The sequence below is a fragment of the Neolamprologus brichardi genome, chromosome 14 (assembly GCF_056152115.1).
Source record: "Neolamprologus brichardi isolate AB-2024 chromosome 14, ASM5615211v1, whole genome shotgun sequence".
NCBI classification, from domain to species: Eukaryota; Metazoa; Chordata; class Actinopteri; order Cichliformes; family Cichlidae; genus Neolamprologus; species Neolamprologus brichardi.
This window is the reverse complement of record NC_142117.1, coordinates 3,281,827-3,340,000: the sequence shown is the minus strand read 5'-3', so window position 1 is coordinate 3,340,000 and position 58,174 is coordinate 3,281,827. Positions and strand designations below refer to the sequence as shown.

Genomic DNA, 58,174 nt, shown 5'->3' with positions numbered 1-58,174 from the left:
TTACCATCACTACAGCTCTCCTCTGTCTGCCTGGCTGCGTTTCTCCAACAGCGCACTGCAGGCAGCAGCTCCCCCCGCCCCCTCGCTCAGTCGCTTAGTGTCTGAGCTCGGATCATACCAATATTAGGGGGGATTTACGCACAGTCGTAAATTCCCACAGTGTGCTTCAAATATTGTGTGTAGTTTTTGTTTTATACAGTTGTCAGTCAGGCATCTAACTATAAAAAAATTACACTCTAAAAGATCCCGGGCTTTTGAAAAAACAACCCGGACTTGAGCCCAGTAAGCCCCCCCCCTCCCTGCTTAAACCACCGTGGAGACTTCTGTGGACCCAACAAGACTAAAGAAAAATTCTCATATGAGAGACGTTTCGTAACTGTCCACAGCTGTGGGTCAGGGTCAGAAAGCATGAACTGGAATCAGTACAATAGGTGGGCCGCTTGGGAGGACAGTCATGGCAGCCAGACGCCAGCGCAGGTTTGTAACGGCCTAGTCTTATTTTGAAAAGTCGGTCCGGAAATCCTGTTTATTTCCTTGTCAGTGTCTGCTGCTGACGCAGGAGTGAGCGCTCAGTCAAGGGGTGAGGAGGCTGGGCTGACGCTCGGCCAGTAACACTGCTGCTGCAGCAATGATGCGGTTTATTGTGGAGTGTCGGAGGACGCTGCGAGCGAGAGCCCCCAAGGATGGAGGGTAAAACAGCAACACACTCTCTGCGCTCAGTGCTCATTTTAATGTAGACTCCAGAAGGCTGACACATATTCTCCAGTCCTTAGGCAAGTAGTTTGTAGTAGGCTTTTATAATATTATATACATAACTGTAAGTATGTATATGGCATGTCCTGACATACTTACCCAGATGTACAGAATGTGAAAAAGCTAACACGTGATGAGAAATGCTTTTTGTTTTTGCATATGTGAAAGCGGAGCGGGGTGTGGAGGCGACTTTGGCAGATCAAAGTGAAATTAATTATTCTAATTTAATGTTCCTGGTGATAAATAACCCACTAATGCAACTCATCAGTTTTCTAGTAGCTGGTAGTCGCTACAACAACAGCATTGTAATAGTTTTAGCAGCAGATTAAGATTGAGAATAAAAAGATTTCGATTTTTTTTTGCAACGTGTTTTTTTTTATCAACAACTGTAAACTAATTTATATCTAATTTTGACATATTCACAATTGTGTGTTTGAATCCACATAAAACAGCAACTGCAACACTTACGAGTAGGGTTTGGATTATCTATTTATCGATTATAATCGATTCTAGCTTGAATAACGTGATATCATTCATTAAAATCCTGAATCGATTTTTAAATATAAATTTATTTTGTCCTCAGGTTAAACCTCACAAAATTTCAACAACCACCAAACAGCTAAAACAGTAAAGGAGAGCGGGAACACGGATTCTGCACTAAGACGTAAACACAAACCGCGAGCTGATTCTGATTGGTCGGCGGCTCCGCGCTTTGCGCTGATTCTGAAGCTGCAGGTTTTATCTCTCTCCAATATTGACTGAACCAGCAGCAAAAGAAGATCCAAACTATGCTTCACGTAAACATCGTCATGAATTCACTCTGACTTTTCCTGTTTTGCTTCCACCAGGATAAAATCACACTTCATGCACAGCTCTCTCTCTCTCTCTCTCTCTGTACTTCAAGAACAGTTTCCCGTCTAAAAATCTGTTTTCTGCATTATTCTCTTGCTTATTATGCACCAGTCTACCATTGTTTACAGCGCTGTGGGCCGCTGTTTTTTCCTTTTACTTACTTCCAACAAGAAAGCCTCATTTCTGCTGCTGAACAGGCTTCTGAACAAATTTAAACTTTTTAAAATTATGCAAAATTGCAAAACGCTTGGTTGTGTCTCTAATAAAACCTCTGTAACTTTGCTCTGCTTCACTTCAGCAGCATCAGGTAATGTTCATATGGTGATTCTTCATTTTTGATCTACTGCAGAATATTTTTAAGATCATCTGTTTCAAAATCCCAGGCCAGGAAAATCTCCTTCGTGTTTTTCTGTGTTTTATCCTCAGTTACTTTGACACAAAGGCCTCTGCTGTGATGTTTACACCTTGGATCAAGTCTTGCAAGTGTCAGCTTTCTTTTTATATATATAAAAATATGGAAATGTACTGATGCGTGATCAGAATTATAATATTTGTCTGAGGCAAAAATTTCCCCGAATCGAATCAAATCGTGGATCGAATCGAATCAGGGCCTTGTGAATTGGAATCAAATCGATTCTAGAAATCAGTGATGATACCCAGCCCTACTTATTTATCAAATGGGTATATAAAGCCCCTTTTTTAAAAATATGGTTATGTTTAAATTGTTAACATCTCAGTTAAAACACAAAAGTATTCACTCGTCTGCCTTCACACACACATGAACTTGAGTGACATCCCATTCTTAATCCATAGGGTTGCTGCTATAACAGTTTCTACTCTTCTGGGAAAGCTTTCTACAAGGTTTAGGAGTGTGTGGGAATTTTTGTCCATTCTTTTAAAAATGTTTCTAACTGAGATCAGACAGTGATGAAGGCCAGGCCCACATTCATACCAAAGGTGGTCTGTCGGGTTGAGATGAGCGCTCATTCTTCTCACTGTGCAAGTTCTTCCACTCCGAACTCGCTCATCTTTACGCAACCTACTATGCCCACATTACTCTCCATGCATCTATCAGAATATGAATGTGTGTGAATATTAGATAGACAGTCATGGACAGCAGCACAAAGATAGATGTGTGTGTGTGTAGATAGAGGATAGCTGTACATAGGGCTGCCACGATTAGTCGACTAGTCACGATTACGTCGACTATCAGAATCGTCGACGACTGATTTAATAGTCGACGCGTCGTTTGAAGCTTTGTAAGATCACAAAAGACGCAGGAATAAGTAGTAGGATTTAAGAGTGTAATAACGGACTGAAACAGAAGATGGCAGCACTGCATGTACAAGGATGCCAGCTGCCGTTAAACCCCGAAGAAGAAGAAGCTGTGTCCCAGAATTCATAGCGCAGCCCAGCTCAGTTTCCAACAATGGCGGCAGCTAGTTAGTTTTAATATTACTCTTATTATTCTTTCTGGGTCACAAAATAAACGTTTAACATATTTTCAGGCGAGAATGTAGCTGTGTAAACCTCAAATATCTGCTCAGTTTATCAAGACACCACATATTTTCAAAAGCGCTCCGACGTTTTCGGAGACGTCTGTTACCCACTAGCTCGATAGCTAGCCGGGGGCTAGGCTAACTAGAGCCGTGAGAACACCGGACTCCCGCTAATCGTTTTCAAACCCACCGCCGTCTTTCGCTACTCAGGTTAAACATGATATATAAGTCACTTAGATAACTTAAAAATTTTATTGTTTGACTTTTTTTAGTATTTTATTTGTTCCTGAGTAAATCGGTTTGGCTGAGATTAAAGTTATAGTTTTTACACAGCTGAATAAACTTCAAGCAGACAGCTGATTATCAGAAGTGTGAGATGCTCGAGAATTTACTCCGGTGTCCTGTTATATTTTAGATAGCAAGGAGTTTATTAAACTTCACTGAAACAATCTGCAAATTTCATTAAAGTTTAATAAACTATCATCTTGTCTTTATTTTTAGTTAGCACATACCTTAAACACTTAAAGCTGTAAGCTAATGATAGTTATATAAGAGCAGATGCTGCTGGTGCAATAAGCTGTACGTTTTAGGTCCAATGGATGATGATCTGATTAGTCGACTAATTGGTTGGCAGCAGGGGTGAGCAATGAAAAAGAAATTAAATCATGTTTCAAAACAATTAAAGTGTTTTAAGTGGAAGGAAACAACGTTAGAAGCTTCCTTTCACTTCCCGGGGTGTCACTGTGATGATGCGTGACTGCTTAGAGTAGCAAAGCTAGAAAAAAGGATTTGTCCTCTATAACCAGTACACTGAAAATCCAGGACAGCACTACCACACTACATGCTTATGAATGTCAAGAATGTCAAATGACATAGTTGTTGTTGGGAACATAATTAGCATGACACAACATGTAGTGTGGGTGCAGCTGAGTAGCTGACATGAAGGGAGCAAATGTTCCAGGATGGCACTATTGTTAATAAAAGCACCTCTGCTTTTTTCCGTGCACTTGCCTGAACCATCTGAAAGCCTCTGATGGTAACAGTGAGAGTACTGTGCTGTGGCTTTATCTCCCCTCCTCCATCTGTGTCTCTGATCTGGTCCTATCTCGTTTCTGTTATCACCTCATTGTTTCTCTGCATGTGCTGTTTTCTGCAGAAATGGCTGCTATTTTCATTCTGGTCAGACGGCAACACGGGTGATTCAAAGTAATCAAAAAAGCACAAATCAGTTACTAAATCTTAGCTTGAGCTGAGAGAAAAGGAGCTCCAGGTTAACCTAATCCCAGAACATGCTAACCACACCAAGTGAACAAAGGAGCTTGCAAAGAAAAGCGTCTGGACTTCTTTAAGTTACTTGAAGATGTTTCACCTCTCATCCGAGAAGCTTCTTCAGTTCTAAGGTCAAATGGTGGAGAGTCCCAGATATAAACCTAGTGGGAGTTTCCCCCCACAGAGGGACAAAAGGACCCCCTGATGATCCTCTAATCGCCTGAGCCAAGGTGTGAAACTGGGTGTGGGTCACAATCAGCCAGAGTTTCGGGTGAGCTCATTGTGAAACCTGGCCCCACCCTATCATGTGAATTCCTGAGGTCAGATGGCCCAGGATGTGAGTGGGCGTTAAGGCGTCTGGGGAGGGAACTCAAAACTGGATTATAGATGGCAGAGAGTTGGTGTCGTAAACCACCGCGTTCCTCGTTGCACTGTACGGCAACGAGGAACGCCCAGACCTCTACATTGGAGAGACCAAACAGCCACTTCACAAGCGCATGGCACAACACAGAAGAGCCACCTCCACAGGACAAGACTCAGCTGTCCATCTGCATCTTAAGGTCAAAGGTCACTCTTTCGAGGATGCCAATGTTCACATGTGAGCGACCATCTTTGAACAGAGGCGGTGGTTTATGACACCAACTCTCTGCCATCTATAATCCAGTTTTGAGTTCCCTCCCCAGATGCCTTAACGCCCACTCACATCCTGGGCCATCTGACCTCAGGAATTCACATGATAGGGTGGGGCCAGGTTTCACAATGAACTCACCCGAAACTCTGGCTGATTGGGACCCACACCCAGTTCCACACCTTGGCTCAGGCGATTAGAGGATCATCAGGGGGTCCTTTTGTCCCTCTGTGGGGGGAAACTCCCACTAGGTTTATATCTGGGACTCTCCACCATTTGACCTTAGAACTGAAGAAGCTTCTCGGATGAAGGTGAAACGTCTTCAAGCAACTTAAAGAAGTCCAGACACTTTTCTTTGCAAGCTCCTTTGACTACGATGACCTGGATGACCGAGAACCTTCACAGACACACCAAGTAAAGTTATTTACTCCAAACAGGGTGACATTTTATCAGCTGATAAACTGTTTTACTCTACCTGTAACTGCTTGTAGAGGAGCAGCATCCAAACTGTACATACTTACTGCACATTACAGTGCGTTCTAGCTCTATTTTGATTAAGTGCACAAACTATGTGGGAGATAAAGCCATCATTCATGAAACTGTAGCTGTTCAGGAGTAACTACACAGAAATACACGAGAGGTAGCTGAGGATCAGAGTAGTACCTACAAAACGGCAATGCACCTATTCTCAGAGTACCCCTCCACCCAAGAACATTGGTTTTGCTTGAATAGTTGTATTTGTGCTCTTGGAAACTATTTGATGAAAACACCAGTGCGGTTGGCTAATGAAGTAGGGCAGAATGAATATTGATTGATATTGATTGCCTGTGCAGACTGCTGCTTTGCCATCCATAAAAATAGATTTTTATGGATGGCTCTCTCTCTCACACACACACACACACACACACACACACTGTGTGTTGTGTATGAACTGATCATACTGCAGAGGCCAGCGGTGATGGAGAGGGGGAGAGTATAGAGAAGGATATGAAGGAAGCAGTGGTATGGCAGGAAACCGAGGAGGAGGAAAAAGATGAAGGATGGAGACTTGTACAGGAGTGGGCGTTCTTCCATTGATGCACAAGTCTGCTCTACCCTCCTCTGGTCTGACTCATCTTCCACGCTGGTGCAGTCTGCCTGTGTGCATTTCCCAGCGCACACACACACGTGCGTGCAGGCGCTGACACGTTAACGGAGGGAGCTCCGCCTCCTCTGCAGTGTAGCGACAGCTAGAGAGGGGCAGCAATGGAGGAGCCAGCAGTACAGCAGGAAAAAATAGAGGGATCATGGGAAGGAGGGCACGATGAAGGAAAAGCAGACTGGAAGAACGAATGCTCTCTCTCATCCCTGCTTAAACATTCCTGTTTACTTTGCTGGTCATCTCCCAGGGACACCGACATCATGGAGACTGATGAGAGAATCCTTGCCAAGACGGCCGAGATCAGAGTAAGAAGACCACAGCACCTAGCACTGGTGTGTGTGTTTGAATCTGTGTGTCTGTGTGTGTCTGTGCTTTTTGTCGAAATCATATTTTCTGTTATTTGTGAGATAATTTGGACAGTACCTATATCATTTTTATGTGTGTGGCTGTAAGGTTTCCAGTTTGGGACCCTTCCATCACTGCATTTCCCATGATGCTCTCATGTGATGTCATGATGCTGTAGGACTAGTGATGAAGCTGTAAACACACACGTGTTCAGCGCAAGATTGCCAAACGTCCTGGTCCTTGAAATGTTCAGATTTTGGTGACTTCTCTATGAAGTGTGTTGACATTTCTGGTGCCAGAACAAAAACCAACCAAGCAAAGGGAAAAGCTCTGTAGAGTAACTTGGGCTGATGCATTTTCGTAATTGTGTTTTTTCACCTGCACTTTGTGTGTGTGAATGTTTCATCATCCCAGCATTTATATCGTTCTGCAGATTTTAACTGTGTCTTTGTGTGCGATGTAGGAGCTGGAGAGCGCAGTGGCAGTGGAAAACTTGGAACTTCAGGAGCAGAGGTCAGACCGCAAAGAGCTGGAGGAGACCCTGGTTAAATTAGAGAAACACAAAGAGAAACTGATACAGCAAATAAAGGGAACCAGACAGCTCTGCTACGAAGAAAGTCAGCAGGTAATGATGCACAGCACTGCTGCTCTGGCAGCGTGTGCTCTGTATTATTTCAGCATTCAGAATCAGAAACTTTATTGTCATTGTCACAGGTACAACGAAATTAAGAATGTTCCCGATCATTGCATCATCCCTAGCGATATCAAAATAGAAATAAAACAATAAAATTCAATAAATAAAATAGATAGAATACTTAAAATACTAATAAGACGTAACAGTAAAACATTCACATACATTCCCACATACATGCTTCAGACCGTGCATAGATTAACACGAGTGGCGTGATGGACATTTTTTTTGTAGCATTCAGATGTGTTGTTGCAGTTGGATAACAGCTGTGTTTGAGTCTATTAGTCCTTGCGCTGATTGCCCTGTACCGTCTGCCTGAGGGCAACAGTTCAAACAGGGAGTGGCCAGGATGTGAGGTGTCTTTTATGATGTTTTGGGCCTTTTTAAAACAGTGGATGTTGTGTAGAACCTCCGGTGTGGGGAGAGGGCAGCCAGTGATCTTTTGGGCGGTGTTAATGATCCCTTGGAGTGCTTTCCTCTGAGCCCCTGTGCAGCTAGTGTACACGTTCACGTGATGCACAGCTGCATGAGTGGGTATCTCGTCTCCTTGACTGACACGCCGCCTTGCAAACGACGGTCAGTTTGAGGGACGTTGATGTTAACTGTGGAGTTTTGAGAGGTGGTGAAACTGTTGAGCGCACAGTGTAAGTGTTCAGAACCATGGCCAGAGAAGATGACTTAGAATAAGCCAAAGTTTTTCAAAATTCCAGACTGTGTCATGGTTTGGGGTTTGAGTTTTCCTTTAGGTTTATGACGCTTTGCTTTATTAGGATGTTTTAGAGTTGAGTTCTGCTCCGCTAATATTTTGAGTTATTTTGTATTCATGTTTCCAGAGTCTCTCTTGTTCCTGTGTGTGTTCCTTCATCACAGCCCTGTGTAAAGCCCCATGTCTTAGTCTGCATCGTGGTGTGTTTCTTGTTTTATTTTTTTTTGTGATCAACATTTTATTGATTCAAAACAGGGTTGGGGGTGTGGGGGGGGGGGGGGGGGGGGGCGTACAGACATATACAGCACAACTGTAAACTGCAGTAGCAAAGCAAACATTAGTCACAAGCAGTGTTGGTCAAGTTACTTGAAAAAAGTAATCAGTAACTAATTACTGATTACTTCCCCCAAAAAGTAATCCCGTTACTTTACTGATTACTTATTTTCAATTCAATTCAATTCAATTCAATTTTATTTATATAGCGCCAAATCACAACAAATGTCGCCTCAAGGCGCTTCATAGATACAGAGAAAAGCCCAACAATCATATGACCCCCTATGAGCAGCACTTTGGCGACAGTGGGAAGGAAAAACTCCCTTTTAACAGGAAGAAACCTCCGGCAGAACCAGGCTCAGGGAGGGGCGGGGCCATCTGCTGTGATTGGTTGGGGTGAGAGAAGGAAGACAGGATAAAAGACATGCTGTGGAAGAGAGACAGAGGTTAATAACAGATATGATTCAATGCAAAGAGGTCTATTAACACATAGTGAGTGAGAAAGGTGACTGGAAAGGAAAAACTCAATGCATCATGGGAATCCCCCGGCAGCCTACATCTATTGCAGCATAACTAAGGGAGGATTCAGGGTCACCTGGTCCAGCCCTAACTATATGCTTTAGCAAAAAGGAAAGTTTTAAGCCTAATCTTAAAAGTAGAGATAGTGTCTGTCTCCCGAATCCAAACTGGAAGCTGGTTCCACAGAAGAGGGGCCTGAAAACTGAAGGCTCTCCCTCCCATTCTACTTTTAAATACTCTAGGAACAACAAGTAGGCCTGCAGAGTGGGAGCGAAGTGCTCTAATAGGGTAATATGGTACTACAAGGTCATTAAGATAAGATGGGGCCTGATTATTTAAGACCTTGTATGTGAGGAGCAGGATTTTGAATTCAATTCTGGATTTAACAGGAAGCCAATGAAGGGAAGCCAAAACAGGAGAAATATGCTCTCTCTTTCTAGTCCCTGTCAGTACTCTTGCTGCAGCATTTTGGATTAACTGAAGGCTTTTCAGTGAGTTTTTTGGACATCCTGATAATAATGAATTGCAGTAGTCCAGCCTGGAAGTAATAAATGCATGAACTAGTTTTTCAGCATCACTCTGAGACAGGATATTTCTAATTTTAGAGATGTTGCGCAAATGGAAGAACGCAGTCTTACATATTTGTTTAATATGTGCGTTGAAGGACATGTCCTGGTCAAAAATGACTCCAAGGTTCCTCACAGTGTTACTGGAGGCCAAGGTAATGCCATCCAGAGTAAGAATCTGGTTAGATACCATATTTCTAAGCTTTTCAGCGCCGAGTACAATGACCTCAGTTTTATCTGAGTTAAGAAGCAGAAAGTTAGTGGCCATCCAAGTCTTTATGTCTTTAAGACATTCCTGCAGTTTAACTAATTGGTGTGTGTTATCTGGCTTTACGGACAGATAGAGCTGGGTGTCATCTGCATAGCAGTGAAAATGTATGCTATGTCTTCTAATGATGCTGCCTAGGGGAAGCATGTATAATGTAAACAGAATTGGTCCTAGCACTGAACCCTGTGGAACTCCATAATTAACCTCAGTGTGTGAAGAGGACTCTCCATTTACATGCACAAATTGGAGTCTATTAGATAGATATGATACAAACCACTGCAGTGCAATACCTGTAATACCTACAGCATGTTCTAATCGCTCTAACAGGATATTATGGTCAACAGTATCGAACGCTGCACTAAGGTCAAGAAGGACAAGCACAGAGATGAGTCCACTGTCAGAGGCCATAAGAAGATCATTTGTAACCTTCACTAAAGCTGTTTCTGTGCTGTGATGAGCTCTGAAACCTGACTGAAACTCTTCAAATAAACCATTCCTCTGCAGATGATCTGTTAGCTGTTTGACAACTACTCTTTCAAGGATTTTTGATATGAAAGGAAGGTTGGAGATTGGCCTATAATTAGCTAAGACTGCTGGGTCTAGAGATGGCTTTTTGAGTAAAGGTTTAACTGCAGCCACCTTGAAGGCCTGTGGTACATAGCCGATTATTAGAGATAGGTTGATCATATATAAGATCGAAGAATTAATCAATGGCAGGACTTCTTTGAGCAGTTTTGTAGGAATGGGGTCTAAAAGACACGTTGATGGTTTGGAGGAAGTAATTATTGAAGTTAACTCAGAAAGATCGATTGGAGAAAAAGAGTCTAACTTAACATCAATGGAACTAAGAGTAGCTGTAGATAATATTACATCTGTGGGATGATTATTGGTAATTTTTTCTCTAATGATAAAAATTTTATTTGTGAAGAAGTTCATGAAGTCATCACTAGTTAACGTTAAAGGGATGGTTGGCTCAAAAGAGCTCTGACTTTTTGTCAGCCTGGCTACAGTGCTGAAGAGAAACCTGGGGTTGTTCTTATTTTCTTCAATCAGTGATGAGTAGTAAGCTGTTCTGGCTTTGCGGAGGGCTTTCTTATAAAGCAACAAAGTATTTCTCCAGGCTAAATGATGATCCTCTAAATTTGTGACACGCCATTTCCTCTCCAGATTACGAGTCATCTGCTTTAGGGTACGTGTTTGAGAATTATACCACGGGGTCAGGTACTTCTGATTAGAGACCTTCGTTTTCACTGGAGCTACAGTATCCAGAGTCGTACGTAGTGAGGAGGTGAAATTATTAACAAGATAATCGACCTCTGTTGGGGTAGCGTTCAGATAGCTGCTCTGCTCTGTGTTTGTACAGGGCATTGACGATGATAACAGTGGCTGGATTATATTCTTAAACTTAGTTACAGCGCTTTCAGAAAGACATCTACTTTGATAAAGTCCACTCTCCACTGCTGCGTAATCAATTATTGTAAATGTAAATGTTATCAAGAAATGATCAGACAGGAGAGGGTTTTCAGGAAACACTGTTAAATGTTCAGTTTCTATGCCATATGTTAAAACAAGATCGAGAGTGTGATTAAAGTGGTGGGTGGGTTCTTTTACATTTTGAGAGAAACCAATTGAGTCTAACAACAGATTAAATGCCATGTTGAGGCTGTCATTTTTAGCATCAACATGGATGTTAAAATCACCCACAATAATTATTTTATCTGAGCTCAGAACTAAATCAGATATAAAGTCTGAGAAATCAGACAGAAACTCTGTGTAAGGCCCAGGTGGACGATAGATGATAACAAGTAAGACTGGTTTCTGAGTTTCACAGCTGGGGTGGACAATGTTAAGCATCAGGCTTTCAAATGAATTAAAAGTCTGTCTTGGTCTTTCATTAATTAATAGACTGGTGTGAAAAATTGCTACTATTTTCAAAAGTAATTATTTACTTAGTTACTTTGTTACTTAGTTACTTTTTAAAAACACGATTTACAACCTGAATAGGTGATAAAGTGATAGATCTTTCAGCCCAATTCTGCTTTTTCTGCATAATTCATCATACAAAATGTAATCAAATGGAAAAGTCTCTTTTTAAAACTTGTTTTATTAGTTTTAATCTTTTAACTTTATGCATCAAGCAAAAATTTAATTATCTGCAACATTCTCTGACTGGAAGAAATTTGTTTAACATTTAAACCTATTTTCTGCACATTCCAGCACATAAAATAATATTTTTGTGTTTACACTCAGTCTTTCAAATAGATGCAAGTAAAACACAGCAGAAAATAAAGTCAAAGACTAGCGGTCCTGTTGCTCTATTTTCACCTGTAAAGCAGGAGTGGGGTAGGCGGAGGTTTACCCTGGTGCAGGTGTGCAGCGGTCAGTGGAAGAATCCGCGAGTTTCTCTGTGAGTTTCCCATTACGTCGTAGCTACTCGGTGCTTGTTTGGAAGTTTAGGGGTTTTTTTCGCTGTAAAAAGAAGTTTTCTTCCCACGCACAACGGACACTAATGTTTTTGTCACTTTTTATGGAATCAAACTCAAAGTAAGGTCAGTACTTCCACGCTTTAAACGCTGCACGCTCATACTCTCTCTCCGTACTCGATATATGATCCATTGTTGATCTGCACACAGCTGTTGTCACGAACGTCGCACTCGCTTACGTCACTGTCATGAGACATTCTCGCAAAAAATCACGGTTTTAGTAACGCAGTAACACAGCGTTCCTACGGGAAAGTAACGGTAATCCAATTACCGTTTTTGCAATAGTAATCCCTTACTTTACTCGTTACTTGAAAAAAGTAATCGGATTACAGTAACGCGTTACAAGTACCGCATTACTGCCCATCTCTGGTCACAAGGTATAGGGACAGCAAAGAAAAAACACAAAAACACAAAGCTAAAACCAATTATTGCCTCTTCCAGGAGATAACACTGGATGAGAAGATTTTCCAAGCTTCAACAGTCGTGGGTCGAGCTTTATTTAATTTTGCTGTGGTATGTTCAAAACCAATAACACGGATAAGACATCGTCTCCAGAATGATTCCATACAAATGTCAGGACTGAACTATTGCTTCGTAATAGTCTTCTTTGCGGATGTGAATCCAGCGAACAACATTTTGCATTGTATTTGTTTCAAGGAGATTTCAGAGGTATCATTAAGGAGACAAAGACCAGGATTGGGAATATAAAAAACTTCCAGCACCTCAGATAACACAGAGTTCACAAAGACCCAAAAATTGGATACAGCAGGACAGTCCCAAAACATGTGCAAAAACATGCCAGGTGATGAATCATTGCAGATGTGACAGTGATACGTAGCCTGTAGTTTCATCTGGAACCTCCTATAGGGTGTAATGTATGTTCTGTGTATGGTTTTGAAATGAATTAATTGATGCGCCAGGTTCTTAGAAGTCAAATTCAGATTAGACCACACTGTATCCCAGTCTATATTAACCTGTAGTTCTCCCAGTTCCCTGACCCAAATAGATTCAAACGTGTCCTTAAGTCCTGAAATGAGCGAAGGCCTTGGGCGTTGAATAGATCATCAAAAAGGTTTATCCCGAGTGAGAACCAAGAGGGTTGAACAAATGGTCGGCTGCCACATAGTAACTTTAAATTATGCCAGAGTGGTGAGCTTTTACAAAATTTAACTGGAGCACCTAGCCGTCTTTCTATTTTCCTCCATACCTGTATAGAGTTGGCAATAATAGGTCCAAATTTGTTGTTGTTGTAGAGCGTATTGGCAGGAACATTAGCAAACAGAAGATCTTGTAGTCTATGCGGTGCTGCCTTGGCGGATTCGATCATTTTCCACGCAGTAGTAGCCTCTGGGTTTGTTTCTTGTTTTATTTTGACAGTCTCTTGTCCCATGTTCAGTGTGTTCAGTTTTGCTTCCCCCTTCTCGTCTGTTAGATTATGACCTGCTGTGTTCCCCAGGTCTCTCCTCCTTGCTGTGATTTCCCCTTTTGTATATATTATTTGTGTTTTACTCTGTCAATCATTGTGATCTCTCTCTTGATGTGTGCCCTGTCTGTGTGGTAAATCGCTGTACTGCTATGTCTGTTTAGTTTTTGTCAGTTAGCCTCCCTAGTTTTTTATTTCTCAGTAGATCCAACAATAAAACTAAGTTCAGTCCTGCCTGCATGTATGCACTTTGGGTCTGAAACTCTGCCTGTCTGAGACATAATTTACAGCAATATATGCAATATATGTTATTGCAGTAGTATTGTTATAATATCGTAACATGGGGTGTCTGTTGATTTCCACCTTTTTTTATATATTTTTATATATACATATAAAAAATTCCCTTCTCGCCCTTGTGGGTTGTCTATCATTCAAGCTCTGGTCCTCTACCAGAGGCCTGGGAGCTTGAGGGTCCTGCACAGTGTCTTAGCTGTTCCAAAGACTGCGCTCTTCTGGACAGAGATCTCCGATGTTGTTCTGGGGATCTGCTGGAGCCACTCGCCTAGCTTGGGACTTGCTCCACCTAGTGCTCCCATTACCACTGGGACCACTGTTACCTTCGCCCTCCACATCTTCTCAAGCTCTTCTCTGAGCCCTTGGTATTTCTCTAGCTCCTCGTGTTCCTTCTTCCTGATGTTGCTACATCTATGACTACGGTGTCCGGTTGGTTAGCCACCACCGTTTTGTCCGTCTGTATCTGGAAGTCCCACAGGATCTTAGCTCGGTCATTCTCCACCACCCTTGGGGGCGTCTCCCATTTTGACCTCGGGACTTCAAGGCCATATTTGGCACAGATGTTTCTGTATGAGTGAGTAGCTTGGTGAGTTTGTATCCTCTGCTGCTTCTCTTCAATATGGGGTTTTAGGCCCGCTTCTTTTCTCCCTATATCTCCTACCCCTTGGCTCTATTTTCAGGAAACATGGGATTTCTTTCCACTGTTATGCTGATGACTCCCAGATTTATTTTCCACTTAAAAAGATTGGCTTCTCAGTAGACCCTCTGCTTAGATGCCTTGATGAAATAAGGGCCTGGATGACTTTGAACTTTTTACATTTTAACGAGTAGAAAACAGAAGTGATGGTTTTTGGTGGTGCTTCTGAGACCACTGCTATAAATCTTGGTTCGCTGGCACAGTATGTTAAAGCAGTCATCACTAATCTGGGAGTTAAAATGGAGGCAGATCTTAAACTTGAAAGCCATGTCAGAGCCGTTGTAAGATCTAACTTTTTTCATTTGAGGCAATTAGCCAAAATAAAGCCCATCTTATCGAAACAGCTTTTTGAGACAGTAATCCATGCCTTTGTTACATGTAGGCTGGATTATCGGAACGCACTTGTGGGGTTAGTGATGCATCCATTAGGCGTCTGCAGGTTGTGCAAAATGCTGCAGCACGTCTTTTAACTGGAACAAGCAAGTCTGAGCACATTACCCCCATTTTAGTTTCACTCCACTGGCTACCTGTACATTTAGGATTGTTTTTAAAATTCTCTCATTTGTTTTTAAATCTCTTAATGGCCTGCCCCCCCACCCCCACCCCACCTCTCGGAGCTACTACAACTATATACACCTGCCCGTTCCCTTAGGTCCGCCAATCAGCAGCTCCTTAAGGTACTGAAAACTAAGTATAAATTTAAAGGTGATCGCACTTTTGCTGTAGCTGCTCCAAAGTTGTGGAATGACCTGCCCTTGCACGTTAGACAGGCCTCTTCTCTTTCTGAGTTTAAGAGTCTTCTTAAAACATATTTATTCGCTGAAGCCTTTGGCACTGTTTAAGGGGGTTGACTCAATTTGTTTCAATTTGTTTTAACATGTTTTATTTTATTTTAGTTATTTAGTTATTTATTTAACTTTTTCTTATTTTATCTTATTTTTATTTTATTTTTACTTTGCTTATGCCAGGCCAAACAAGATAAACATTTATTGAACACACTAAAACAATGTTTTTTAAACATAAATATGAATAAAAACAGACAGGAATATAATTCCAGAATAAGTAAACTTAAAAAAATAAACTTTCACTTTAAATATTTTGCTCTCCATAAATTTTGGATTTCTGATTTGTCTATCTCCTCTGCTACAATAAAACTTGCTTTCACAACAGCTTCACTTTGTGATTTTGTTCTGGTGAAAAACGTCTGCTGAAATGTCAGATTCTTCTTTAGCTCTTCTACTTCCTGTAGTTTCTGCTCTGCATTTAGGTTTTTCAGCTTATCCTGACGTTTTGTCTTGTAGTGCGGTCTTAAATTAAATTCCTTAATTACAGCCACATTAGCTCCGCTAATAAGACACACGGGTTTACCGGCAATGTTTGTAAACATATATTCAGTCTCCCACCGGTGCTTAAAGGCTCTGTTTTCAGAATCAACTTTTCTCTTCGCCATTGTGAGGGGCTAGTTTCGCAATTTGCTAGCTTCGGGAATGTTCCCAGCTAGCGTAGCGTTCAGCAAGGAGGCTGCAGCGCTTCATTTTGGGATCTGTAGTTTGTGAGTTATTTGCGCCTCATATCGCCAGGCCATGCATAACAATAATAATAAGTCTATATAAAATGATAAATGTCCGCCGGGCCAGATGTGGCCCGCGGGCCTTGAGTTTGACACATGTGGCTTATGCTATTTGCATGTACAGTACTTTGTGAACTCTGGTTTTATGTTAAAGTGCTTTATAAGTAAAGATGCTATGCTATGCTATGCTATGCTATGCTATGCCAGCCACTGTTATGGCGTTCCCTTTGGTAAATGGACTGATTCTTATATAGCGCTTTTCTACTCTCCCGGAGTACTCAAAGCGCTCTATACAACATGCCACATTCACCCAGTCACACCCATTCTCACAAGCACTTTATCTATACTTAGTGCTTTTTCTAACTACATTCACACACATTCATACTCCGATGGACGCATCGGAGAGCAACTTGGGGTTAGTATCTTGCCCAAGGATACTTGGCATACAGACTGGAGGAGCCTGGGATCGAACCTCCAACCTTCCGATCAGTAGGTGACCTGCTCTACCTCCTGAGCTACAGCCACCCCACGATGCCCTGCCTGCTAGCATCTTGACCCTGCTGTGCTGGATTGTCTCAGGGGCATCTTTACACAGCCTGCACCTGGGTTCTTACCTAGTGTGATAGACCCTAACGTCTATGGGTCTTGTGCTGAGAGCTTGTTCCTGTGCTGCCATGATTAGTGCCTCTGTGCTGTCTTTCAGTCCAGCTTTGTCCAGCCACTGGTAGGACTTTTGGATATCAGGCACTTCCTCTCTCTGCCGGTGGTACATACCATGCAGGGGCCTGTCCTTCCATGATGGTTCCTCCTCTTTCTTGGGTTTCTGTTGGCTCAAGTAGTCACTGACCAGGCAGTCAGTTTGAGCTATATTCCTAATGTAGTTCGTTGTCTAATCCTGGACTGTGGTGCTGACACTCACCAGTCTCTGACCTCCTTCCTTCCACTTACCATACAGCCCAAGGGTGCTGGACTTGGGGTGAAACCCTCCACGCATGGTCAGGAGCTTCCTGATCTTGATGATAGGCTTCTAACCTCCGTTCTTACCTAACGGCCTCTTCAGGTACTTGTAGCTGTCCTTTATGTCTGCATTGTTGCTTTCTGGTAGTTCGATCCCCTCAGTTCTGACTACCTTCCCTTCTTTGTTATCATCCGACTACACTTTTCCAGCCCGAACAACATTCCGATGTCATTGCTGTATATCCTGGTGGTTTGGATCAGTAAATCGATGTCTCGGTCACTCTTGGCATTAGCTTGATGTTATCCATGTAGAGGAGGTGGCTGACAACTGCTCCATTCCATAGTCAGTATCCATAGCCAGTCTTATCAATGATCTCACTGAGGGGTTCAGAACAGTAGTGAGGACAGAGCATCTCCTTGGTAGATCCACTTGATGATGGCTTGTACTGTGGGCTTGAAGTTGGACTCTAGCATTGTCTGCCACATCCCCATTAAGTTCCTGATGAAGGCCCTTAGGGTCATGTTGATCTTGTACAATTCTAAGCATTCCAGGATCCAGGTGTGGGGCATCAAGTCATGGGCCTTCTTGTAATCAATTCGGCAGTGCACAGGTTGGTCAGCCTAGTCCATCAACCTAGCTGGTGTTTTGCACCTCTGGTATTCTTGCCAATTCCTTTCTGAGCCCCACTCATGTATTGACCCATGTGCCTGTTCATCTTAGCCACTATGATGCCTGACAGGAGCTTACATGTGGTACTGAGGAGGTTATTGGCCGGTAGTTGGACGTCACCGATACCATCTGGGAGCTCTTGAGGATCAGAACTGTCCGGCCTTCAGTTAGCCATTCTGGATGTCTCTCATTGACTAGAAGCTGGTTCATCTCCACTGCCAGATGCTCATGTAGTGCAGTCAACTTCTTCAGCCAGTAGGCGTTAACCATGTCAGGGCCTGGTGCTGTCCAATTCTTCATACTGGCGACCTTTGCTGTGGTCTGTTCTTAGATCTACTAGCCAATGAGCGTTGCTGTTTTGGGTTGTGTGCTTCTCCCATATGCTCTTATAGTATTGCTCTGTCTTCCAGCCTTGGTGATGCTATTCTTACGATAGGACACAGTTGTCCCCTTTGGAACTTTATGTTGGGGGTTCAGTGTGAAGGTGTGTATCCAGTAAGGGTCAGCAGGCTAGGCACCCATGCAAACCAAGCCTATCTTGGAATATTTGTGATATATTTAACTGAAGCCATAACTGTTATGGCTGTTAACTGAAGCTATAACAGCTTAACTTCACCGGGTCAGGTGTTGAGGAACCTGGACTGTCAGGAGTAATGAGAAATGGACCAAGATAGTAGATAGTTGTTAACGAATAAGTTCAGCTGGTTTGGTTTGGTGAGTGACGGAGAGAAGTGACTGACCATTGAGAGCATTTACAGCTACCAGAACCTCACAAGTTGTTGCACCGAATCTCTGTCAATCAGACTCTGCTCGGCACCTGCCTTCAAAAGCACTTGTAATGAATAGGTCCTGGTCTTGCCACACAGGGTGGTAGGGAGTTGCATACTGGGACCCTCGGCATCTGGAGATGCACTGCCCACTTAGTATCCCCACAGTTACTGGTAGGCACTGTCTTTTGGCCAGACAGGGCAAGAGGCCAGAAAATGGCCCAACAAACCACAATACATACACAACCGCTCCTCGAACCTCCTCCAGCATTTCTCTGATGTCAACTTTGTGCGTCCCAGTTGCATTGGCTCAGAGGGAGGAAAAGCAAATGCCAACAATGAAGACTGGGGTCCTTGAGGATCAGGACTGTTCAGCCTTCAGTTAGCCATTCTGGGTGTCTCTCATCGACTAGCAGCTGTTTTATCTGTGCTGTCAGGCACTCGTAGAGCTAGTCAGAAAGGTCCGAGGAGCAAAACGAGTGGAGAAGTGCCCACCCCGGTCTTGTAACCACTAACCCCCTTCTCTCTCTTTCATGCAACCGATTGTCAATCCTGATTGCAAAATCTGCTAGGCTTTCAAAACACCTGGGTTCATCCCGTGCAGCGAGCTCAAAGGGTTTTCTTACCCCCCTGTCTCTGTGCCTTTAACACGGAAATTAATGGAGAACTCGGCTACAGACCGGGTACTGTCAAAGGCCAAGCAACTGATGGGCTGCTTCATCTGTGCACAAAGGATGGTGGAATAAAACCTTAAAATCTTGGAGGAACTGTGCATAAGTAAGTATTTCTAAAGAATGTCACCAGGAGGTAAGATCTGACCCATTACAAGTCAGGGTCCTGAAAGGAACCAACAATTATTTATTCCCTTGAAATAACATTAGGAAAGGCCCTGGGAGAGTGCTGGAATAGCAGAACAGAATGAAGAAGAAGCCTCTGCACTGGCCCATCTCCCCTGTAAATGGTTCAGGAGAGGGGAGCGCAGAGAAGCGGAAGCTAAGAGTGTGGGTGCACTAGCCAGGGACAGGGTTGCAGGAGCAACTCGTTGCAAAAAGGTTTCTCGGATGGTCAACAGGGTGTTGTTCACCCTGCCTGCCTATTGCTCGGACTCACAGAACTGTCTAACTAGACTAGATGCCTTTGGACAGCTTTCTGTACTGGCTTTCTTCTTCGGCGCCTTCCTAATTGCACCTTTTTGCAGCTCCAATAGTTGGCTATCCTCCCTCTGTGCTACCTTGACCTTGGCCTGTAGTCTCCTTCTCCATGGAGGGTACTGCTCCTTGTGGCTGTTCAACTTGTAGCCAAGATTCTCACTGTTCATTGCTGCCGTGGTGTAGATCAGCTTGTTAGTTTCGGTAACCGGCTATGGAGGATCCAGGTTTCAAGCTTCGCCATGATCCTGTCTTTCACTCAACAATCCTTCTTCTATCGCACATGGGCTTGGTACCCAATCTCAGGTGGGGGTAATGGTATCTCCCCTCTGACCTATCCTCCTGGCTCCCCTTTGCTATACCATGTGTGTTGTACCTCTTCAATTTCTAGGCCATGAGAGCGGTCCCTTCTTCCAAATGTTGGAACATTGAGCTACTAGTTGTTTTGCCATCAATGTGGATGCTGGGTACTGAAGATTCCATAAGAATCGTAATCATATTCGTGTAACCCCTTCCACTGGGGTTACTTGTGTAGAGCATTCCAACAGTGCACTATTTTTGTCTCTTGCCCACCGATGCCTTCTTGTTCCTGTAGCCCACTTCTCATCTGGGTGCCCTGGTTTCTTAACACCTGATGCGGACCTTTTTAATCCGGGCGATGTCCGTGCCAGTATGGCTTCATATTTATCTAACTCGCTCATGTCTGCGGTAGGCTTGGTTAGCATGGGGGTCTAGCCTAGGACTCTTATTGGATACAGTCGCTCCAGGCGGAAATCGAACTTGCGATTCCCGTTCCAAAGCTGTGCAGTCTTACCATTACACTTATAATCTTCACTAAAGCTGCTTCTTAATTAATGCTTATTTAAATAATTAGTTACTGCTAAACGTTCCTCCAGGTGTTTCTTTTTCGTACCAGTTAAGCATGATTTGAACTTCTGCAGGAAATCTACGTCCTAGTGGGTCAGGGGGTTGGGAAGCGAATCTGTAACCGGAAGGTCGCCGGTTCGATCCCCAGGCTCTCTGTCCTGGTCTTAGTGTCCTTGGGCAAGACACTTTACCCTACCGCCTACTGGTGTTGGCCAGAGGGGCCGATGGTGCGATATGGCAGCCTCGCTTCAGTCAGTCTGCCCCAGGGCACTGCCTCCACCAGTGTGTGAATGTGAGAGTGAATGAATAATGGCATTGTAAAGTGCTTTGGGTGCCTTGAAAAGCACTACAGTGGGGCAAAAAAGTATTTAGTCAGCCACCGATTGTGCAAGTTCCCCCACTTAAAATGATGACAGAGGTCAGTAATTTGCACCAGAGGTACACTTCAACTGTGAGAGACAGAATGTGAAAAAAAAATCCATGAATTCACATGGTAGGATTTGTAAAGAATTTATTCGTAAATCAGGGTGGAAAATAAGTATTTGGTCAATAACAAAAATACAACTCAATACTTTGTAACATAACCTTTGTTGGCAATAACAGAGGTCAAACGTTTACTATAGGTCTTTACCAGGTTTGCACACACAGTAGCTGGTATTTTGGCCCATTCCTCCATGCAGATCTTCTCAAGAGCAGTGATGTTTTGGGGCTGTCGCCGAGCAACACGGACTTTCAACTCCCGCCACAGATTTTCTATGGGGTTGAGGTCTGGAGACTGGCTAGGCCACTCCAGGACTTTCAAATGCTTCTTACGGAGCCACTCCTTTGTTGCCCGGGCAGTGTGTTTTGGATCATTGTCATGTTGGAGGACCCAGCCTCGTTTCATCTTCAAAGTTCTCACTGATGGAAGGAGGTTTTGGCTCAAAATCTCACGATACTTGGCCCCATTCATTCTGTCCTTAACACGGATCAGTCGTCCTGTCCCCTTGGCAGAAAAACAGCCCCATAGCATGATGTTTCCACCCCCATGCTTCACAGTAGGTATGGTGTTCTTGGGATGCAACTCAGTATTCTTCTTCCTCCAAACACGACGAGTTGAGTTTATACCAAAAAGTTCTACTTTGGTTTCATCTGACCACATGACATTCTCCCAATCCTCTGCTGTATCATCCATGTGCTCTCTGGCAAACTTCAGACGGGCCTGGACATGCACTGGCTTCAGCAGCGGAACACGTCTGGCACTGCGGGATTTGATTCCCTGCCGTTGTAGTGTGTTACTGATGGTGACCTTTGTTACTTTGGTCCCAGCTCTCTGCAGGTCATTCACCAGGTTCCCCCGTGTGGTTCTGGGATCTTTGCTCACCGTTCTCATGATCATTTTGACCCCTCGGGATGAGATCTTGCGTCGAGCCCCAGATCGAGGGAGATTATCAGTGGTCTTGTATGTCTTCCATTTTCTGATGATTGCTCCCACAGTTGATTTTTTCACACCAAGCTGCTTGCCTATTGTAGATTCACTCTTCCCAGTCTGGTGCAGGTCTACAATTCTTTTCCTGGTGTCCTTCGAAAGCTCTTTGGTCTTGGCCATGGCGGAGTTTGGAGTCTGACTGGTTGAGGCTGTGGACAGGTGTCTTTTATACAGATGATGAGGTCAAACAGGTGCCATTCATACAGGTAACGAGTGGGGGACAGAAAAGCTTCTTACAGAAGACGTTACAGGTCTGTGAGAGCCAGGGATTTTCCTTGTTTGAGGTGACCAAATACTTATTTTCCGCCCTGATTTACGAATAAATTCTTTACAAATCCTACCATGTGAATTCATGGATTTTTTTTCACATTCTGTCTCTCACAGTTGAAGTGTACCTCTGGTGCAAATTACTGACCTCTGTCATCATTTTAAGTGGAGGAACTTGCACAATCGGTGGCTGACTAAATACTTTTTTGCCCCACTGTATATAAATCCAATCCATTATTATTATTATTATAGTTTATGTAGTAAGCAGAAATTCCTTTTATCCCTACACAGCAACCTTCCGCACCATTCAAGTCATCATGGTATACAGTAACATGACATGGAGTTACATTCCTTGGGAGGTGCAAGTCAGGTTACATTGAAGGTTGCAGCGTAGTTAAAATTGGGCTCCAGTTATGCGTAAGTTACGATGCAATCTGACGCAGACGTATAATTCATTTGTTACTGTTCTAACCTTGTGTTGCTCTTATCAGTCTCATCAGAAAGACATTTCACTGCTCTTAAATTCAAGATGAGCTAATACATTTGTTGTTGTAGCCCACTGGACTGACTGAGTCCTGTCTTGCCAGATTCTATCTCTGCAGGCAGAGGAGGCACAGAAGGAAAGCCAAGTGGAGGAGTATGAGAGGGAGCTTTCCAGAGCCAGATGGAGGCTGAGGAAGCTAAGAGATGAGGTGAAACAGGCCAAGAGGAAAGTGGAAGAGGCTGGAGAGCGGAACAGTCCTCTGCAAGACTCAATCAGACAGTCTTATGAAGAGATCCTGCAGGTACAACGATCACTACAAGGATGTTTGAGTGCATCTGTCCATAAAGTGTTCATATCAATGATTTCTATTTTATTAATATCACGTATCCCTTAAAGCTTTGAAAAATGGACCATTTTTTTTCATTCAGCCATTTTCATCTGTCCATGACTGCACTAAGAAAGTGAATGAAGTAAATAACTATTCCCTTTTTTGGTAGGAATATTTTTTTTTCCTGATATCAGAGAAACACAAAAAAACATAATTTTTGCATTTAATTATCTCAAATAAAATATGTGTTGTAAAAAGAGGAAAACATGTATCTGGTTTCTTAAGTTTAACAATACGAGTTTTCATGTTCACCCCACTCCTGTGTGTGTTTCTTGCAGGAGGAGCACACCCTGTACTCTCTGTCAGGAGGTGCAGTCACTCCAGAAAGCCATCTGGATGAATCATCTCCTGCAGACACCACTGAAGATAATCTGCCTTCAATGCGGCCATGGGGAAGGAGCCAATCACTGCCCGCCTATGCTGACCTCATAATGGTAAATGGCAATGATGATGGCGAGTACACCTTACTGAATATGAATGACAATTTTCAAGTGTGATCTAAAAAAATACTGACAATTCCTAGAAGTGTGAGAACAGGCCTCAGTCGCTGTTAAGAGCACGAGGTTTAGAAACTATCATCTCCACATTCATTCACTGTGTTCTGAAAGCAGATTTCTCCAGTGTTCCTTAAAGGAACTACTAGCAGACAAACTGGACGCTGCGGAAAGAAAGCCCATGGCATGGATAGCTTTTTTCATGTATTTGGAAAATAAATATTTAGTCTTCTTTGACAAATAGATGTCGTTAGTCCAACAAAACTATAATGAATTGAATATTCTTGTATGGGAAATACACCTCTGGTCACAGAAGCTACTGTTTTTACAGATGTACATGGCTGCCTCTAATACACGTTATACAGCTGTGACCTATGTTTCTCTCTGGACACCATCTGTCAACTGTTTCAGATCATCTGCTCTGTATTAGTCCAGTCCTGGACAGTTGTTTCATACACTTCAAATAATTAATTAATTTTTTTTTCTCTTTCCGTACTCTCATGGATCTACAGTCTTTTATTCTGTGGAACTTAGAGAGATTCTTAGGCATGATAACATGACACACACTTCACCAGCAAAAAGAACAGCAGATCCTGGAAGTTTAAATACAACATATTTTACCTGCCGCTCACCTAAATCTTTGCAGGGAGCCGTTTGCAGTGGTGTAATAACCAGAGACCAAAGAGAGTCAGTGACACTCAGTGATTTCAAGCATCTACGGGTGTGAAAAACACTGGGAGAGGCAGGTCCCACATAAACTTTTCTCAGCTTTGAGACTTAGAGAGAGAGAGAAAGAGACTTTTTATTGTCATTGTGCAGTTTCTTGCACAGCGAAATTGGGTAGCTGGACCACAAAGTTGCAAAAGTAAAGAAGAGAAAACAATATACAGCGAGGGGAAAAAAATGCAATATATATGTGTACATATATGTGAGTGAACTATATACATGGTGTATTTATGGGATGTTAATTCCACTGAGACCAAAATATTGCACAAGACCAAAGATATTGAACAGAACATGGAAAGACCGAGATATTGCACATAGTTAATTAACAGCAGCTTCAGAGCGGTTGTGGTTTGAAAAATAATATCATCATATAAAAGCTGCTTTTTCTATTTACTTATCCATGTCTAAGATTTTAATTTGTTTCATGATCTGAAACATGAACGTTTTACACATATTCATAAATATTGCATTTGTCAAGATAAAAATCTGTCAAAAGACTGCACAGAATGTCCTCTTTTGTCTTTGTAACAGCAAAATGAAATAATAATAATAATAATAATAATAATAATAATAATAATAATAATAATAATAAAAACTGTGGGACCAGTGTTTCCCAACCACTGTGCCGTGGCACAATTACACTCTCCTCCACTAGAGGGCAGTAAAACTACCTGCTCTAATAAAATGGGTTGCCAACTGCCAGTAAAACAGAAGAAGGTGAAGAAGAAATTACATAATAGTCATGCTGTGAGATGGCACAGGGCGTAATAGCAATAGATAAATATTTGAAAAGAAACCAAAAATTATCAACATGCTTTTTGTGACATTTTTGTTTGGTGGTGTGATTTCTCTAATGTCAAATATGTGCCCATGGCTCCAAAAGGTTGGGAAACACTGAGCTAGAAGATGGCGGGATAGAAGAGCACACTCCCGACGTTCTAAAAATAGCACACGGCAACTTGATTTACCAAAGTTTCTTTTGTGAAAATAAGAAATAAGAGTGAGGCCTTCAAAATGCCAAAAAAAGAGGAAAAAAAAGAGGAAAAAATTGAAAGAAATCTATGCAACACAAGCTACACGAGGCAGATCTCACCTGCTAACAGCATCATGGAAGATAATGGCAAGCAAGCAAAGGCTAGTGGAGAACAACCAGAGAGCTAAATAAATTCAGAAAAGACAACAGAGAGGATAGTACAACAAACAAGAAAGTGGAAGAGGCTGAAGAAAGAATCATGAAACCCGAATACAACTTAATGAGGAAGCAGTAACTGAGATGATGAAAAAACTCGTCCTAAAGGGACGATCCAGAAGAGAAAACATTAGAATATATGGCATTAAAGAAGGATTGTAGGAGGAATCTCCATCAGTAGTGGATTTGCCTGACTCCACTGAGCTACAGGTGGAAAGAGCACACTGCACTCTGGTGCCAAAGCCAAATGTGGCGCCGCGGTCCATAGTTGTAAAGATGGCCAACTTCAGATTGAACGAAACAATACTGAAAGCAGAAACATGGATTTGGATGGATTTGAAACAGGATTAACAAAGATCATGATTATGCAGCTTGGGTTTTAAGTTGGCGAAGGGAATATGCAGAGGAGACCCACCTAAACTACAAGGAACAATGAAAAAAATGGGTTTTACAAATGTATTTTCATCATCTCATAATTCTGGATGAAGATGAGGAGTTTCCATCCTTTTATCAAGCAAACTGCATTTTGAAAAAACATTTGCAATAAGAGATAAGGAGGGGTGATTTATTTCAATAAGGGAAAACATTGAGGGGAATTCAATTACGCTGCTAAATGTGTATGCACCCCCTGGTAGCGACATCCATTTCTTCAAGAAAATTGAATTCGAGCATACTGAAAGATCCCCACATTAAAGAGCAGAGCCACTTTTATTTGGAAACTAATGACAATGGTGACGTGCGCCCGATGTTCCATGGGATGAAAAAGCAGCTCTAAAAGGAAGAATCAGAGCATCAAGAATCAAGTAAACAGCTGCTGGACATGTTTGCGAGGGAAGAAACAAACAAATATAGAGGCATTATTCCTGGCGTATACGATGGGCTTAAAAACATGGAAATACATTCAACTCTATTTATTAACGTAAAGTGGGAAATGAAGGGAGGAAAAATGGACAACATTATGGACATATCGATGGAAATGTAGCGGCTCACAGAAAGTATAGCGAGATATTTTATTACCCCTTACCAAATATCTTGCTGTGAGGGCAATTCACTGGGGAAATACTAAAGCAAACCATAGTCATGTCTGCTGGGATTGTATTAAAACGTAGTGGCAGGAAATACACAATGCAATACAACTTTAGGAAGTCATCTGCCTTTGGAGAGTAAAGTTAAATCTTTTGGACTAATGCCTGAAGGACCAAAGAGAGACAAAGATCTGTTTATTATTTTGTTGGTGGCAGTCAAGAGAGCCGTTACAAAAAAAGCTCTCACAGAAAGCCCAACTCTGAGCATGTGGATGGACATCACAGTAGACGTTTACAGGATGGAGAGAATGACAGCAGACGCCAGTTACAAGAGGAACCTGTTTACTTGATGCTGGAAGAAATGGATGGACTGTGATACTACACAGACCGGACTTTGACCTTGGATTGTACTAGTTCCTGTTTTTGTTTTGGGGTTTTGGTTTGTTTGTTTTGTTTTGTTTTTTTGGTTTTTGTGGGTCATACATGTAAAAAAAACAGGACATTTAGGCTTTTACTTTGTAACTACTGATTAAGATGAAAGTACACAGTATATTGATTGCTGAATTTCAATAAAAAGTCAATAACAAACACTCTTCTGTGTTATATTGCACTGTGACAAGTGCTATATAATGATCAATTTATACAGCACTTTTCTGCTCTTTCTGGGGTGACTGTAGCTCCGGAGGCAGAACAGATCATCTATTAATTTGAACATCGGTGGTTCAATCCCTGGCTGCTCCAGTCATGCCAAATATCCCTTTTCAAGATACTAACCCGAAGTTGATCACTAACACATTCAAATGTGTGGATGTTAAAAAGAAAAGAAAAAAGTGCTTGTGTGATTGAGGCAAGTTTTATAAAGCACTTTGAGTGAAGAGAAGAACCAGTCCATTTACCATTTCACTCATTTACGCACACATTCATGCTGCCATTTGTGCACTTGCACTATATCCGATCCAGTAGCTGTTTGGCATGAATTATCTTCTCATTTCCACATTTGGACTGGAGGAGCCAAGGCTTTTTAAAAACACTGCTTAACAAAGTTATTAGACCATAAAAAGATATTTATACAATCAAAACAAAAAACAAGTATTTTAGAAATCTATCAAAAATGAATATCTGTATTTAGCAGGGAAATATAGATATGAATTCACATGTTTTCTCTGGGGAGTCAAAATGTGGACTATTAGTGTGTGATCTGGAGTTGTTTGTGATCTTTTTTCTTCAGTGTATTATTCTATGTCTTTCATATTTATGCTGCAGTTTTCACAGCTTTTTATCATGGAGAATATATATATGTGTGTCTTGCGTTTTCTTTTCTGTGACATTTTAGTAACTATCTCTCTCTGTGCCTCCAACACCTGCAGGGGGGCAGTGGTTCACCTTTCTGCAATAATCTAGTCGGTACCAGAGAAGAAGATGACAGTGGGACCAGCTCACCAAAGGTAGCTTCGCTCTTACAGAACATGTCGTGTCATGCATAGCACGAATTATGTGCAAAACATTTTAGGCTAAAATCCATCCAAAAACTTGACATTGTAATTAGTGCTGACTTTATTGATATGAAATCAGTTAAAATTAATGTGTAACTTGGCAGCACCAGCTGTCACTAGTCAAAGGCATCCTCCTTAGTTTTGAACAGAGCCATGATGTTGTGACCTCTGGTTGTCATGCGTCCACAGATGGATAGGTCGGACATAGAGGATGGCCTGGAGGAAGGGGACCTCAACGCCGAAGGGGAAAACGAAAGAGACCAGGAAGAGTTCACTATGAACCCCAACCAGCTGGACTTCTACCAAGCCAACCCCTTCGCCCGCTGTCAGTGTGACCGTATGTAACAAATTCAGAGGCTGAGTTACTATTGCTGTCGTGGATTTCAGACTTTGGCACTTTTTTCTCTAATTTACTTTGACGGAGGTGACACGCATTGCTGGATTGGAGTGGGTATCCGTTCACTTTGCATTGCAGTACTGAAAAGTTAAGAAAAGTTGCATTTCTGGAACATCAGCCTGGCCCCCAGACAGTTAGATCTGAATTATTCAAATGCTGTGCCAATGCATCTTTCCAAGCAAATCACTCAAGAGTGTGACTTTGTTTGCTTGGGTAGTTTGGCATCAATTTGAAGAAGTGGTTGATCATTGCAATGCCTAATCTTCCTGTTAGAATATGAACATACTTAAGCGCTACAGCTACACTCAAAAGTGATGTAATTGAATTGTTTGAGGGTTAAGTGATTTGGCCTTAAGGTGGTAATTGGAACTGGACATGAACCATGGCAGCCAGAGGACTGGGAATCAGAATTGTTAAAATCCAGCCTCTGGGTTGGTGGAGACTACAGCTTTTTTCTGTCAGAGGGGACACAATTCATGCACAAGTAGAACTTTTCCCACTAGGACATCGGGCAGCTCTGATCCTTGGGCTGTGTATGTGGTTCAAACTCTGGAGTAGGAGAGGACTAGAGTAGGGGCTCAGAAAGTAAACCAACCCAAGCTGGGCGTCAAAACTCCTTCAACTCTGTCAGGCTGTGACATCGTGGGATAAATGATGATTGTTTTCTTTGGCAAACTAATCATATATGCTTTTGTTACCTGTACTTTTTGTTGCAGTGGTATTAATAAAGTACAGTGATTTCATTTCTTTTACACATGATTTATAGATGACCTCTTCAATGAAGACCTATTCCTTAAAACAGACTCATCTGGTGAGTTATAATAGACCACTAATCTAAACAGTAGTTGACATAAAGAGGCTCTTGTTCATTTTGTTGTTTTGTTACTCAATTTCAATACTGTTCTTAGCAAAATTTACAAGTATAAACTCTTTAAATGTTCTGATTTTCAGATGGCTTTGGTTCTGACCCTTTCAAAGGCAGCGACCCCTTCGCAGCAGATATTTTGTTTCCGTTGACGAATACTGGTGAGAGCACAGGAAATGCCGGTGACGAAGCAGACACCAGTCTGTCTTGTGTTGAAAACAAAGCTTCAACGGGAACTCAGTGCTTTGAGTCAGAATTCCCAGATGAAGACAGTGACATAGAGATTAGCTACAGTCGAGAGGACCTGGACACCATCGCTATGGGAGATGATTCTCATGGATTTAAACCCATTCAGAGTTCGTCAGAAGAGCTGGGGCCAGAGCCTATCCGAGGGTGGCGTTCCCAGGGACAGTATTCTGTGGAATCCGACCCTAATGGGTATGAGCTTGATCTCGGTGCTGTCTCCCCACCCTCCGACATAGAAGAACATAGTCTGGGATCTCTGGCTGGAGAGGCTATTACTCAGTCATCAGCAGGATTAGAACAAGGTAATTTATATTTTAGTCACACGCCCAGTTATCAAACATTCAGTTTTACTTTTTATTATTTTCATTTACAGTATCTCACAAAAGTGAGTACACCCCTCACATTTTTGTAAATACTTTGTTATATCTTTTTATGGGACAACATTGAAGATATGACACTTTGATACAATGTAAAGTAGTCAGTGTACATAACAGTGTAAATTTGCCCTCAAAATAACTCAACACACAGCCATTATTGCCTAAACTGCTGACAACAAAAGTGAGTACACCCCTAAGTGAAAATTTCCAATTTGTGCCCAATTAGCCATTTCCCTCCCTGGTGTCATGTGACTCATTAGTGTTACAAAGTCTCAGGTACAAATGGGTAGAAGGTAGGGCTGGGCGATATGGCCTAAAATTCATATCGCGATATAATTTGAAGCATGTGTGGTAACGATATATATCACGATATATTCTTTTCTTCTGTATAACGTATTTTCCACACTTAAGATCCTTTAATTTTCTCAAAAATCGAGAGTGTGCCTTATGTATGAATTCTGGTTGTGCTTACTGACCTCGAACCGATTTTGGCTGCAGAAATCTGTTTAAAAATGTTTTAGTACAACTTTGGTAAGCCGCACTGCTTGATGGATTGTCAGAGCATTACGGCTGCCGTAGTGAGGAGCTTCACGGAGTAATCTGGGTCCAAAACTCCGTCAGCTTCAGGTCCCAAAGTCAAACGAACACTAAGAGTTAAAAACGGTCTAAATTCTTTCATCTTTAATTAAATCATCAGTGTTGCTGCTTTACCAGGTGTAACAATTAAGTTTAACATCCAGGCATCCATGAAAACAGAATTTATTAAATTTAATGGAGTTAGAAGTTAACAGGAAGTTAGCTCGCTAGTTTACACCTAAACATGTTGTGCTACGTGATCGCTAGCGACACAGCTATGTTAGCATAACGTTAGCACAGTGAAGCTGGAGGATGAACGCCAACTTTTTTCCACTCGATAAAAGTTAACGTGAGGGATTCTGGTGGTCAGGGACAAATGCAATCGCATAGCAGGATGCTATACACGGGCCAAACTTCAGTCAGGAGAACAACTGAGATTATTCATCCACAATACGAGGTTAGTTATTAATATACTGCAACAACATGGGAACAGAGCAGCTGCAGAGAATTCAGCATTAATGAATCAATGTTACGGAAGTGGAGGAAGCGCAGTTTTTGGCTTTCCCCATATTTCAAAAGTGCTTCATCTCTTTGCTATGACTGTCGCCCGCCATAATTTGCAGATGATAATGGTTGTAGCCGCTGCAATGCTTTCGACCAAAACAGGCGCAGCTTGATGACATCATCAACATGCGCTATCGCGATAGAGCGATATAGTCAAAATCTCTATCGTTGGCCAAATTTATATAGTTTCTATCGTATATCGTTTATATCGCCCACCCCTAGAAGGTGTGTTGTCGCAAATGTGACCAAATTATTCAATGGTGCAACTAAAAAAAATCCTAGGTCTCACCAGTGTGACCAACTTTTCGAGTAAAAAAAATAAAATAAAATTCTCAGCAACTCTGAAAGTCTCCATGTGGTCAACAACTGACACACATTATGCGCCTATCGTGGTCTAAACCAATCAGAGATAGTCAGGGGCGGGACCTCTCTGATTGGTAGTTGTCCTTCGTTTGTACGTTTGAAAGTGCAGGCAGATAGAGAGAGGTCAGTAGTTTGAATAAAGCGATATCGATTCATTAAATCCTGAATCAGCTTTTAAATATTGTGATATCCTAGAACTCAGGAACCCCGGAGACCATGTTGACCTCACAGTCACTTCTTTATTACATTGAACTGGGGCATGCGCCACACACACTGACACCACTCCTCAACAACGTTTGCCCCCTGGTGGACAAATCCTTGTTACAACATAACAAATATAAATGTATTTTGCCAGAAACGCCAGAATCTCAGGTTAAAACTCACAAAACTATTTCAACAAACAGCAAATGAGAGCAGGAAAACGGATTCTGCACAAAGAAGTAAACACAGACCCGACGCATCAGAATCAGCTTTCTCACCCGAGGGCACGGACACGCCGTCGGGGCTGAAAGCCGACAGCTCACTGATTCTGATGCGTCAGGTCCGCGCTGTGTTTACGTCTTTTTTGCGCGAGATTCTGAGCTGCAGGTTTTATCTCTCTCCAACCAAAATTCACTGAACCAGCAACAAAAGAAGATCCAAACTACGCTTCACATTTGAAAAACATCGTCATTTACATTTTTCATTCGCTTATTACCCACCAGTCTACCGTCCTTTTTTTTATTGACTTAAATGGCTGCAAACTAGAAAGCCTAATTTTTGCTGTTCAATACTGAAATTTTTTTAAATTAAAAATTATGCAATATTGCAAAATATTTTTAAGTTTATCTGCTATAAAAAGCCAGGCCAGGAAAATCTCCTTCATGTTTTTCTGTGTTTTATCCTCAGTTACTTTCACACAAAGGCATCTGCTGTGATGCTCACACCTCTGATGAAGTCTCACATTTATCAGTACTGATAAATGATCAGAATTATAATATTTCTGACTGTCTGAGGCTAAATTGAATCGAATCGGGACCTTGTGAATTGGAATCGAATGGATAATAGAAATCAGTGATGATACCCAGCCCTAGTGAGCAGCCTAGGCCCGACAGAAGTGGATGTAGCTGTGGGTAATGAGAAAAGATGAGAACGATTGATAACTTTTTTGTTAAGTTAAGGCCTGATCTGTCTGAAATTCATAGCCAGCTCTTACATGGAGCCATCAATCTTTGAATGCTGAAAAAGCAGCAGTGTATCCAGGAAACACATTATATGCTGCAATAAATGCACTGCCCATGTCTCCCCTCTCTCCATTGCCTTTCAGTGGCAGGCAGCAGCAAACAGGTCGTCAGAGGAGGCTGATGTGATGATGAAGTTTAACATTACCTACGGTATTGCCAAAGAGTGCCAAAGCACTTTAAGCACAAGCAGTTTGTCAGTAACTTATCTTGTAGAAATGTGCTCCAAATAAAGAACTTTGTGTTGACAAGATTTTTAGTTAATCATTTACACATTAATAGTGTCTGTATGGACAGCAATTCCAAGACAAACTTATTTGGTTCAGATGGTGTGTAGCGGCAACCAGGCGGAGTACAAAGACAAGTGTGTCTTGCCTACAGTCAAGCGTGGTGGTGGGATGTTTGGATGGATGAGTGCTGCTGGCACTACAGTTGATTGAGGGAACCATCCTTAGATGGAAGGTGGAGGAGTGAAAGGTCTCTAACAACCACCAGATCCATGATGTCATCATGGAGGAGTGGAAGAGGATTCCAGTAAACAGGGTTAAGGCAGTGTTGGAGAATAATGGTGGCCACACAAAATATTGACACTTTGGGCACAGTTTTCACTTAGGGGCATACTCACTTTTGTTGCCAGCAGTTTAGACATTAATGGTTGTATGTTGAGTTATTTTGAGGGAACAGCAAATTTATACTGTTATCCAAGCTGTACACTGACTACTTTACACTTTATCAAAGTGTCATATCATCAGCATTGTTCCATGAAAGGATATACTGAAATATTTACAAAAATGTGTCTCACTTTGGTGAGATACTGTGCATGTGCATATACTGATGCTGGAAGTCAGTTTCCTGCTTAAGTGGTGTCTGCTTTAGGAACACATTTCCATTACACAAAAAAGTTTCAGACTGAATTTCTTTTCTAAAACGGCAGCCATCAGTGCTCCTCAGCCTCCTACACCTGAATGTGAAAATCCTATGTGGCTTTGAGGTGACGGTAACCAGGATTCAAACTCATCTGAGATTTTTAGTAGATGCACCTATACTATAAATTAGAACATTCTAGATCACATTTAGAAGATTTTCAGAAAACTTGACCTCTGACCTTGACCTTGAGGTCGAGGTCACTGGGATACAGACTTAAGAGAAGTTTAGATACCGATGGTTTCAGTTTGAAAATCCTACATCGCCTCGTTCTCAAGTTATCGCATTCACAAACTCGGGTGTCCACAGCGCCCACTCAGAGGCCTTTAGGGGAAAAGATATGCCCCCTATTGTTTTACATGTTGCATGTGATGAAAATTTAAATTAGTATCACAAATCTTTATTCTGTGAAAATGGATTGACAGCATTTCTGAACATTGACTACGTTCAATTTTGAGCAGTATAACTGTCTTTATAAACTTTAAACCTTTGAATATTGTATTATTTCAGACTCTTAATGTCTTAAAATTGTGGTCTTGTAACAGGGTCATAATTCTATTCTTAACTACTCACTGTATATTTCTGCTAGGTGAGTGTCGTGGTTTGACTCAAGCTGTTGGCGAACCTGTCCTGTTGGAGCCCGGTTGGACAGGCAACAGAGAGGAAACTTTGCCCTGTGATGTCACTTGCAGTCAGCAAACAGAACAGGTTAGGGACATCAAAGAAGAAATCCAAATCCCTGCTGTTCCACAGAACTCACTAGAGTCCCAGAACATTTTCACTCAGCCTGACTCACATCAGAACAGCCTTGAGTTGAACTATGAACCAACCAGTCAGTCTTCCTTTGACCCATATGGCTTTAAACTCAGCCCAGAGCATTCTAGTCACACTCTTTTAGACCCTGATGAAGATGAGTTGAGTCCAGAACCTCCTGACGATGATCTGACCTTTGACCCTGAACCCTGCTCTTCTCAACATCAGCTGAACTTTGATGCCTACGGGTTTGACATTACCTCCTCCCAGATGATACGGGACTTTGATCCTTATGGCTTTAAGCTGAGCCCTGAAGAAGAGAACCAGGAAGTGTTGGATCCCTGTGGCCATGACAACCAGGATGCAATAGACCGTTGTACCAATGACAACAATGAGCAAAGAAAGCTCTCAAGCTATAATAACCCAGAAATACTGAAACCTCATACCCATGAAAACCAAGAAGTGCTTGAAAATGATAGCCACAATAACCAGGAATTTCTAGATTTGTGTAATAATGGAAACCAAGAAGTGCTGGAACCATCTAGCCTCGAAAACAGGGAGGTGGTTAACCATAAAAACCAAGTCCTGGAACTCTGTAGTCACAACAATCAAGAAGTTGTGGACCTCTGTCGGAATAATAGCGGTGAGCAATTACTTGAACCTTGTGACTGTCAAAACCAAGAAGTGCTGGAACCTCATAGCTTTGGCAGTCAGGACGTCCTGGACTTCTCCTATCCTACAAATCAGGAAGTGTTAGATTTAGATAGCCATGGTAACCAGGAAGTTTTGGATTTTAATAGCAAGGAAAACCAAGGCGTGCTAGTTTCAGGTAGCTACAATAAGCAGGAACTTCAGGAAAATCAGGAGTTACCTGACCAGGAGGGGTTGGACTTGTTGAGTACAGACATTTTGCCTGAAGCAAACAATCAGTGCATTCTGGAACCAGAACACGATGTCAGTTCTGTTAATGACAGCTCAGATAGTGATGTGGCATCCGAAAATATGCTGGGACTGCAGCTCAGTAACCCCAGTGTCTGCACCTCGAATACCACAAATACTAGTACTTTAAACACGGCCATCAGTAGCATGTCTGCCAGCCAGGACCTTAATTCGTCTGCTGCCCTGATCCACCACAACCTTTTAGAAGGTGATCTCGGTTCAGTGTTTGGGGCTGGAGGATACATTGGATGTCCTGATGTAGCTGATGACCTAGAGCCATTGCAGAGAAGGCAGACTAACCCAGTACCAGAGCCAGTACGACCAGTTAGGCCTCCTCGACCATCTCTCAGGGTAAGTTGGACGTTATTTTTCTTAACTTATTATAGCATTAAATCGATGGCCAGTTAGTTTGATATATCCTGTGTAATCCTAATTTCAGGTTTACTGCCCTTACTTTATTTATTTTTTGCTTTTATTTGGCCCATGATTGTTGACATTTTGTAGAACTTGGAGATTAAGAATAAATACCCAACATTTAATATTAATATAATTCAAGCCGCCATTAATGTGTTAGGGTTAGGGATTTATTTTTTAAATATGTTATGTGTTAAATTTGAACTTTGAGTTGAAATAATTACAACTGTAAATATTTCTCAAGAGTAGAACCAGGTATTTAGTAATTTTAGCAAAGTTAGAAGTAGAATAGCAACCATTCACATTTTTCTGATCTGATACTTTGTGACTATCTGCTAATACACATCAATGTATCAGTGTTAATAAGCCGTTTTCCTCATTGTGAGACTGGCCATAACTACTGTATATCTGGCTCCATTTGAACACCTAACTTAATCCTAAGAGAATACATTTACTGGATTGTTGGTATTTATTTGTGAAATAATAAATGAGAATCAGATAAATACATGAAAAAAATCTTTTTGGCTTGATTGATCCAATTTAACTGTCAGACTATGAATTGGCTCCCCAATATTCCATCCAGGCTTTGAACCAATATTTGATTCAAATGTCGCATCATTGCATCCCTAGCTAGAATTATAGTTGTACTGTTAGTCAGCTATTCCATTAAACTGCTCCAAAGTCCAAAACCTTTCAAACTTCTTACAACGTTGAGATGAAAAACATTTCTTGTAGGGGTTGGACAATATGCCAAAAGTTTCCATCCAACAGCCAGAAATTGTTGATATATTTATTGTTGGTTTGTGGTGCCATGCATACATGTTTTTCTTTGTACTGAACATTAATTCTGGTTTCTTTGGCTAATGGTTTGCACCACTGCACCACATGGTTTACCTGCTGCTGAACGGCAGGTAAAATGGCCAGAAACCAAATTCCAGAACTTATCTTAAAGAAAATCTTTTTTCATTTTGTTTGAAGTTCAAATGATTATTTAAAATAACTGTTAAAAGTCAACGTGCCTCTCGAACAAGTGTAATTTAGATGAATATATTATCAGCTGCTTTGTGCATAGAAAATAAAAAAAGAAAACATCTACTTAAAAACATCTACTTAAAAACGTCTACTTTCATGTGTTTTAGGCCAAGGACAAGGCCCAGTCCCAGACTCAGGTCATCGATTTAAAGTGATTTCTCACCATGAAGCATTCAAGTGAGGTTCACTGTGTCAGCACGGTTCCTGTGATGACAACAAGGCAAGAAGTGAAGATGATAAGGAATAAAGTACGACAAAGGGAAATGCAATGGAGGAAAAATGACTAAAGAGCAAGAGCTCATTCTGGTGTTAATTATCACAGTAAATTAGTTCAGGTTAATCAGAGGAGAAACAATGGAAGGCAAGATGAAAAAACGACCAGGAACCAAATGATAAAAAAGATTTCCTGATTATTATATTAAGAAACATGATTTTATCCAGTTTATTTATTTACATCTGTCAAGGTTGCAAACGACTGTCTGACTTGTCTTTTTATGATTTGATGAACTGAAGAAGGTTTTGACAGACCTGACTGGTCTGAAGTGAAAATAATGTCCATGTTTGTGATGTGACATACAGTAAATATTAGGACATATGTTACAAGACTTCAAATAGATAAACTGTATATAAATGATACAATGTAATCTGCTGTTGTGGTTTTGAGATTATCTATCCAATTAGTAGTTTAGATCTAAGTTGCATATGAACTGTAGAGAGTTTATAGTCGGATTTACCAATGAGCGCATATCCACGCTCACAACAGTGTTTTCACACATCATTTAAGAGGCTCCTTAAAGAGAAGCAGTGGTTCACTGCCATTCTAGGCTGGATTCTTCAGTTTCACCAGTGACAAAGCACGACTGATGGCTGTGGTCAGGTGTGTGCTTTGCTACATGTGTAGCACGCTCAGTAGTGACGCGATGCCGCCCATGTTTATAATTGGACTGTAGCTGAAAAGATGGCCACTTCATTCTTTGTTCCAATTTCATACTGCACACTAATGCTGCAAATAAAAACTATGCAGGGGTTTTGGTTGTGTACTGTTAGTTAGGTAGTTACAGACGTAACTACCTAACTAACAGCGCAGGCTGCCAATTCTTTCTTTTGTTTGGTAGCAACAAAGAAAAAAGCAGTAAAGCTGTGTCCACCCAGGACATGTGGGTGTGGTTTGGTGAGCAATGAAAGTCAGCGACATTGTCTGACTTCAAGTGGCGCTGGGCAAAAAGCCCAGGATGAACTTTACTCATGTTGGAGGCCACTGAAGTGACTGACATTCGACAGGGATGTAATTGCATGAGGTCACCTAGGCAACCACAGCCTGGAGCGTCTACTAGTGATCAGATCTCAGCTTGAGTGGAGCGCTGGGGTGGGGACACAACACCAAGAGACAGATAGATACATCTGAGTGGAAGAGCAGTGATGTGGAAAGACTATTGCCTTCTCCCGTTGTCATCAGTATTAAGCTCTTGTATTTTTGTCTCTCCCTCGTAATGTAATTAATTTTACTACTGCTGATATTTAAAGACACCAGTGCAGAAGTACTGTATGTAACTTTCAGAAAGCAGTTTTTTCTGTCCAGCAGAGAAAAGAGACAAGTTTATTGTTAAGCTTTAAAAACAATACCTATTTTCTTTATTACACATATTTAACTTGTGTCACGAAAAGACAAACTGCACAATATATCCAGTGATCTTTTTTTAAACTCAAATGTTACTGCTAATTAATCCCCTGTTAGTACTCATCTTTTTATAGCACTGCCAGTGAAACTTTATGAAGTAATTAAGATATGTTTTCATTTGTGAATGGCGCACACAAAGTCGAGCAGATTTACAGTGGTAAGACAGATCTGAGCGTTTCATTGGTGTAAACATCTTTGCTTAGGAAGCGTGGAACCAGGACACAGCGGGGGTAAATGTGGAGTGGGTCCGGCACCGGTGCCGCTGTTACGCTGCCCATCCGGCAGTTTCTTCCACAGGTCTGATAAGTTTACTGTGATCAGACTAAAGTAGTCCGAACTAACAGTGACGCCACAGCCAAAGTACAAAACAGAAATCTGTGAGCTGATCACGTTCTGTAGGTTAATCACTCCCAGAGACCTCTTCGACACTGTTATATCATTTTCAGGTTATATTAGATATCTAATTATATATAAAACACTGTTATTCCTTTTGATTGTACCCACACGAGGTCACACGCACAACTGCTTTTTAACAAGTTCATGATATTTACTGGTATGGTAGCAGAGCATCAGTGTAACCAGTTCATTTATTCCTCTGAGCACCCAAAGCCTGTTCTACTGCAAGCATCATTTAACCATCTGCACTCACATTCACACAAGCACTTTTCTTCTACACCTGAGAGCTTTTCTCTAACAGTCACATACACATTGAACTTGGGGTTCAGTGTTATTTCAACTTGCAGACGGGAGGATGAAATCATCTTCCTCCTGAGCCAACCTGAAGTACAACTCCAAAAAGTTTGCATGCTGTGTAAAATGTAAAATAAAACAGAATTCTTTATTCATGATAGAACGCAGAAAGCATATCAAATGTTTAAACGGAGAAAACATATCATTATAAGAGAAATATGTAATATTTTAATTTGATGGCAGCAGCACATCTCAGAAACAGGGTCGTGCTTCCCACTCTGTAGACTGGGAGAGGAATGCTGTCCCATTCTTGTCTGATAGATATTTTTACTTTATGATGCTCCACCAGCTGGTAACAGCAAGGACTCTTCTACTATGAAGGCTTTCCATGAAACACAATCTGGATGGGAGTATATGCTGCTCTAAAACTGCCAACTCCAGAGGCACTAACGCACTGCCACACCATCACAAATTCAGGTTTTTGAACTGAGCACTGACAGCAAGTCGGATCGTCTGGAAGACGCAGTGTCCATGTTTTCCAATTTCAAATTAAAATTTCTTCACTCTGCTTCAGTTTTAAATGAGCTTTGGTCCAGAGATGATGGCACAGTGAGCTGTGTTCACAGACAGTGATGGAAGTGTTCGTAAGCCCATGCACTGATTTCATAACAGCATCATGTCTGCTTGAGGACCTGAAGATCAGCTGCATCTAATGTTGATTTTCAGCCTGGTCCCTCATGCACAGATTTCTCCAGATTCTTTGAATCTTCTGAACTTTGGATGATGAGATTTTCACAGTCTTTACTATTTGTTGAGGAACATTACTCTGAAATTGCTCTAAAATGTTGTTGAAGCACTTTTTTGCAGATCTCTCTCTCTCTCAGATGTTCTCTTTTTCCCCAGTCCTGTTACTGACCTGTCACCAGTTAGCCTAATTACGTATAAAATGTTTCTTTTTTGCGTCACTTACTTTTTCAGTCTTTTGCTGCCCCATCCTAGCTTCTTTGAAACATGCTGCTGCCATCAAATTCAAAACTGATTTGTTTTTACATGGTAGTACAAACATCATGAGTGTAAGTCTACCTTTACATGGCACTGATTCAGTTCACACAAAGCTCAGTTCAGCCTACCTCACTCTTTTACCATGAAGCAAGTATTCCATGACTTTCATATTTGTAGATATGTACATGAACTCGCATTTTCTTTTGCTTGTACAATGGTACACATCATATAGCAAAGACACCTGCTTCAAACGAGATGCTTCCACTGAATAACTAGAACGGTTCCATTGAAAATGGAAGAAAACACGAGCTGGTTCACGAGTTAACATCAAGGGTCTAATCATTTTAAACAGAGCCAGAGCTAATTTAATATAAAAGAGTCAGCGAGACCCCGAAGACCAGCAATCGTCACCTTACCTTATATTCAAAGTTCTTACTTCCAGTTAAACGATTACTGATGTGTCCCAAAAGTGCATTCTGTTCATCTGGACGTTTTCAGTGGGAGAAATGTTTCGTCACTCATCCAGTGACGTCTTCAGTCTCAGCTGACTGCAGGTTTCCCCAACCTTATAAACAGTACATTTGCACAATGAGTGAAACTAGCACCAGTGAAGGACCAATGGGCTGAGAGATCAGTTCCTGGATCATTAATATGCAAACTGTCATGACCATTCATCAAAGACCACTGATCAATGGCCATGAGTACCATATGCATGGCATGCATCGAGACATTATTGACGTGCGTTTTGCAGTTTTCCTATGCATTTTGGTCTTTTGTCCATGGAAACCATGTGGGTGCAGCATAATGTGAGGGTGCACACCTTTAAAGGATATTTAGATCTAATGTGTGTTTCTGTGTCATTTAGTATCAAGTTATTGGCAAAATCTAAACCGTGTTGGACAAATCTACTAGCGTGAATCACAACACTTCATATACAAGCACAGTGCTCCATGTATTTGCTTTGTTTTCAAATGTGCAATCATGTGTAAAGAAAACAGAACATTTAGAAGACTTATGTTGTTCATTTGTTGCATTTTGGAGCATAATTAGTTACATACACAACACTAAAATAACAGTTTGCACACTGCCAGCCTGTTACTACACCACAGAAACTGTGACGTATTGAGCATGGTCTGCTGCAGACAACTGGATTATCTTTTTCAGAAAGCTAAATCTATGCTGTCTCAAGCTAATAGACTGTAAACCTAAGCTGCCCGCTGGAAGCTTCAACAGCAGTTTCCTGTCTGACTGCCGCCCCCCGACTCATCCACCAGTGGTTGTACTGGCGGATGAGAGTGCATCGTACCATGATGTGCTTACAGTTAAGCATATTCCATATAAAGTAGTCTCACACATACACAAGCATGCATCATTACAACCAGTAACATGTGATTTAAGATGGTGCAGCATTGTCTCTCATGTGATAAAAAGCAGGTTTGCTCAAAATGTCTTTTTGTGGTGTAATAAAATAGCAAAGCTGGAGCTCCACAGTGTGCTAGCTGTTCATTTGTTATTCATTCATCTTTGGCCCAGAAGCTGCCCTAATTCTTACGGAGCCCCGCAGAGGACATGGGAGAAAAAAAAATTAAGACGGACTTTTGCGAGATCTCGCAAAAGTTTTGCGAGATCTCGCAAAACAAACTCGGGATCTCGCAAAAGTTTTGCGAGATCTTGCAAAACAAACTCGGGATCTCGCAAAACTTTTGTGAGATCTCGCAAACGTTTTAGCCGCATTCTTCGGACGCTGGTTCCTCCCGGAACACCGCTTTCCCGTAGTAGTAGGTCTCGACCTCCCATTAGCTTCGAGCTAATGGGAAGAATGCGGCTAAAACTTTTGCAAGATCTCGCAAAAGTTTTGCAAAAGTTTTGCAAAAGTTTTGCGAGATCCCGAGTTTGTTTTGCGAGATCTCGCAAAACTTTTGCGAGATCCCGGGCCTTTCTCAATATGCGTACTTGTGCGTACTTGCGTTCTCGTGTACTCGTGATACGTCATCAGTCGGAGACCAAGTACTGTTCCAATTCGAAGTACGCATCAAGCCGAGAACGCGAAAAAGTCCCGGATGTGTTCTCGCTCCGCCTGTTTTATCGAGCATGCATCGGTGGTGACTTGTGTGGACTTGGTACAGCTAAATATCCCAGAATGCATTTCGTCCAAAACTCAAACGCGGCAATGGCGGACGAGCGGGGCTAAAAACTTTTAAATATTACTCTTTCTGGGTCACAAAATAAACTTTTAAGTTCTTTTCAAGCGAGAATGCAGCTGTGTAAACTTCAAATATCTGCTCGATTTATCAAGATATCATATATTTCCAAACGAGCTCCGACGTTTTCGGAGACGTCTGTGACCCGCCAGCTCCATAGCAGACAGCGAGGTTGAGGATTATTACAGCTGGCGAGAACAGCGGACTCCCGGCACATCGTTGTACACTATTTTTATTAATAGAGATTTCACTACTGAGGTTAAACATGATATATAAGTCACTTAGATCACTTCTAAATGTTAATGTTTGGTTTATTTCAGTGTTTTATTTGTTCCTGAGTAAACCGGTTTGGCTGTGATTAAAGTTCAGCTTCATAACATATTAATCACAGTTAAATTAAGGACGGCAGTAAAAACTCCGGACCTGTGACATCATCAAGTACGCTGATGTTCCAATTGTACAAATCGCGAGTCCGTGCTCGCGTTCTCGGCGAGTCCGTACTCCCGTGCGTTCTCGGCGAGTACGTACTCGTCGAGAACGCGAGTATGTACTCGCGTACTTGAGAATTGAGAAAGGGCGCCCGAGTTTTTTTTGCGAGATCCCGAGTTTGTTTTGCAAGATCTCGCAAAAGTCCGTCTTAATTTTTTTTTTTTCTCCCATGTCCCCTGCGGGGCTCCGTAAATTCTTGTGTGGATGTGTGTAGATTTTTGTAGTTATGCATATAAACTTACCTCAAATATTGGTGTCACAGCTGCCCATGTCAAATAAAAATGAAAGTCAGTTTCTGAGTTTGAAAAATTGAATGATGCAGTCAAAATAATGTCGTCCTCACAATGTGAAAACTTAAAAAGAAGAATATCTGCAAACATGAGGGTATTGTTCTAAAATGCATTTGTGAATAACAGTAGTGATAAATCTCAAGGTGGTAGAAGCTTTACTGACCACTTTGAACAGATCTCTCTACGGTTTTCTTCTCCGCCTGGAGAATGGATCTCAGTCCTGATAGTCTCATGGAGATACATATTAATATGTATCTCCATGTTTGGACTATCAGTCAATAACATCATTTAGCAAGAAACATTTATCAGTAGAGTTTAAGTATCTTAAGTATCTGCAGGTGGAGCCGTCGTCCTGCTTAAACCATGTTTTGTTTTTTACTCTCCCAATAAGCTACGACATCTTTCATTAAAAACTGCTACTGGTACAAATGAAGTGTGACAGTTTCATAAAAAGATGCTAAGCAGAATTAGAGTAAGCAGAATTCCCCGCAAATTATCCACATGTCAGGAGAAAATCTCAGCAGACTGCCACTCTCCAGGGCTAAAGTATGTTTTAATCGATTGCCAAGGTAACATCCAAAAAAAGCAAAAATGCATCACTGTACATAGACACATGTAGCGCACACTAAAAATGACTCTGCAATCAGTTTTATTATAAACACAGACAGCCGTCCATATCTCTGATTTAAAATATCTATATATTCATTTTAGCAGCTGCTTTTATTACCCACACAGGATAAGAATATTAGCCAAAGCATTGGCAGAGCTACTGTTCAGAGAGGCACACATCAAGTTCCCTGTGGAGCTTTTCATTCTTTGCAGCGTTGAATGAAGTGTTTTCTACGATGTATATGTACGTGCTCCGAAGCCATGGTCGAAGGACAGCATATTCAGAAGAAATTCTGCGTTTTGTCATGATGCAGCCATGGTTTATTGTGATGATGATTCATTTATGTCTAATGTGCAATTTGGTGTCTTAAATGTGTGATGAAAAAAACTAAGAAATAAAAGTCATCTGCAAGCTTTTCCATCTCTATTGTCTGTTCCTGCTACCGATACAAAGCGAGAACTATCAGATGAGCCTGTGAGTCAGCACTTGGCAATGGTGGGAAAAAGGAACTCCCTCATCGTGTCCAAATTCATGGCTGCTTCCTCCTGAGGCCGCATTTGTAGACCGATTACATCACAGCGACGCGCCGAAGGCTGTCCAAATTCGTAGACTCCTCTGAATGCAGCCAAGAAATGCGTCCTCCTTTTCCTCGAATTTGAAGGATGGGTCGGGTGTGTCCTTCGTGGCCTACCATATCCCAGAATTCATAGTCCAGCCAAACTCCAGTTTCCAACAATGGCGGCCGCTACTAAGTTTTAAAATTACTCATACTAATCTTTCTGGGTCACAAAATAAACTTTTAACATATTTTCAGGTGAGAAAGTAGCTGTGTAAACATCAAATATCTGCTCAGTTTATCAAGATATCACATATTTGCAAAAGTGCTTCGACGTTTTCGGAGATGTCTGTTACCCACCAGCTCAATAGCTCGCCGGGAGCTCGAGGGTCACTGATGCGGCCGAGAACGGCACAACACCCGGCACATCATTTTCAGATCACCGCGGACTTTCGCTGCTCGGGTTAAACATAATATATAAGTCACTTAGATAATCTAAAATGTTATTGTTGGGCTTTTTTCAGTGTTTTGTTTGTTCGTGAGTAAAACGGTTTGGCTGAGGTTAAAGTTATTAGATTCGATAAAATAAAACTTTATTAATCCCCCGGGTGGGTTCCTACGGGATTTTCACACAGCTGACTAAACATTAAACAGAAGTATGAGACGGTCGAGAGTTTACGCCAGTGTCCTGTTATATTTTAGATAGCAAGGAGCAGACGGCCGAGTTTATTAAACTCCACTGAGACAGCGGTGACGCTAATCAGAAGGCTAGACCGTCCAATTTCACAGCCGTTTACTTCCGGCCAACCCGACCTTCTGAGGACCCGGCCCACGTAGACCGCGAAGGCCGGGTCCTCAGGAGGATGCAGCCCATTAATTTGGACACAATCCCTTTTTAACAGGAGGAAACCTCCAGCAAGACCGGGCTCTGGGAAGGGCAGTCATGAGCCAGCACCAGATGTGGGGTAAAGAGGTGCGTAGTGAAAGGAAAAGATTGGATTGATAAAGAATTTGGAAAAGATGTTTTATTAATTGTGCTTTGTAAGAAAGAATTGTTTCATATTTGTAACATTTTTACCTTCAGATATTCATAAATCAAAGACTATGTGTCACAATTATCCTCTTTTTTCCTGTTCTGAGGCAATTCACAGACAATTTCAAAGACAAGGATGGAGCTCTTCTGTTCAGCCCATTCTGCTGTAGCACTGACACATGGCTCCAGCATAGAAAGCGTTGAATTCCTGGTGCTGGGGCCGGCCAGCTGGGCCCAACACCAGTCTTTGTTTACTGAAAATGAGTACAATGGATTCAGGACGGCCCAGCAGCAGTGGCTGTTGGCAGAAGTATGAAATCAATGTTTCTGCTACATTTGGGATCTGAATGATCGATGAAAACAACAAGATGAGATAAAAGTAGCAAAGTAATCTTCAGCTTTTATTTAACACTATTTATATACAAATAGAATAATTCATGGACCCTTTGTCTCCCCCCACTCGTGAGAAAATAGCTGCTAAATAATCCACTGTGTTCACTAACCACCAGTGGTGAATTATAAGACCTGGACATTCAAATCTGAAACATAATGGGTCAAAAAGAAGAAAAAGGCAAACGATTTGGCTCAGACACACAAATATGTTGGAAAGTCTTCCTAAGTAACTGCTGACGAAACAGCACATCAAGCTGATGCAGATATGACATCAAAACGAACTTCACAGCTTCAATTACCAGCTGTTCGTCCATCTTCTTCTACTTAACCATTTCAGGATCACAGTTGGCAAGAGCCTAACCACGGTGTAAGGTTTTACAAGGAGAAATGAGACAGACAACTATTCACACGTATGGGCAATTTAGATTCACCAAACTTAACCCCAATAACTTCATGTCTTTAAACTGTCAGAGTACCCAGAGAGAACCCACGCAGACATGACGTGAAAGGAAAGGCTATTCAAACTATTTGCTTTTTCTATAATCTTAAACCATTTAAACATGTTTTATAAATGAAGATTACAGATAAACTGTGATTGTGACTTAAGGATATATTTCAGTTACTTTAGAAAAAGAAATGTTGTTTAATGAAAATTACTCTACAGCCAATGAGCTCCATGCAAACTAAAATTGAGTTGGACGCAGGTTCCGCCGAAAAACAAGCTAATACATGATGCCGTATCATGACTTTGATGTAGCAGACTGGTTTTCCTGATGTACCCGATGATGGCACAAATGAAAGGACAAACACTGGTGAATGTGAAAAAGTCTTTCACTTTCAGTGTCAACCAAATAAAGACCTTGAATATGAAATAAAGAAATAGAACCAAGGTTACAGTGTAAACTTGGTTTCAGAGAGCAAACTTAACCCAAGCACTTTACACTGGTGCTGATGACTGAGACGTTTGCAGAGTTTTGTTTCTCTGGCGACAGCAGAGGACGGTCACCGTGACGATGACGATGAGGACTGTTAACATGATGAAGCCTACACCAACCCATGCTCCAACACTCAAATCTGCAGAAAGAACAAGGGTCACTGTTAAATAGACTACCTGAGCACTCAAAGTGCTTTATACAACATGCCTCATTCACACACACACACATCTTTTCTTTGTCTAAGTGCTTTCTATCTAATATTCACACTCATGCATCAAGAACAACTGTAGCTGAGGAGGCAGAGCAGGTCATATACTAATCAGAAGGTTGGTGGTTCGATCCCGTCTACAAGTATCCTTGGGTAAGATGCTGACCCCGAGCTGCTCTCCGATGCATCTACTGGAGTATGAATGGCTGTGTCCCAATTCAGGGTCTGCACGCTTGAAGTACGTGCACTACGCGTACTACGGACGGTGCGTACTATAAATACAAGAAGTGCGGAAGTGAGAGGCTTGTGAAATGGGACGGTCTAGCCTTCGTCGCGCTGTTCAGGTTGCCTAGCAACCATGATACTAACCGCGAGAAACGTTACATACAGCTTTGTTTGACAGAAATGAAGGAGAAAAATGTTTTGTTGGTCAATCATTTTTGTCATGACATCACTTTGATTAGCTGAGTATCTGAGGCTGAGACCACAGGACCGTAAAACATGATTGTTGGGCTTCATTTCTGTACCGAACAGTCATTTAAGATTAGCTAGTAAATAACAATTAGCTGATGTTGTTCATGAGACTAAAATCATCTCACTGTGGTAATGTAAATATAATATGGACAATATTATAGTTATTGTCAGATTATTATGAGATATATATATATATATATATATATATATATATATATATATATATATATATATATATATATATATATATATATATAAGGCTTTACAACCAAGTTAACGCTATAAGTACAAACATCACTAGTGTCACACAACTCTGCCAACATGTGGCCAACAGCAATGTTTTAATGTTCTTCATTATTAAACATTCGCACATAAATAAGTGACGTCATATTCAGTACTTACTTTTGACAGTCCACTCTTCTGCCGCTCCCTTCTGCCGTATTTTGCGGCAAAATTATCCACACCCACCGCCGCGCTATGAATTGTGGGATATATGGGACCACGAAGCGTGCACCGGACCACGCTTGATATTTGGGGAAATCGACGGCGCATTTGGAGTATGCATTTGAAGTACACTTCGAATTGGGACAGCCGTCGTCGCGTGGCGGTGACGTAATCGCACTTAAAATGCGTACTTCAAGCGTGCAGACCCTGAATTGGGACACAGCTAATGTGTGTGAGTCTTAGCTAGGAAGTGCTGAAAAGCATAGAAGTGAATGTGGCATGTTGCACTTTGAGTGGTCTGGGGGAGTAGAAAAGCACTTTATATAAATCAGTATCGTGCCCGAGGATAGTTTGGTATGCATGCTGGAGCAGCCAGGGATCAAACCATGAACCTTCTGATTACTACATGACCCGCTCTACCCCACAGGAAATGTAGACAATCAGTGTTACCACCTACACGCTCCTTATTGTTTAAGACTGCAGATGTTGATGATAGTTACTGAATTCTGTGACAACAATATCCTGAGTGACATTAAACTTAAATCACATCCTGTCAGCCAGTTCCTTCTGTCTGAGAACGTTGTCACAGTGGATGACTCCACATATTTGGCACAGATGTTCAACGCCCTCCTGTTTATACAGCACTCGGAGTACACTGGCTTATGACCCACTGAGGCTGGGTGTGCCTCCTCCTAATCTTGAGCTGTTGAGGCTCCAAGTGTTAACAACTATACTATAAAGCCAATGGAATCAAATCAAATCTGACAAAATACCAAATGAAGGCGTCTCAATTTCCAGCAGGGGGCAGCACTCTCCCTCTAATGCTGAAATACACTGGTTGTTTATTACTGAGTACTTAATGAGGAAGAAACTGCAATTGAAACAACTAATAACAAATTTCAGCATGTATTCACCAAAGCTGAAATAGTTTACAGAGTTGCATGTAGAACATGTGTACCTTGGTCCTGGGATCCTTCTGTGCACTGCTGCAGGCTCCAGGATCCCTGCTGAGTGGCTTTGGGTCTGGATCTGATGAACGCTGCCACCATGAAGCAGTAACTCTGTCCTTCATCCAGCCCCGGTATCACTTTGATACTTGAGTCTGATATCTCATCTCTCTAAGGGGTAACAGGGGTAACATTTGACTGATGGTAAGACCAGGCACAGCAGAAAACAGCTAGCCTACACACACAAATGTTGTTCTTTATTTCAAATTCTTAGAGCTGCAGTTCTGGATTTTTAGAAGATGTCCAATTACATTGGTAATACTGACCAGTGTTGAATGAAACTAGCCATAGGCCCTGAATCTAAAGGCCCAGATGAACTTGTTACTAACTAACTAACTAACTAACCACTATGTGGGTGCCTATAGGATGGGCTGACCACACTAAGCAGAGAGGGACCCATAGTAAGGCCCATTGCTAGCCCATATTTGTCGTGTGAGCAAGCCTAACGTGGAGCACTAACAGAATTACATGACAAAGGTATAATTTTTTCAGCTTAACAACATAATTTCACTCATTTCACTTTTAGTGTTAACATCAGATTACCTTTCCTGTGCTTCCAGACTTGTAGTAGCGGATCTTATAATTAAGATCTTTTTTCAAAATGTCTCTGATGCTGAGTTGCTTCTTACGATAATAAATGGAGGTCAAAGGATCAGTGATGTTCACTATTACTCTTCTGTCATCCAATGGCTTCACAGTGAAATTCACAGCGCTGATGTTACCTGGGGACAGGACCAGCCAACAGTTATGCTGAGACTGCATGCAAAGGTTGATTCATGCGCTAAAAGTCAGTTCAGTTAGTTTACAACATCATTACTAGAGTGAGTGAGTTTTTGAGTGGATGGGTGCTCTGCTAAACATTTGTGTGTGTGTGTCATATATAACCTACTCTCTCTATAGGGATTGAACTTGGAAGATTGAGTGTGAGGGAGTTCATAGTCCATGTCCGTGATTTCTGTTAGAACATCAGCAGAGTAGACCCTGTGAAATAGGGACAAAAAGAATACATCTGCTTTGGAGGCACATTCATCTGCACTTACATGATACATTACGAGTCAAACGTTTGGACACAGCTTCTCATTCAGTCATTTTTCTTTATTTTCATGACTATTTACTAGAGGTGGGAATCACCATACATCCCACGATATTATTGCAATTTTTTTTTTAATATTTTGCGATATTCAGATTCTGTACATAAAGGTAAACTTTATCAATATTCATTTTCTCTAATATCAAAGTCTCACACTCAGTCTTTCTCTCATTTCAGTTTTATTGTTGACAAACTGAACGGTTTGTATTACAGTCTAGTCCAACTTAACTGAATCAACCATCTGGTACAATTATAGCTATTCTGAACTATGCAGTTTATGAAAACTATGCAGCCCCTTCAGCAACTGAAGAGTTTGAAAGTCAATTAAAACAAAATATAATTTTACATTAAATAAAAAAGTTTTAAACTTAATTAAAATAAAACATGTCTTAAATTAAAATAAGTAAACTGTCATGTTTATTGCTGCCAAAAACAAGTTAAACACATTTGGACAGTGAAGGAATGTCAGGATTCTTGCTCAGAAAAAGGATCAACATGCTCTGAAGTCAGAGCACAAAAACCTTTTTGTAACAAAATATCGATTTCTGCTGTCCCTGTATCCATACATTATTAGCAAACAAAATATCACCATGCTACACAGTATCAATTTTTCCCCCACCCCTAGTATTTACATTGTAGATTCTCACTGAAGGCATCAAAACTATGAATGAACACATATAGAGTTATGTAGTAAACAACAAAGTGTGAAACAACTCAAAAGATGTATTTTAAATTCTTCATAGTAGCCGCGCTTTGCCTCGATTACTGCTTCGCGCACGCTTGTCATTCTGTCGATGAGCTTCGTGAGGTCGTCACCTGAAATGGTTTTCCAACAGACTTGAAGGAGGAGATGATGAGAACTTGTTGACCTTTCTGCCCTCATTCTGCCAACCTGATTTCTGCACAACACAACTGATGCTCCCAATCCCATAAAAATGGCAAGAAATTCCACAAATTACTCCCGACAAGTCACACCTGTGAAGCAAAACCATTTCAGGTGACGACATCATGAAGCTCACTGAGAGAAGGCCGAGGGTTTGCAGCTCTGTCAACAGAGCAAAAGGGTGTTTATCAATGTTTTTTTCTTGCTACATAATTCCATATATGTTGCTTCATATGATTTAATTTGTAAAGTAAACATAAAGAAAAACAATTAAATGAGAAGGTGTGTCCAAACGTTTGACTGGTAGTGTACATATAACTTTTCTTGAGTAAAATCACAGAGCACAAATATTGCTGACAATAAGAAAAGACTCAAAAGTAAGAGTATAGAGTAAGCTTGATGTAAACCAGATGTGTTTAAGGGTGATGGAAGTGTTGTTCTTACCTATCCGAGGCGTTTAGGGACTGTGTCAGGTCACATTCTGATGCTGATATTTGGATACAATTAGGACTTTCTACCCAGTCAGCATCGTCACTGCAAGTCACACAGCAGTTACTGTCATTCTGACATGAACACAGTTTTTAAAACTCCATTGAAATGTTCAGCTTGACATGTCTGGATTGTGTTTTTAGGCAAGCAAATATTTCCTCCTGTACTCATGATATATGCAAGCAATACATCAAGGTTAATTCACTTTTTCAGTTATTTATTTGAATCACTCTATCACTGTGACAGTCTGCAGGTGTGAACTCTTTCTTTAGGCTCTAGGTGTTCTTCCTCGATGACAGATGCACGACACTTGAAATATTTAAGTAGTCTTCCCAGCTCGTGGGGCTCTCTCCCTTGCCACCTTGACTTCCCATTGAACCCCATGAGTTGTATGATCTTGTTAAAGATGTTCATTAGAAACTAACACAGTGTTGTGTCAATTTAGGACCAAAGCTGGGATGGCTGGTAAAGAATTGACCAGGTAATCCACGGGACAACTGCTGCCTAAGCAGAAACCGTTAGCTATCCCACATGTGTCAGGAGAATGGCTGAGGCTTAATTTTAAATATTGTATAACAAGGTAAAACTGCAAATGTTTTTCCCCTAACTCTTAAACCTTTAAGACCTACCATAGAACCAAGTCCGCCAGAGCTTATATTATATGTTTACATGCTGTGGAGCCATTTTTGGGAGCATTTCAAGTTGCTATACATCAATACAACTGTTATAGACCAGATTTTAATAATATGTCTGCATTAAGTGCATAGTAATTATATAAATTGCAAAAAAGTGCAATAAACTACAAAAAAATTGAAAATCGTTTTTGTTTTTTAACATATATTTCTAGTTAGAGAAATTTAAGAGGCTTATCCCTCAAAACTGTAAATACAAAGTTGCACAAAATAGTTTCCCACCACAGGAAATTTATTTTGAGTGTCTTCATAGTTTTATTTTTGAAATACACCAATTTTTATACACTGCAGGAAAAACAAAAATAAATATTATAATGCAAATTTGCAAAAAAGCAGCATGTGCATCAAAATAAACTATTTCCAGCAGTGCAATATGAGTCCTAAGCATCCCAGAAACCACACAGAAAGTCATAAAGTCAAACATAACTTTTAAAAACACCAGTATAGGCTCATGAGGCCCTGATGGTAAAAAACTACATTTCCGCGAAAATGACGTCACTTCCGGTTTCGGGCAGGTCATGGCGGACATGTGATAGTTCGCGCTGACGTCTAATCCAACGTAGGAAGTGTTATGAACAGCTGATCGGATCGGCAAAGCCTGTTTCTGGAATATTATGTTTTTGTTGCTGCAAGTGCTTTTTATGCAGTTTTTGCAAAGCTATATGTGGAAGGAAACTGTGACCGAGGACAAGCTGATGGCATAAGATGTAAGTACAACTCCTCCGGCTTCATATGCAAAAAAAATTATTCTATTCTATTCTATAACTTTGTTCATATTTAACAAAATAAAAATGCAGACGTACGTTTGTACTCTCTGCTCGTATTGCTTTCATATTAAATAATTTTTTTGCATTTTAAAGAACTTAGTTTAACTTTGCACTGAACAACAAACAAATCCTCCCTAACAAAAAAGTAACTTCAAGAGACAAATTGCGTTATATTTCTTCATGTCAATATATGGGCCAGAAGTAGGGGTGACGTGGGCCGCAAGTGGCCCCCGGGCCGCAAGTTTGAGACCCATGTTCTAAACACTGTGTCTCTGTGGCTTTCAAACCCCAAAACATACTGCGCCAACAATTGGTCCGCCCCAACGATCTGGTCCCACAGCTCAACCAGAGTAATATAGTGTACACCAAACCTGTTCAAAGGGCCACAGCCTCCGACGGGCCCTGCCTGTGGCAGAAACGCAGAGTAACATAAATAAACCACACAACTGGTGAGATAATCTTTGAGAAGATTTCAGCTTTTGTTGAAGACAGCATGTCTGTATGCTTGTAAATGGGCTGGTTTTTATAAAGCGCTTTTCCACTCTCACTGAGCACTCAAAGCGCTTTACCCATTCACACAAGCACTTTATCTAAGGTTTTAGTGCTTCTATCACTCCGATGGATGCATCGGAGGGCAACATGGGGTTAATATCTTGCCCAAGGATATTTGGTATGTAGGCTGTAGCCTGGGATCGAACCACCACCCTTCCAGTGAGTAGATGACCCACTCTACCACCTGAGCTACAGCCACCTTGTGACAGACGGGGCTTCATCCATGGCAGGAAAAGTGAGCGGTTTGGCTGTTGCACCTCAAACCTTTATTGCAGCAGATGGTGTTGTGTGCAAAGCTAAGCACGGAGCTCAAAACAACAATGGACAGTGTGATGGCTACAAGTAATTAAAGCCTCCAGCACTGCTTGTTCCACATGCTGCTCTCAGAAATGTGTGCTGAGCACCATGACCTGTTATTGCACCATGATGTCAGGGGGCTGTCCAAAGGCAGGGCACCGGAGCATTTCTGTGATCTCAAAGAGGAGATCACAACTTTCCTCTGCAACAGCAGGCAAACAAAAAGCAGAAACACATTTGAATTGCACGAGGAGAACAGCTTTATGGCCAGTGTCTGCTTTCTGAGCAACATATTCAAAACATGAATGACTTAATGTGTGACTACAAGGCAGAGGCAAAACTGACACCGAGCTCGTGGAACAGATGCGTGCACTCCAAGCCAGGCTGAACCTTTGAAAGAGAAGTTTTCTGGTCGATTGGATGGACTTTACGCACAAAGGTGATGAGTTTTGCCAGAGACTCATTTAGTGTTTTAACAGAAGGGGACTTAAGGAAGTGATCCCTTCCACTGACGAGGGGAAGAAGACGTTTGCACCAACGGATCTTTGGACCGATGTCAATACACACCAGTTCCCTAACATTAAGAAAGTATCAGTCGTAATCTTCAGTATGTTTGGGTTGATGTACACATGTGAATCAAGCTTTTCGCACATGAATGCAACAAAAAGCAGCTCTCGTTGCTCACTGACTGACAACATGCTTCACTATTGCCTTCAAAGGTGCACTGACACTTACGAGCCAAACGTTGCAGCTCTTGTTCAGAAAAAATGTCAGGTTACTGTAGACTTGCATACTGTTGATTTAGAACAAACCTGTATTCCTTCAGTGTGCAGCAGTAAATGTTGTGTTCATATGTGTTACTGCTACGGGTTTGTGCACTGACAGCTTTGATAGGATTGATTGTTCTGTTAAATGCACTTTAAGATGTGTCTGGGTCACAAAAGTATGAACTTTATTTTGAAAGGGAATTGTCCAAATATATATATTTTTTATTTCAAATGTGAATAAAAAAAGTATTGCTACTAGCGCAGGCTCTCTTCAGCTGTAGCTCATTTATATGTTTTTTGTGTGCGTGTGTGAAATGTCACAAGATTTAAAAGAGAAAAAAATAATAAACAACTTTTTTTCAATACATTTGTGTTGGTTTGAAACTTATGGTGATCTGCTGCTTACTGGCTGCTAAACAATATCAGGCCCAGATATATTCCTTGGTTTTAAAATCTGGCCCAACTGACTTCATAGCCGTGGTGTACACTGTTGTGCCAGGAGGATTGCCATGATTTACACACTGTGGGAAACCAAAAACATCTGGATCCATTTCAGTTCACCCGTCAAACTGCTTGACCGATAATGCAATGTGAACGGGCCTTCACTCAGCCCTCACACACCTGGACACTAGAGCCTCATGTATCAGGATGCTGTTCATAAACTTCAGTTCAACATTCAACAAGATCATTCCACAGGAGCTCAGACACAAACTGGATCAGCTGGCGATCAGCGCCTCGCTCTGTAACTGGCTGCTGGATTTCCTGACAGGGAGACAGCAGCAACACCTCCAGCATACAAACGCTGAATACGGGTACTGGAATACATCCAGGTCCACTGCCGGTTCAGATAGAGGGGGAGGAGGTGGAGGTGGTCAACAAGTACAAGTACCTCGGGCTGTGGGTGGACAATAAACTGGACTGGTCATGCAACACAGAGCACCTGTATAAAAAAGGCCAAAGCCGACTGTACTTCCTCAGGAGGCTGAGGTCTTTTAACATCTGCAGGAAGCTCCTGAGGATGTTTTACCAGTCGGTGGTTGCTGGAGTACTGTTCTATGCTGTGGTGTGCTGGGGGAGCAGCACAGCAAAGAAGGATCATCCAGGCTGGAAAAACTGATCAGGAAGGCTGGCTCTGTGGTCGGCATGAAGCTGGACACTCTGGTGACAGTGGCAGAGAAAAGGACACTAAAGAAACTGCTGGACATTATGGACGATGCTGGGCATCCTCTGCACACGGCCATAAACAACCAGAAGAGTCTGTTCAGTGACAGGTTGCTTCTCCCAAAGACAAGAACCAACAGACTTAAAAACTCCTTTGTCCCACACGCCATCAGACTGTTTAACTCCTCTCTGGAGGGGAGAGGGAGGGGAGACAGGAGGACAAAGGAGGGGGGACAACTAAGCTGTAGTTCCTCTCCACTTCACTGTGTAATACCTTTGTGCAATACTTTTTGTTAACAATCATACTTGAAATGTGCAATTCACTTGTATTTTTATTTTTATTTTTATTCCTATTTATTCTATTTATCCCCTTTGTATATTTTATCTATATATGTCTTTGTATTTATATATGTGTGTGTGTGTGTGTGTATATATATATATATATATATATATATATATATATATATATATAATATTCTTGACTCTGTAACTTCTGTCGGTGCTGTGCTTTTTGGAAAACAAATTTCCCAGAGGAACCTACCCGAGGGATTAATAAAGTTCTATCTTATCTCTTATCTTATCTTACATCCAGCAACCACGCTGCTGTCAGCGTCAAAGACTCCGACCTAAAGGAACACTTCAGTGTCTTCGATGTGCTATTGCTGTGTGATTATTACTATTACTGAAGGCTGCATTACAACCTGCTGGCTGCAAATAATCACGTCACATCATCACACAGCCTCTTCATCAGATTTGCAGACAACACAACTGTAGGTCACATCAGCGACAACGATGAGACCTACTACCAGAGTTAAGTTACTAAAGGAGTTAATAGTGGTGCAGTGACAACAACCTTTCCCTGAATGTGGAGAAGATTAAGGAGATCATCGTAGACTTCAGGAGAGCTCACACCGTGTACGCTTCACTAACCATCAATGGTGCTGCTGTGGAGAGGGCGAGCTGCACCAAGTTCCTGGGTGTGCACATCTCAGAAGATCTCTCTTGGTCAAAGAAAAAAGCCTCACTGGTCAGTAAAGCCCAACAATGACTCTACCTCCTCCACAAACTGAGGAGGAGGAGCCTCAAAATACCCACGAGTTTAAAGGCGTCTTTGAGGGTCAAAATGTGGCTTTAGGTTAGGTTTAGGCTACGTGTCAGGGTTAGGCATTCAGTGTGTGTGTGTGTGTGTGTGACTCACCCAGAGAACCTGACAGTGTATGTGTAGTCAGAGGGTGTCACACTCCAGCGAAGATGTGTGGTGAAGTCCAGAGACACCCAGTGCACATGTTGAGCTCTGGGTGCGGAGTTCACATCTGTGAACGAAATAAAACATCGTCAGTATTTTCAGTTTTCCATGACTCCTGCTTCCTGTTTTCTTTGGGTTTTTGTTTTTATTTTACAATAACTGAGTTGAATAAAGGATCTTAATAAACCATTTATTTTATTTATTTAAGCTGAGAAAATGATGACAACTCCCTCAACATCTTCATGATCAGAACCAAATTAAAGTCAGCGAGTCAGCAAAGGTCAAAAATGAGAGTTTTACATAACAGAAAGTTAAACATAAAGCGAATACATCTGTTAAAAACTGTAGTGGAAGATTTTGTTTAGTTCAGCATATTTAGAAAATCCTCACATCTGTGCGCCGTAGACACCCTCATGGGAAGGTTAATGAGTCTCCATTACTAATACATTTACTCACAGACGCCTTTCAAAACACTCAAGTTTACAATACAAGCAATTCAATTACAAGTCACAGTATGGATCAAATGAAAGCTGGAAGATGTCGTAGAATTAAAAGTCAGTACAACAGAGTTTTCAGATGGAGAGAGAATCAATATTTCAAACATGGTGGTGGGAGAGCTAAAGATGAGGGGCAAAGCTCTGAAGCCCAGAGGGGGTCAGATGAGCAGATGGCATGATGACAGTAAGCGAGAAGGAGCATCTCAGAGTACAGGAAGGAGAGGTGAGGCGATGAATATCACATTATTACACAACGGTACGTGTTCCTACCAGACGAATCTCAGTTTGTCACTGTTTAATTTAAGAAAATTAGCAAACAACCAATATTGAATTTTGCATAAGCAGTCAGTGAGAGCAAAACCTGATGGAAAGCTAGATGAGTAAGAATGAAAATGCAGTTTTCTTTCAAATGTGACCAGAAACCAACGAGACCGTACCACTGCTACTTTCTAAATATTCTACATTTCTATCAGATTCTCTGCAATATTTCAGAACATGTCTTAATCTATAATTGTTGGACATTTTACTGTATCATAATACCTAGCATGAAACTTTAAGTCCTGTGTAAGATGCTTAACTCTTCTGTCTGTGTTCTCTATCAGATGAAATAGAGCCTGCTGTGTTTGAAGGACACTGGTGTCTATTTAAAATGTCTCACACCAGTCGCCTCTGTCTGTCTGTCTGTCTGTCTGTCTGTCTGCCGATCATGTGCTGTGTGTTTTACCTGCAGTGGTTACGCCGAAGGCAGACAGAGAGAGTCCCAGCCAAAGCAGAGTTTTTACAGTTGCCATGTTAGCACCAGCGAGTCCTGTCTCTGTCCTGATCTGTTAGCTGAAGAGAGCAGAAGGAGCTGAAAAGGCTCGGTGCTGCTTCCGTTCAGCTGCACACACAAGAGTAACGGGGTGGGGTATGCTGATCCTTCCCACATGTTTGCCTCAACATCGGGGAATGGGGGAGGAGATGTTCTCAAACAATTTGCTCAATCCGAACTGTTTCCCTTCTTATTCATCCCTTTACAGCGTTTACAGGAATCGGACTGTGATCGTGCAGTGTGCAAACTTTTGCAAAAGAATGAATATTTACATTTAACCTGTCTTATCATGAAGTTCTTCTTTGTGGAAAGGAATTTGCCT

General features: G+C 41.5%; 2 protein-coding genes across 4 annotated transcripts; one reads left to right on the top strand and one right to left on the bottom strand.

Moving 5' to 3' along the window:
* Positions 1 to 574: 574 nt before the first annotated feature.
* Positions 575 to 41,533, top strand: LOC118455461 (uncharacterized). 3 transcript variants are annotated; one of them, XM_087850645.1, is made up of 11 exons: positions 575 to 690; positions 6,390 to 6,474; positions 6,951 to 7,112; positions 22,709 to 22,906; positions 23,272 to 23,427; positions 27,795 to 27,872; positions 28,110 to 28,257; positions 29,084 to 29,128; positions 29,269 to 29,730; positions 34,042 to 35,495; positions 36,698 to 41,533. In XM_087850645.1, exons 1-11 carry the CDS (start codon positions 629 to 631, stop codon positions 36,743 to 36,745), a joined length of 2,898 nt encoding a protein of 965 aa, XP_087706771.1. In that variant the 5' UTR covers positions 575 to 628; the 3' UTR covers positions 36,746 to 41,533. The 3 variants fall into 3 exon arrangements, with proteins under 3 accessions (XP_087706771.1, XP_087706770.1, XP_087706769.1); XM_087850644.1 differs by lacking the exon at positions 575 to 690 and having other exon boundaries at positions 5,975 to 6,447; XM_087850643.1 differs by lacking the exon at positions 575 to 690 and having other exon boundaries at positions 5,975 to 6,474.
* A 3,994-nt stretch (positions 41,534 to 45,527) lies between these two features.
* Positions 45,528 to 57,919, bottom strand: LOC102791571 (tissue factor-like). Its single transcript, XM_087850641.1, has 7 exons — positions 57,766 to 57,919; positions 56,497 to 56,611; positions 51,018 to 51,107; positions 49,490 to 49,581; positions 49,144 to 49,322; positions 48,552 to 48,711; positions 45,528 to 46,606 (listed from the first exon to the last, which is right to left on the bottom strand). Exons 1-7 carry the CDS (start codon positions 57,830 to 57,832, stop codon positions 46,470 to 46,472), a joined length of 840 nt encoding a protein of 279 aa, XP_087706767.1. The 5' UTR covers positions 57,833 to 57,919; the 3' UTR covers positions 45,528 to 46,469.
* Between the last annotated feature and the right edge of the window lie 255 nt (positions 57,920 to 58,174).

Coding starts and splice junctions, on each gene's coding strand:
- LOC102791571 (XM_087850641.1), bottom strand. CDS start 57,832: ATGGCAACTGTAAAAACTCTGCTTTGGCTGGGACTCTCTCTGTCTGCC. Junction 56,612..57,765: donor CTTCGGCGTAACCACTGCAG/GTAAAACACACA, acceptor TTTCGTTCACAG/ATGTGAACTCCGCACCCAGA. Junction 49,323..49,489: donor GTTCAATCCCTATAGAGAGA/GTAGGTTATATA, acceptor TCCTGTCCCCAG/GTAACATCAGCGCTGTGAAT.
- LOC118455461 (XM_087850643.1), top strand. CDS start 6,247: ATGGAGGAGCCAGCAGTACAGCAGGAAAAAATAGAGGGATCATGGGAA. Junction 6,475..6,950: donor GACCACAGCACCTAGCACTG/GTGTGTGTGTTT, acceptor TGTGCGATGTAG/GAGCTGGAGAGCGCAGTGGC. Junction 22,907..23,271: donor CTTATGAAGAGATCCTGCAG/GTACAACGATCA, acceptor TGTTTCTTGCAG/GAGGAGCACACCCTGTACTC.